Raw genomic sequence first — 58,213 nt, forward strand, 5'->3', positions numbered from 1 at the left:
ATGGAATTGAAATATCTTTTGGCTGTAAAATGTTTGAAACACGTTGTTATTACGTTTAATTTACGAATACGAAATTATTTCTTTTTGTATTTTTCAGGTTTTTTAATGTATGTAGTTTTAAACGTAGTTGTGAAGTGGATCATTTTTGTTAGAGTATATTATTATATTCTTCTTTTTCCCATGTGGTGATATGCAACCTTCCTGCTATATTAAAGATTCCGTTTAAAAAATAAATAATACATTGTGTCAACAAACTCATGTTTAAATTATGTAGTTTTATCGAACAGACATCTTTAATAACTAAAAGTAGAGTTCGTTTTATCACATAAGAAATACACACATAACGCCTATACATCATTATAATAATAAATAATAAATATATACGGGACAAACTACACATATTGAGTAAGCCTCGAAGTAAGTTAGAAACTTGTGTTACGAGATAATAACCCAACGATACTATATTTTATAATAACTACTTATATATATAAAAATGAAAAAAAATCGTTCCTCATTGTACGTAGTCTTTTTTAAAAATTACACAAATGAACTTATCAACTCGCATGCATTCAAATAGCTGATAAAAATAAAAAGTAGTAGACATTACTACTCGAGTCTCGACTTTTAGAGTAGAAGACTTATCAAGCGCTTTGCTTTGTTCATCGTCTAATAGAAGAATACCAAGTTACGGTTCAAAATTGTATTTGTGTACACCCGTCCTCATCAAATCAACTTCGGCTTTCTTTGAGCGTATAAAAAGTTTTATTCAGAATTTTAATTTGATTTGTTTTAATAGAAATCTGAAAAAAAGCAAATGTATTTATCTAATATCGAACCCAGACCAAGAGAAAAGTAAACTTAGCGAGCGCTCAACCAAAAATGTCGACAAATCTTCTGTTTACACCTACCACTTTTCCGTAATAAAGGAAATAACTACCGTAGTTTGAGTGACAAGGTTGTATGGTAATCAAACCGGGCAAAGGCATCGGGCCCGAGTGTATTAGACCCGGGTCATTTGTCTTGTCAACTCGATGACTGATGACGCACTGACGCGGGCAGACGCAATCCCGAAACGTAAACCGGATTTATTTTTCCCGTTCCTCTGTGAACGACTTTGAATTTGGAACGCGTTTGATGTTTTAATTACGTATTATTTTTTTATTAGTCCTTAGTTGAGTTTAATTTTGGAATTCTGTGAATTATGTTGTATTTCACATTTACCTACATATAATATATTGAAAACTTTGGATTAGGTAATTCTAAATTTAAAATTTACTTAATTGAATTTTCTTATATCGCAAAAAATATTGACACATTTATCAACATACATAGTTATTTCGTTTATTTATTCCAATAAAATCTACATTGTTGCGTTACATATCTGAATACAACCTAAATCAACAATAACAAAATATCAAAAGTAGTTTTCTCCCTAATAATGTGAGATTATCCCGTTCCGGATATCCGGTTATTTACCGTCTCCGTACAATGTTTCCGAGACTTCAATAGCGTCTCTCTAGGGGAAGTCACGCTCTTCTACAAAATACAAGTAAATAGAAGTTCAACTTATGGTATTTCATGGATTGTATTTCCTTGTTTGTTACTTTTATATTTCATTTTACACTCTGACTTCTTCGTGATAAATACGTGATTATTATTTTTATGTGAATATGAAGAGACTTATTAATGTGGATTAAGCAGAAAAAGTATGCAGGGATGGTGGCAAGTGGGAAGATGTAGTTCTTTGCATATCTTTCTGGGAGAATAGCGTGATTATATGTATGTATGTTAAAAAAAATATTTTCTCTACTTCAGAATCAATTTTAATACATAATTCTGGTATTATGGTAGGCTGAGAATGCTTTCCATTTGCGACTTTTCTACATACTTCTTTCGTTTCATACGCATTCATACAAATTCATGCAAATTGGTCGGTTAAGGATAGGTACTACTAATTAATGATTAACACCAATGTTTTTTTTTTAATTTCGCATTTCTTCTCATTGTTTTCATATAAAAGTCGTAAACAGAGTAGATTATTGACATAAATTTATCATATTGTGTTAATTTTGCTTTTTATTTATTTTGTAATAAAGGATGGACATACATGTATATGTATATATCTTACGAGTTCTATGTATCACAAAGGAAACTAATTAATAAAGTAAACACAACAATAATAGATAAGTAATTCAGTATTATATTATCATGTACGATTTTTACGGGAATAATAAAGTTCATGTTTGGAATTCAGTTTCTTCTTCTAATTCATAGTAAATATAATTTGAATGGCAGTCAAAGAAGTATATCGGGATCGTGTTAAGTGCCTGCCCCTTTAACGAAGAGAAGTGTTTTTTGTGTGGACGTAATATTTAACCGTATTGATCTAAACAGGAACAAACTCGGGACCTTATGAGTCAAAGACGAGAATTTTACCACTACACCATAGTGTCTCACATTAGTATTCAAAGTGGACCGAGCGCAGTAACATGCAATAACTTGCAGCCGGTACTTTTCTTACCACTTGTCTAGAAACCGCCTGAGTTCTCGTAACACTAATATTTTATTGCGTTATAGCGCTACAAACTAAATATTTGATGTTTCTGCAATATGCTAATGTTTAAAATGCATGTGAAATTTTAAAATACCATGTGATAATTTTAAAAATACATTCATTATTCATACTTGTAAAGAAACATTTGACAGTACGACGACGTTTGACCTATCACATAAAATATTTTTTTTAAACCGACATATTAAATCACGTCTCCTTCTTGGAGATATAGGCGGAGACTACAACTGTCCACTTGTCATGAGTCTTGAACGTGTTTGTCCCAACATCCCATTCCTAACTTCTTCATGCAAGCTCGTCGGTTTCGGGCACTCTTGATCTGACTTTTTGCCAGGACGTCCCCGAATCTTTAAATATAAATGTTTAAGAATTATGGAATAAAATTCGTTTGCATGAAATGCAAATTACCATATTTAAGTAATATTTTTATTACGCTATAATCTAAACCTAATTCAGGGGTCGGAAATTAGTTATCTCATTACCTTGGACAGGGGTCATAATTAGAATTGCGGTTGTTGGTCGTAATTGTGTAAATTTGTCATTTAGTGGCCTTAATTCGTTTTTGAGATTGTAAATATTACATTTTTATGAAAGATTGGGACGTATTCTCGGTTTTAGTTTTACTTTTATAAGAAATTCGGAGAACTTAGCCGATAGGTACTAAAAGACGATATATTTTATAATTAAATGCTTCCCGGAGGGATAGGCAGAAGCTACATCTTTCCACTTTCCAAGATCTCTTAATAAACAAGTCAGTAATCAATAAAAACATTCCAAATCCGAAGACTATAAATTCGACCACTGCATTACGATAATCGTAAATTTAAATACATACCTACGGAAATTAATGGGACGTATTTCAGTAAATTTTTGGAAAATTAAATGGCAACAAAAGTAAACTACATTATGTAAATTATAAGGGTAATGTTCTTCCATAAATCAATGAGTTATGAGTTTAGACACCGTATGTTTTTTATGGCAACATTTTTATGAAAGTATCCATCGACTTACGCGCGGAATTTAAATCAGGAAAGTACCTATTTTATTCTATTATATTAAAAATGTATAGTATTTGTAAGTACTAGTATTATTTACACAAATTTTATGAGTAATTTTTTGTTACATTTCACGTCATACTCTTAAAATGTACTTAATGACAATAATAATTGAGTTAAATTGGCGCGCAGCGGACATTGATATCCTTGCATTTATATAAACATTCGGCAGAATATATATACAGCCAAATTTTTTTACGATGTTTATTTTCTTTCATACTATTTAGTATTTTATGAAAGAAAATCCACATCTTCACGTTCACTAAGTACTGGTAACGATTATATTAAGTATTATTAAAAGTTATATAATTGTAAGAGCGTATAACCTGACTTTGCCACTTCAGAATGGTGGTCAAAGACAGAAGCTTCTTTGTATGAAGGTAACCCACTTTATAACGCCAAGAGGCAGATAAAGAATTTATTTGGTACAATCCCTATATCCCTACGAGATCTTCTGCTTGATTCACATTCATATAACAAAATTATAACGATCTGACATACATTTAATACCGCAATTAGCAGCGAAATCCTAGCTTTTCACTCGAAACATACAATTTAACAGTCACCAAAACATATAAAACAAACGGGCTGTTGTGGATTGTCGTAAAATATGTATTAATGCCTGCTGTACATTTTGTGTTTACACCTACTGTACCTTTTTAACATTGATATATAACTCAATGGATATACTTATTACGAAACGTACATACGTCTATATCCCTTGCGGGGTAGACAAAGCCAACAGTCTTAAGAGGACTGATAAGCCCCGTTCAGCTGTTTAGCTTAATGGTAGAAATGAGATTTAAAAAGTGACAGGTTGGTAACCCATCGCCTAAAATAAGTATCTCATATTTATAAGCCTTAGTCGCCTACAACATCCATGGGAAATGATTGAGTGGTACTTTTTTTCTATCGGTGCCGAGAACCACACGTCTATTGAAACGCTATACGAATACTCTAAAATATTACAAACAACAGTTATGACGTCAAGGTGTGTAATTGAGTGTATAATGCATCCAAGAGAATTTGTAGAAATGTGAATCATTGGAAATATATTTGAGAGTTTCGTTATTAAATGGCAAAAAAAAAACCATTATAATTTTGTTATGAAACTTAAATTAAATTTATACTTTTAAGTTGACTTATCCAATCATTTAGTTCCATGGTTTTACACGAGTTTTATACGTGTGGCGTAAATTACATACGACAGACACGCTTGCCGTGTAATTCATTTCACAGTTCGTTAGCCCTTTTAACCGACATTAAAAAAGGTATAATTGAGTTGATTCTCCTTTTTTGCATGTGACTCAGTGTTCGGTAACGTTTTATGAAGATTTATATTTAATTGTATGTCCTACTTTTTGGTTAACATACATACATACATTAAATCACGCCTCTTTCCCGGAGGGGTAGGAAGAGACTACCTCTTTCCACTTGGCACGATCTCTGCATACTTCCTTCGCGTCATCCACATTCATAACTCTCTTCATGCAAGCTCGGCGGTTTCGGGTACTTTTGACCTGACCCTTTTCCAGGACGTCCTTAATTTGATCAAGATACGTTCGTCTAGGTCTTCCCACTCCGACCTTTCCCTTTTTGGTTAAGATTCTAATATTTTGTTTTTCTATTATTCCGCAACATTGGCAGGTAAACCTAAGCCATATTGGATCAATCATGATTACACATCCAATTTCCCAAATGTGCAGGTTTCCTCACGATGTTTTTCCACAGCGTAAGTCGCGGGCGATAGCTAGTACCGAATATAAAGCAAACTGTCCTAAGTAGATCCAACATTATAACCATAAAACAATCGGAAGAGAACATAACTATAATTGAATTCTTTATTTTTATAGGGAGATATCAACCTGTCACTATATAAATCAGAGTTTTATCATGACTGTAGAATATTTAAAAAAAGATGGTAAAGGATTTTACTAACTACTTATCGTAACAATATAAATTAAGGGAAAGGCTAATAATAAACTTCAGATTTGTCTTTTAGGCGATGGCAAGCAGTCAACTATTTGAATTTTAATTCCACCACTAAATAACACAACTGCAAGTGGGCTTTCCATTATTTCAAGGTTTCTTGGAAAAAACATAGGCAATTCTCATACAATTCGCGATTCTCGCTTCCAAATATAAATTTGCATTTCATTGTCCTCACTTTTCACAAACAAGACGAAGATATGAAATTTTCATCATAGAACTAAAAAACAGACGTGAACATAAAAGAATTATTCATGGACGTTTTATCTGAATCAAAATGTGAATAAGCTTTCAAAATGAGCAGCTTTTAGGAGTTCTACAAAGTAAGCGTATATTTTACTCGACGGGTTTTAATCTAAATATACAAAAACACCAACTGTTTGACATATTACCGCACAAACTAAACTGCTTGATTGAAATTTCGTAGGTTCTGTGGCCACTAAGAGAGGTTTTCCCGAAAAATATGTTAGTGCCAATTTTAAATTTGGATCTTTTCTCCTCCTTGTTGTTTTTTCGGTGTCAAATAAAGTTATTTTATTAATAATTGAAGTTTAAACGGTTTCCACAGCTCAAGCGTCGAAGAATCATTGAAACAAATTTCAGCGTTTTTAACGATAATTTTTATTAATAGTGGACAAATATACATGCCCACAACAAAAATAAAAAACGCAGTCTCGTTCGCAGTAAAGCTCAGGATTACAATGATATACCCCAAATTAATTCAAAATGATAAAATTTTATATACCAAGTACAGGAAACTTTAAAACGTTGAAAAATTCAACGATAGCGTTGTCACAGTTGAAACTTTGTTGCAAATAACACGGCGGCCAGTAAACAACCTGACAAACAAAGTCCGTTCGTGTTTACTATAAAACAGAATGAGAAACAAAAATAGTCTTGCTCGAAGGTACGTCCAAATCAGGTGCTGAAACATGGAATCTTGGGAAATACGCGAAAACGGACCTTAATATGAGAGAAATGCGTTCTATTTTTGTGAATTTAGGCAGGCAATTGCGTGTAAATCTTTCAGGCGTTAGGGTTAGGATCGACTTAGTGCATTGTGTGGGGGTTCTTATTTTATTTCCTTTCGGTGAGCGGTCAGTTCAATGTCTATTGCTACCATAAAATTTGAACGCAAAGAAATGTATTAAAAGTATTTATAATTTATATAAATATATTAATTATAATTGAAAAAATATGAATATCCGTTCATAATTTCACTTGAATAAATACATTAAATTACTACTCTCCCAGAGTTGAAACTATTTTAACGTTAAAATAAATTTATCTTATTGAAATTACGATACTAAGCTAATTATACAGCAAAAAGTGCAAAAAATATAATAATATACGTATTATTGCCATCATAAGTTACCTGAAAATTAAATTTTATGTTAGTATAATAGAATGTAACTAGTGAAAACGAACCACTATGTAAAGGCACGTTTTCTTCGTGACCAAACCGTCGAAGTTAACTGCTGGTTTGTGTAGAAACGGTAGTCCGAAGGCAGTAATATTCTGGTTATCTAATGTATTCAAAGCTTTAGCGACAAAACACATTTCTTTTGTATTTTCAATCGATTTCAATAAATGTGTTAAGGGAAAAATAGGGAAAATAAAGTTAGTGTTCAACTCACGTCTTTCCGTCTATACATGCTACGAGTGCTACGAGGGCTACGCAGTGCTACGACGTCGTAGCGTCTAAAAATAGGTTATCTTACAGTTTTTATTACATCGCTAATTTTGTCTTGTCAAACTTTAAACATAAATCTCAACTATAGCCCTCTAAGCTATACTTCGAAGCTATGCTAAGAAGACGAAAAAGAGTTATTATTAACTAATAACTACACCAGTGTCTTCACTACCTTGAGATTTATCCTATTAATCATAGATCATCCAGATATCTTAACGGCTAATGCACTTGCATCTTATAAGTGCATCAATATGGATGCAATACTGCACTCTGCGGATTATGCCTCAGCAAAGCTAGCCTTAAGATGACCAAGAGTTACGACCACTCCTGACCTCAATGCACTCTATATGGACGATTTATAGAACATTACTTTGCATGACTTTAGATATTTATTGCGGCCATATTTCTATGTATGGTTAGAAGGTAAGTGTTAATATTTTTGTATTGCGACATTGTGGGATTTTGATAAAATGTCTTCGACATTTTAGCTTATTTTCAGAACGCAGGATGTCAGTTTTGCTCTGTATATATGAGTAGATAAAGCTAGTCCGACCCTTTGTAAGGAAGTAAAAAAATTTAATAACTTTTAACGAGTGAAACTTAAACTAGGCTTTTTTACTTTGAGTATTTATCGCCAATTCGTTAAAACAAATATTCGTTTATAAACTAGGACATTACTTACCGTTGGGTGAGACAAAAGACAAATAGCTTATCCAATATTTAATAGAAAATAGACTAAATACTTAGTAACCAATAGATACAAATGCTATAGAACTTGCCAACCGACATCTCCCTTTGAAACTTCGAAAAGGAAAACTAAAACCGACTTCAACTTATTTATAAATAGATCCAAACTTATTGAGGAGAAGGAGTTACCCACTGTACGAGTATAGTCTCATTGACTTACAAAACAAGTGTTGATAGCAAGAATTTAGATTTCATCTCACGTAGTCAGTTTACTTTTTTCTATCTTCTTTGCCAAATTCAATTACGCGGTACAGCGTCTTTGATGAAAATGAAAAGGTAGATACGATAATCGTTAGCCAGTTACTAACTCATATTATACAGTCGTTAGGTAATTAAGATTGTGGTAGTTTTTATTGAGGAAGCAAACGTTTAAATACAAATTCACGTGAATAGTAAAAAGTATTGAATGCTAATTAGTGCTTTACAGTGAGGGAAAACGTCGTAAGGAAATCTGCACATTCAGGCAACTAAATGTATAACAGTGATCGATCTAATACGGGGTAGGTTAACCTGCAATGTTCGTGGAGTTCAGATGGGAGTCGCTTCATGTAATAACCTGACTTACCTTATCTAGGATCCGAGGTCAAAGGTATACCCCGGGCCGGAAACTGATGATACCGGAACCGATTTTGATAAAATACTTATAATTTTCATGAAAAGACAAGCTTTAAAAAGTGTAACTGTCTAAATTAATCAAAAAGTGTATGTTTCAACTTCACTGCAGTATTTAACAAAGGTATATATATAATAATATATAAGTCAGGTACCTTGTTTCGACTGCATTAAATAAATAAAAAACAACCCCACCAGTAACAGGGTGTAATCACATGTATTTTCTATAACGATGTAAAGTTACCGTTAGGATCAATTTACGAAATTACTTTAGTGATTGAAAATCTTCACGGCCCATGTCTACGTAATTCGTGAGGCGTGGCATACCCCAGCATTATAAATTCTCGAATCTAGAAGATTTATGGCCTCCCGTATAAATCCATTTTGTCAAATTTCAGCGGATTCGCATATCAACGCTTTATTTCATTTGCTAGCCAATGGACGTTTATGAGGCATAAACTCTATACAGTATATATCTTGGTCTGGTGATAACAAGGTCGTTTCTTTCAAGCCAATCAGAATGACCCTCCGCGTTTCTGATGTTCTATAAATAATAAAGTGGAGGGAGGGTAAGTCAGTGAAAAATCAGAGGTCTACGTTTGTTGGTCGCGGCTTGAGAAATCCATGTAAGAAGAGCTTTGTCTCGGAAACTTGAGTTACAAATCTTTTACTTCCATTCTAATTTAATGATGTGCACTCTGAACTCGACGTAGTATTATAACGTAATACATTGAGTTCATATCGAGAGATTTTTTTTAAACTTAAGTTTGTGGTTACTTATTATTAGGCTTATAAAATATTGATTTAAACATTAAGCCATGCAGCTAATCGTGGCGGTTTGAGGCGGTTTTTTCGAGGGTTTTGGCTCTACCTATCCTTTCAGGAACAATGACGTGATTTTATTTGGTAGAAACTGTTTCGAAAATATAAAAAGAAACAACATAAGCTCGTTTTACTCTATCCTCAAATAAAAATGAAATAAACCGATTTTTCCCATTTCTGCCATACGTGCTGAACAAAGTAATATTCTTTTCCCTCTTATTATGAATATGGCATAATTTTCCCGCATTTCCACGCGACATCAAAAAGAACTAATAAGAGCGGATGTGTCAGTGCCGTAACAATGGGAAAGGCTCGCATTATTATATAGAAATCTGCAATCTTTGAAAAAGATTTATTGTGTAGGCAATAAAATCTCGATATTTTGACGAAGATTTTAATCTAGTTTAATTACTTTTTAGCTGCATCGTCATCACGCATAAAGTCATCTTTTGGGGTAGACAGAGCCAACAGTCTTAAAAACACGCGTTCAGTTGTATGACTTAATAATGGAATTAAGATTCAAATAAAAATTATTAATTAATCTATGAACCAAATGTGAATGTAATTGAGTGTTCTGAAGATAAAATCTCTTAATACCGAAAATAAGAAATCTATAAATAAATCTGTGTATAGAATGTTTGGAGCTTATATCGTAAAACAAATATAAACTTGAAAACATAACATTTGAAAGTTATTGAATGTATTTTTATTCTAAATATTCACACTTGTTATGTTACCAATACCGTAGAGACGTGAGAGCATTTTATAAGCGGCAAATAGGACAAAGGATAAAGTACTGACAACCAGAGGATGTATATTATTTTTATCCGTAACTTATATGATTATTATTTTTTAGTTTACGAAGTAGACAAAACCAACGGTCTCACAAAGACTGAAAGGCCACGTTTAGCTGTATGGCTTAAAGATGGAATTGAGATTGAAACAGTGACAGCTTGCTAGCCCATCGCCTGAAAGAACAATCCTAAGTTTACTTGCCTGTCCCTTAGTCGCCTTTTACGTTAAACATGGGAGAGATATGGAGTGGTACTATTCTAAAGTGCCGGAAACCGCACGGCAAAATTATTGGGATTTAAACGATGTAAACAAAAGCTAATGTCATCATAATATATGTATGTAGATACTAACACGAAACTGAAATTTTATTGAATTGAAAATCTTCTCTTTTTGATCTTTATCTTTCTACTTAATAATAAAAAAAAGGATAATTCATTCAATTATTTTGTCGTATTTTATAATAGTGCTTCATACATCTTTGGTTCTGCGATTGCGTCAGTCGTAAAAAGCTTCTCTTCTACAAATTGTACTAACTCATGTATCGGGAGTCAATTCTTATACAAAAATTCCCTTTGTAACCGTAAATGTAAAAGCCTATTTCTTAAGAAACATCACTTGTGATCGCTTGGGCGCACTCTAATCATTATTGTTTCTTTTTATGTCCACTCTAGTGTAAAGTTTCAATTCCTTTCTATTTAGTCTAGCTTTTGCTCGGAGTTTCGCTACTCCGGGAATAAGCGAAAATTCATAACAGATGCTGTATTATCTGTAGACTCTTTATGTATAAACATAATCTACATACAAAAATAATTTCTAGAGGGATATTCAAATTCAAAACTTTTATTCATTATTACGGGACATTTCAATATCACTTAATAATTGTCATATCTTTTAGTTTCACAACATTGGTTGACGTCAAATTAATAACTTAAAATTATGTTTAGTGCCGCTTCCAAAGTATCAGTGCTAAATAAGCGGTAACAAACTGCACTGCAGCATTTTGTACAACAACATCAACCTCACAATTATCCAAACTTAGAATAGAAATGTGGACGAGAGAATACATTGTAGTGATAAGTTGATTTATAAAAAAATTAAATAATAAAAAATGACACTTTTTATGGTTAGACAGATACTGGTCATGAACCCTGCAGACTTTTTTTGCTTTATGGATATAACTCTTTTCATCGGTTAAGGGTTTTTAATCTGATTATTTAATCTAATAATAAGTGCCAACCATTTACATAAACTGTTGTTCAGATAATTATAGCATATAACTTGAACAATTGTTTTTCTTTTTAATATTAACACAGAAGAAAACTTCGTAACTTAACTGTAATCTTCTTAATTTGACCTATTTATAATGACCGACCTTATCATTCGCTATCATGTTGACTTAAGCATGCGTACAAAAACGGCCGAGTCATTTAAGCTTCAACACAAACATTACATGATTATATCGTGTTCTTCCTTCCATTAAGACAGACGATGTGAGACTAATATTACATAAAAGTAACACTTATTAAAGTATCAATTGTTTTTATTATTTTTTTATTTTAGACAATGCCGCCCCAAGCCTCTGATTGGACAACTTTGGCTCAAAAAAGAGCGGACGAAAAGAAGACTCATGTAAGCTTTCCGCAGTTGAAGTATCCTTCACTTAGAGATGAATGGATAAGAGATCCAATAAATTGGTTGCAAGGTAAGGCCATGGATGATGGAGCGGAAGGACTGTGGAGGGTGAACGACAAATTATATGATTTAAGTGATTTTGTGAAAAAACATCCAGGCGGCGAAGAATGGCTGGAGCTCACTAAGGCAAGTTTTTTAAATTTTTAGAAATTTGTATAATTATACGTTCTTTTAATATAAAGTTCTGTTTACACAGAGAATTTGAAGCGTATTTTTAATATATCTTAAAATAATGTAATACTCGTATGTGATAATGGAAGATAATGCAAAAAATAAAACAACTAGTCGCAAGCAGGTATTATTTAGCTGTTTTGGTTGGTCGATAAAGTAATTATCATTATTACTTATCTACTACATTTTGAATAAAATAGCTTTGATATTGTAATGTGAATTATTTAAAAAAATTGAAATGACGACTATGCCAAATTGTAACAATTGTAAAAAAAAAAAATATTTGCAAAGAAAACAAATGGCCGTCCTAAGCTCCTCTTCCTTAGTTTAATATCTTTCAAAATTTTCTATTACGTAATGAACACTTTGCCAAAGTAGAATTTCGCATTTCAGGGTACGGATATCACCGAGGCGTTTGAGGCTCATCATATTAATCCTGCAACAGAGAAACTTCTGGACAAATATTATATTCGAGACGCTTCCAGTCCCCGCAACTCTCCTTTCACATTTGAAGAAGATGGTTTTTACAGAACATTGAAAAGAGCGGTATATGAAGACTTAAAGAAAATACCCAAAGATGTTTCCAAAACCTCGAATATGATCACTGATGGCTTATTTCTCTCTCTTTTATGTACTTCTGTATTCGCATGCTGGACTGAAAATTATTATTTAGCAAACATTTGGTACCTACTCGCATCTGTAAGTCTTGCTCTTTTGACTGTGGCTTGTCATAACTACATTCATAGAAAGACAAATTGGAGGATGTATTTGTTTAATATGAGTATGTGGTCTTACAGGTGAGTTCAGTACATTGCTATTCTCAAGAATCAAGATAAAGAAGCTTAGAAAAAAATGAAGATTCAGAACATTATGTACGTAGATTCCGAAAAGGTTTTGCTTATCTTGTGTTAGTACGTATTTTCGTTAATCTTTATTATCTTTGTATTCAAGTCTTGGGTGATTACAATTTTCTCAAAAAAATTGTTTATTATATAGTATTTGGTGCATTAAACAACATAATTAGTAACTATGCTCATTGTTATCACAAATCAAAATTAATTATTTTTTGGACATTTATCCATCAAAGCAGATATTATTCACCCTATAACTGACAATATAGAAATATGTGGAATATTTCACAAATCCCATTTAGTTATAACGTGAACTACAATAGATAATGCAATGACATCTGAGATCTTTGTCCCTGGGTTTATCATTACTGTTTATATGATTTGTGTATTAGCATATCAAGACATATCATTATTTATTTAACAAAAAATAAAAAACTTGTTATTTTGTTTCTTTTAAAGAAGGATCTGATAATTGATGATATTATTAATGGTATGGTGCAATAAATAAGTTTATCTATCTATCTATTAAAAAGATAAGGAGCCACGCAGAGTAAGAGTACTCCAAGTCACGAGTTATTGTTGATAGTATATGTAGTAGGAGATGACTATAGTACGAAAATCTAAAAACAAGAAAAGCCATAACATTAAAAGCCTTTTCGACATTCCGCATTATATTGATAAGGCACATAAAAAATAAGAATTAGGTATCAGGGAAAAAGGTAAGAAAAAATACGTTTTGAAAGAAAAATAAAAATTTGTTATATATCTGTCTGTCATTGCCTTCTTGCTTACCAGAGTAAAGTTCACATGTGAAATATTATTTGCATTAACGTAAGATATCTATTTTCAGAGATTTTCGCGTGTCTCACGTAATATCTCACCATCTTTACACGAACACGCTGATGGATTTGGAGATCAGTTCCTTGGAGCCGTTCCTGTTCTTCAATCCCAGGAAGGATAAACCACTCCACGCGAGATTGGGATTCATTACGGAATTATTTCTGTTCCCGTTTATATTTCTACTCAGCTTTACTAAGAGGTAAATGTTTAACTTGATAATTAATTCAGTATATTTTCTTGAATTAGTGTGTGTTGTATATAAAAAAAAATCGTTATCATTTACCGCTTAGGTAGTAGAAATATTTCCAACTGCAGACCTATAAATACCATATTGCAATAACAAAAGCGTTTTAATTATCATAGGAGTTGGAGAAAAATTTGGGTTTGAGGGAAAGTTTTATGAAGTAATGGAAAATACCTTTATCCAGCAGAGGTACGAAATGGGATTATATCAAAACATATTCATTTTAATTTTAATTTCACAACTTTACTATATAACTCTTTTTTTTTATAAATCTGTAAGAAATACGTGATCACAGATAATAATAATTGAAAGTCACGAAAACGAGTTCTAGATTGGATGCCGTACCCTTGTCTTTCTGTTTCTAGATCACTTAATAAGATTTCATTTTGGTCTTCTAATCTTTCAAGACAACTAAAATAAAATACAGTTCTTCTTGAGCATCCCTTAAGTAAATTAATTCTATTCATCTCAAGACTTTTAAGATAGAAATATATTAACTGCTCATTTACTTACGTATTTCAATCAGTGTAAATTTGGTAACATTTTTTTTTTATCTTTGCTTCCATATTATTTATGAACTGCAATGCTAAGATAGTTCACGAAATGAAGTCTTTATTTTAGTGAGTGTGAAACCTTGGGTAAAAGTCTAGTACCTATACACTTATAAATAAACTCAGATTGAAATCTTTAAATAAGCATAATTTAAAATTGATATTTCATTCATTAAACTAAAAAGCTAAATTTTAAATTTAAGAACTTCAGTCAAAATGTGAAAAATAAAATATTCGCCGTGAGAATAAAAAAATAATAGCCTGTTTCAGTCATGAAACCGTGAAAATCATTCACATTTGTGATATTAGTATGAATTAATGAGTAAAAAACTTCTCATTCAGATTCCTGTCACTATTCCTCCGTCGAGACTTCTTCCGAAGGCACTACCGCTGGCATGACGCCATCGGCCTCCTGCTTCCAGTGTGGATGTGTCTGATCAGCGGGTCTCCGGTACTGCATGTAGTGTACACGTGGCTTTACATTAATTGCACCGGCAGCTTACTGTTCTACCTGATCGGTGTGAACGCGGCCCATCATCATCCTGATGCTATTAAAGATGGTGATCAACCTAAGTTAGTGAAGACATTTTAGTAATATTGTTTCGCCTTTCTAGTCATTTTATCTTTTTATTGATATTTTGGCTTAGAATTTTATCCTTGGGTAGCCGAGGTATGGAAAAGTCAGTTTGGAAGCGACTGTCATCTGACCTACGTTAAACCCGAAGCAGTTTCGATCATAGTTGACAGGTTTCCTCACGATTCGTGAAAATAAAATTAACGGAGTCACTAACGAGTAAAAAGACACTTTGCCTCTGAAATCTTTTCAGTGCCACCTTTTCTTGCATCAAAAATCTAGCTCTCACAATTCTCTTTCCTTATTCAATCCACAAAATTTTTATTGTTTTTTTGGTAGGTACCTACTTATTTGGTTAATTTACAGGTCTGAGACTCCAGACTGGGGTCTTCACCAAGTGGAAGCCCTCCTCGACAGAAAGGATATTAACGGGAATACTTTTGCCGTCATGACATTCTTCGGAGAACACACATTGCACCACATGTTTCCTACGCTCGACCACGGAATACTTAAATACTTAAAACCTATATTTTTAGAACATTGCGAAAAATACCAAGCCAACTATAAGGTGTCCACGCAGTTCCAAATGGTTATAGGACAGATAAGGGAAAATTTGCGAACTGAATTTAAAAGCATCGAAGCCTTATAATTGTATAGTCTACTCATGTTTTAATACCTTCTACTTTTAATAATGCAATCTTTATTTTTCGAATGTAATATTATTTTTGATATTGTTGGGTTTGTATCAGATCTACCTACATTTGTAGCTGGTAATTATTTTATAAAAAATTAAAATAAAAAAAAATATGTATTTTTAATCCAAAGCAATTATTGCATTTGCCGTTTTATAACTCTTTCAATATTAGATATTTCACTTGTATTAGTAATGTCTATATAACAAAGTTCATGGACTAAATTTTAATTGATCTTTGATCTAACTTATTCGAGGCATCACTAAGAAAACACCTACATCAATGTGCAATACGAAAATATTAACACGTTTTAAAAGATTAAATGCAGTCTGTCTAACAACAAACAATATTTAGAGCTGATATACATTAAGGAATTATTTGGATGAAGTCTCAAGGTATACCGCACTTTTTATCGTTTCCAAAACAGGGGGTGCAATAAAACCCGGATGCCTCCTGCTTTTTATTCAGCGTTTGACATGAAAGGAGGTTCCACCACTACATTGTGAGCCAACAATAAAGAACGCCTTTTGTTCGCTACATCAACGCCCAGGCTTCACTTGCACTCTACGCTTTGTTTATTCAAGGAGACTATGATGGAACCTATTTGATTTTTATAATGTATACTGTCCGTTTTAAAATTTTAAAATCATAATTCATCGCGCTGTGCGTTTTTTTGCAGAGTAGGATAGTGACTTAATACGAGTATCATTTAACTTTGGCGATAGTGGCTATTACGAGTACATTCACGAACTTTTATAAAAAAATCTCTTGACTTTTGACCCTTGCCTGACTGTCTTTTCAGTCCCGATACAGGATCCTATCAAGGATATCATCAAAATTCTAATAATAAATGAAATATATATGGATATAACATCTTTATCATACTACATATAGAGCCAATCGTTTTGAAAGTTTAGCAATCAGCGAGAATTGTAGTGATTTTGTCTTTTATTGCATTTAACGACATCGAAAAATAGAGCCCTGATATTTAACTTACCTTATTAGGACGCTGAAGTTATGTAACGCATTTGTTATTGTTATTTCCTTAAAAATATATTTCATGAAGAATTCCACAAGAAAGAGCAGGAGTTAGTGATGATAAATGTTTACAACTTTACATTTTAAGTTTAAAGTGAATAGATACATTCACTTCTGGTAGCTTTTGTTGGGAACATTCAATTTCTTAGTTCCCATTGTGAGAGTATCATCGGCTTTGTGGCGAACCACAGAATAAACGGCTTGAACACTTAACACCGTCTAAGTGAGAATGGAAGCAATGACTGTAAACACAGTTAAGATTTAAATTGTCTGTACACTCTTTCAATTTAAGATTTTAAATGCAAATAATATTTAAAAAAAAGGAAATAAGTCGCTTTGGGGTATACTTGACTTGACCTTACAGTAAGACGTTCCCGAAGTAATCAAGGCACATTCGTATAGGCCTTCCCCTTTCAACGTACCCATTCACCGTAAATTTGCTTGGTCAAGAGGATGAATGAAAGCAGGTTGACTAAAGAAGAAGAGAAAAAGGAATGCCTGATGTTCAATTGAACATCAGGCATTCCTTTTTCTCTTCTTAATCTAAATATAAAAAAAATGAAAGTGAATGACTGACAGTCATATTACCTAACATAAAGCCCGAACCGCTGAGCCTAGGAACCTGAAATTTTGTGTGTAGATACTGCAAATGTTCTAGGGGTGCACTGTGAGAGGATTTCCCGAAATACCTGCGGAAACGGGAATAATGGTGATTTTAACGCGAGCGGAGCCGCAAGCATCCTCTTTACATACAAACGTGTATAGTCACGTCCTTATCTCTTGCGGGGTAGGCAGAGCCAACGGTCTCGAAAAGAGTGATAGATCACGTTCAGCTGTATATTTTCATGATGGAATTGAGATTCTAATAGGGACAGGTTGCTAGCTCATCGCGTACAAGAGGTTATAAGCCTATCCTGAGATAAAGATATGTAGTGGTACTATTCTAAAATGCCGAAAACCACACGGCATCGTCTTGTTTACTATACACATCATGTTTTTCATTCTGAATGTACGTAGGATTACTTACCACAGTAAATAAAATAATTCTAACTTCTTTTTCAATAATCAAACTTGTGGCATATTTAATATCCTGCTACAATATGTTACTGAACAAAATGCTCTATTTCAAAGTAAACTAGAAATCGTATTAACGACGAAATGCAAGTGAACCATGCGATTTCCATTCCCTGATGCTGAACACAAATTAAAAATACTACAAATAGTTAAATACAATTACTTTTTAGAAAAAAAAAAACATATATATTTTATACTCTCTTTTATACTCTCTCGACGGCCTCTGTGGCGCAGCGGTAATACGCTTGTCTGTGACACCGGGGGTCCCGGGTTCGAATCCCGGCCAGGGCAAATTACGTAGGCCGCAACCGGAGGTCTTAAAAAAAATCAAAGTTTAATATAAAACTTTATTAAAATTAAAGAAATTACAAATTATAAACTTAATCTAGGTTCGACCGATGTTAGGAACGAAGTGAAGTATCGGGGGCCCGAAGTCCTGCCGTTTCATCAAGTCACGTATCCAGCCGCGTGCTGCACTGTCAGCGTTTACTTCAGTTGCATGGAATGTTGAATGTCGCAATCCGTGGTGGCGTGATCTAGTCCGTAGTGCCGTGTGCAAAGTTGGTGATGCGTCAGCATATTGCCTTAGGGATGTCTACGTAACACCTCCACCCTTAGAACAGCAACTATTTTAGAATTTTAAGAGAAAATGTTGCTGGTATCTGAGATTTATCTTGAGTTGGTTTGGGATGAATCTCAGCGTATGTGGGTTCTTCATTTTCATCTTTAGAGTTGTTGCTCTTATTTCCAAGACGAGATGTCCTTTTGCTTAATAGGTATCTTCGTATAAGTACTCCGGATATGAATAGGAGCACTATGACTGTGACGCTGTAGAACGGCAATGTGGTATGGTAAATGCTGGCAGATGAATTTTCTTTAAGGGTAATGGGTGTTTGATGTAATACTCTCTCTTGGGCTGCTTGTAGTCCTTGCAGATTTATAGAGTTGAGATGTAACGTGAGTTCATGAGTCTTTGTGAGCTTCTCATGAGTAGATATCTGTATTATCTTCATGGGTTGTCCTTCGACATGATCATTGATGTTAACTATGGCGATATCTCTGGTATGTAGGCGGCAACCACGCGGAATTGTTACTAAATAGCTGCCGTGTAACGTACTGTAATCTTCACGACCGCAGGAAAGTTGAACTTGAGTCGGGCGAGGTAGAGCAAGTGCATAGTGTCTATCATCCAGCTTCTCTATGGCTTCTTTCGCTAGTGAGATGTTAGTTTGTTCGCAAGATTTATCCAAGGTTTGAGTTGAGATAAGCTTGAATACGCAGTCGGGTTCAGTCTTGATTTGATGATTGAATCTTTCTTCGCAGATGTAACGAGTCGATAACTTCGGGCATTCAGCCTCTATGTACACGTAGGAATTACTACTTGTGGCTACTAAAGGGAAAGGGGGGATGATAACTAAATTGTTCTTATTAGGCATGATAGAGAGCTTAAAAATGTCATATATATCTGGGGATACTATAGGCACTTTAAAAACTATTACTATCTGTTCATTACTATAGTAACAGGCTGGTTTTATTATATTGTAATATTCTCTAACTTCTATATCTAAGATTCGGTCGTTACTATATATTAGTCGTAACCTTTTAATCATATTTCCCAATATATCGTAACCTAACATAGAGTGATGCGTACTAGACGCTGTCACAAAAGCAAGCATATTTTCTATCCTAATTAATTCTATAGTTACATCCTCTACATTCTCACTGATAATAGCAAGCAACTGAGAGAATCTAGCTAATCTTAACATGATATCTTCTCTGTAATTTGTAGTCTGTAATAAGAGGTATAATGTTTCATTTACTTTACTCTGGTTTTCAATTATTTGTAAAATAACTTTTTTATGTTGGTCCATCCAGTCCTTATTGAGACTAATATGACTATTTAATTCTGTGGCAATTTTATGCTGATTTTCTTTAAGAACTGTAATAGCTTCATTATATCTCAAAGCGTCAGAATGATCTAAATTACCAGTAATACTCTTTATAACAGAACCCAGTCCGTCTATAAGACCTCGCTTAACGCGATTTGGTTTTAAACTTTCTAACTGGTACATCGCTTTATCTAGTTTTTTATGAAGATATTCAACTTGTAGAGCAAAGAGATAAGTGCTATCATTACCTAACGCGTGTATGGTTTCGTTAAGCTGAGTATAAACTAAGTTAATTTTGTCTTCTATGTCATTAATATCTACGTATTGTAAAAAGGTATGGTAGTGGGTTATGAAGGTAGCACGGCCTAACTTAAATGGTAGTAGTCCAGGTCCATTGTCCATGCTCTCAAGTTTTATCTCTTGAGCTTGAGTCGGATAGGTGCTGAACGTCATCAGTAGTAGAGTCCTGTAACAAGTTAGCGCTCTTAGGGACTCGTTTCAAGCGAGACTTAGCAACAGGTCCGCGTTTTTTAGAGGTGTATATATGTATAGGTAAGTCTGCTAGTACTTTGTCGTGGGTGTAACGTGCGGCTAACTTTTGACGGCTAGCAAATGGGTTTTTTATGAAAACTTGTTGCTCCGGGGCATACTCTACTTCGGGTTCTCGAGTCTTATTCCTATTTTCTATGAGTTTAGATCTTTCAGCAAGAGCAGAGTCATTAATTAATTCATACAATTTTCTTATCTGATCTCTATGGTTCTGAATGTATTGTTGCATTAAGATTGGTGTCAAGTCAACGTCAGTAGGGTCTCTGGGGTCCAAATGTCCTAATATTACGTCATAAGGTCTACACTTAGTGAATGAATGGACTGAACTGTTATAGGCAAGAATCGCGTATGGCATTAGATTAATTATATGTTCATCATGTTTCTGAAGCCGTAGAATGCGGAGATGTTCAAGTAGGGTTAGATGTAAGCGTTCAATATTCCCGTTATCATTAGGCGAATGGGCTAACGTTTTATGATGTACTATTTTATGAAGCTTAACAAACTCAGTGAACATCTGGTTAGTAAATTCTGTGCCTTGATCAGTTACTATGGTGAGAGGAAGGCCATGATGAGTGCAAAATGTTAATAAGGCTTGTATTACACTAATCGCAGTTCCATCTCTTAGTAGGTAGGCCTGTGCGTACTTAGAGAAAACGTCTATAATGGTAAGATATTTCTCAGATTGAGCGGTAAAAAGATCCATATGGACTATTTCAAAAGGTTTAGTGGCAGGTGGTACAATGCAAAACTGAGGTCTGATTGGATTGCGTTCATATTTAGCCTGGCCACAGATAGTACAGTTATTAATGAATTTAGTTATATGATCTCTTAACTTAGGCCAGTAATATTTAGTAGATAAAGATAAGTAACACTCATTTATCCCACGATGGTTCGTTTTACCTTCGTGGTAGTGTTTAATTAGTTCCTGTTGGTGGAGATAGTCCTTAACATTTTCTATTTCTTTTTTGCACAATACTAGATTCATGGAAGAGCTTTTAAACTTATCTTGTAATATGGGCACAATAGCGTACATACCAAGGGGAGGAGTTATTAATAAAGCTGTTTTTACTTTAGGATTTACGTATTCTTTTATTGCATTAACAAGATCTTCTTCTATGTTAGATTCAGAAAGTTGTACGGATGTCCGAGTGTGGGTGTCAAATGGTTTAGTAACAGTCGGTTTCCTTTTAATGTCACCTACGATAGTAAGACAAAGCTGCCTATTGAATTTATTAAGAGGCTCATCTGTAATGGGCACTTCGAGTATAGGATGTTCTTGGCTCGTATGTGCAGTTACGGTAGATGAATTACCTAAAGAAGGAGCCTTTTCAGTGGGGTTACCTACAAGAGAACCTAGCTCTTCGTTATAGATTTCTACACGAGAGAGGGCATCTGCATTGGTGTTATATTTGCCCTTTTTATATATAACCGAATAGTCATATTCGCTGAGCTTGAGGCGCCAACGAGTTAATCTGGAGTTAGGCTCCTTTAAGTTCATAATCCACTGGAGTGGTTTATGATCTGTGTAAATTTTGAACTTGCGCCCAAAAAGATACGGCCTGAAATATTTTGTGGCCCAAACAATTGCCAGGAGTTCTTTTTCAATGGTGCTGTAATTCATCTCACTCTCATTTAGAGTACGAGACGCATAAGATATAGGTTTATCAGAACCTATGGGTCCTTGAGAGAGGACAGCTCCTATAGCTACATTCGAAGCATCCGTAGTTAAAATAAATTCCTTAGTAAAGTCTGGGTATCTAAGTACAGGATCATTTGTCAGTAATGTCTTACATTTTTCAAAGCAGTTAGTATATTCGGAGTCTAGTGTGATTTTACAACCCTTTTTTAAACATTTAGTGAGAGGTTTCGTAATACGTGCGAAGTCGGGAATGAATTTGCGATAATAGCCTAAGAGGCCAAGAAATTGCTTTATCTCCTTCGGTGTCCTGGGTAAGGGGTACTTTTGGATAGCAGCTATTTTATCAGGGTTAGGCTTAATACCTTCACCACTGATTATATGTCCAAGATATGCGGTTTCTAGTTTGAGAAATTCGGACTTATCCATCTGTATCTTAAAATTGGACTCTCGCAGCCTCTGGAAAACTTTCTCTAGATTTGTTACGTGCTCCTGAAGGGAAGTACTAAAGACTACGATATCATCCAAATAAACTAAGCAGATAACGTTCTGAAGGCCGCGGAGGACATTGTCCATTACCCGCTGAAAAGTGGAAGGGGAATTCTTCAGTCCCATGGGCATACGAAGAAATTCAAAGTGTCCGTGTTCGACGTTAAAAGCGGTCTTAGGGATATCTTCTGGATTCATTTCTACCTGGTAAAATCCTGATGCCAAATCCAGAGTAGTGAAATATTGGCATTTCCCAAGCTTATCAAGGACATCTGAAATATTGGGGATAGGGTATTTGTCGTCTATAGTCTTCTCATTCAATTTACGAAAGTCAACCACGAGACGCCATTTCTTTTTACCGGAAGCATCGGCTTTCTTTGGAACTACCCAAATAGGCGAGCTCCATGCTGAGTCTGATGGCCTGATGATGCCTTGCTCCAGCATCTTAGTTATCTGATCACTTACTTCTTGCCGGTGCACAAAAGGGTATCTATAACTTTTGGTGTAAATAGGGATTTCATCTTTGGTTCTAATGGAATGTTTTATTTTATTAGTAAAAGTTAATTTTTCGCCATCGATATAAAAAACGTCAGCATACTGGGCACAAAGAGATAATAAGTTAGCCTTTTCTTCCTCATTAAGATGGTCAGTGCGTAATTTTGACAATACTTCCTGCACTCGCGGGCTAGGCGGGCTTGTGTAAACGCCCTCAACGTTAAATAGAGAGGCTTGCACGGGGTTATCTAACGAAAAGACGATGTCATTATGAGTAGGGTTTTCAACCTCGACTAAACCACGATTATTTTTAACTGTAGTAAGGCATTCGTGGATGATGCAATTACATATAAGTTGCTCCTCTACTATGACGTCACCGTCAGTGGTGTTAAGAGGCATACGAATTAATTTTCTAGTGTTAGCGGGAATTATACCTTCATAAAGATTTACGTTACGGGAATTCAATAGTTTGATGGGGTTGCTAGCATTTTTTGTATGTAATATTTGCTCTTTAAGATCTATTCGAGCCTCCCATTGGGTGAGGGTGTCTAACCCTACTAACCCATCAAAGTGATCATGAAATTTATACACATAAAATTTTATATCTTCAGGGGTTTTCAACTCATTAAAACTAGGTATTAAGATTGAATGTTCGTTTCTTACAGAACCTTGAATATTATGTATCTCAAAAGGTTCATATGTTAATGATACATGGGGGTAGTATTTTTGAATAGCTTCGGGGCTTAAAAGTGATATGTTAGCCCCTGTATCAATTAATAGATTCAAAGGGGGGTTCTCTATGTGAATATAAGGTAGGCATCGTTGTGTTTGAAGGTTAATTTCTATTTTGGCTTTTTTATAATTGCATCCTCCCGAAAATCCTCATGACAGCTTGAGCTAGGGCCTGGCTGAGGCTCCGAAGGCTCTGTCAAAACCGGCAACTCATAAGACGTGTCTGGCTGTGGTTGAGTTTCATAGTAGTTAAAGTAATCGTTGTAAGTCGTATCGTAATCGTAATAATCGGGTGTATAGTAGTCATAGGAGTTATCGTAATAGTCATATGTCTCACAGTCATTTATATTAACGTCGCGTGATTTAAAATAATTTGTAGGGGGTGGATTTCCAAATTTCGTCCAATCATGACCGGTTGGAGGCAAATTTCGCGGGACGAAGTGGCTCACACCACTCATAGGACGTGGGCCCGGGTTACTATTAGGTGCATTTCGCGGGGGTAGCCTAAATGCATTACTCTGTGGGCTATAATTAGGTGGTAGTGCGCGGAACATTTGCTGGGTGCGCGTTGGCATGCGGAAAGGGGGTTGGTTACCCTGGGGGTTAGGCCTAAAATGTGGTTGTACTGGCGGTTGTATATTACGTTGAAAATTATTACTATGTTGACCAAAAGCTGGAAAAGTAAATGGTTTAGGTGTAGAAAAGTTAGGGGTATGTGCAGGTGGCATATTAAAATTATTTTTAGGCATAAATAAGGGTTGAAAACCTTTAGGCAAAGCGTTATTATTACGTTGCTGCAAGTACATCACATTTGTTTCCTCCTGCACATATTCTAACGCTTTCTCAATTGTATCAGGTCGCATACACCTAATGCGGGACCCTAGGGGTTCTCTAAGGCCACGCACAAACGCCTGCATAGTAAGTTTCTTATATAGGGTGCGTTTGGCTTCAATGGTGGTGTATACGGTCTCATGCAATGTCACATAAGTCATTATAATACTAAAAAGCGATTGACACCGTTCATAAAATTCCTGGGGAGTACTTTGCCCTTGAGATTGTAAAGCTAGGTCATTATAGAGGGCTGTTTCATCCCTTTGATCAGAAAAATTATTAATTAACACAGTTCTTATGCCGTTCCAATTATCAGGTATGCCATTTGAGTTGATGGTTCTTGCGGCATTACCTGTCACTTTATTGAGAATACCATTTATTACAGACAAATTATTTAACTCAGACCCTGGCTCAGACCTCACATAGGTTGCAACTAATTGATCACATATACGAATAAATCGTGTTAAAATGTTAGGATTTCCATCAAAATCCGGGACAAGCCGTAAGGCCTTAAATATAATGTCCGGGTTTAATACTTCGCGCTGAGCCTGATAGGCCTGTTGTGCCTGTTGTTCCATATTTAAATTTCTACGATTATCTAACGAGAGCGCCCTGCGAGATTGCCTATTGGGCGGTCCCTGAGAACTAGACCTAGGGTAAAAAATCGTGAATATTACTAGGACTTAGGAAATATAGGAAAGTAGCACAAGATAGATTTCTAGCGTACTTACAATATCATGTCGACTCGTTACGTATCAATGTCTGGATACCTGGTGGTCGCTTCTCCGGCGGCGTAGTCCTCGAAGTTCGTTTCGGAGTTTTCGAAAAAGCTTGAGAGCTCAACCAGCGGCGATTGGGAGCACCGATTTTTGGAGTCAGAAAACCGATCGCGCACTGATTTCGAAAATCCTACCGACTGCGCCAATTACGTAGGCCGCAACCGGAGGTCTTAAAAAAAATCAAAGTTTAATATAAAACTTTATTAAAATTAAAGAAATTACAAATTATAAACTTAATCTAGGTTCGACCGATGTTAGGAACGAAGTGAAGTATCGGGGGCCCGAAGTCCTGCCGTTTCATCAAGTCACGTATCCAGCCGCGTGCTGCACTGTCAGCGTTTACTTCAGTTGCATGGAATGTTGAATGTCGCAATCCGTGGTGGCGTGATCTAGTCCGTAGTGCCGTGTGCAAAGTTGGTGATGCGTCAGCATATTGCCTTAGGGATGTCTACGTAACAGGCATGATGAGAAAAGAACTTTTTCTGATTGGCCTGGGTCCTTGGATGTTTATCTATATAAGTATTTATTATTATTATAAAATTATAAAATAAAATATAGTATCGTTGAGTTAGTATCTCGTAACACAAGTCTCGAACTTACTTCGAGGCTAACTCAATCTGTGTAATTTGTCCCGTATATATTTATTTATTTATTTATACTAATTTGAATGTAAATAAATGTACATACCTTTACAATATGAACAATTCAGAAATCTAATTAAGTATAATTTAAAATATTGTGGTACATATTTAGGATCGCCAACAGCTTTCTGGAAAGGAGCTCGGGGTGCGACTACATTTTAGACAAAGCGATTCTCATGTGATCTCCGCGACCTTTGAAGGGTAACTAGATATGTAACCCATATTTGATGCATATGCAGATACTTACAATCCTTTTTCATTATGAGCTTTTTTAATGAAGCACCTTGACTGTTCAACCATCGATGCTCCATTTAGTTTATTATATCAGCTTTAAGAGGTTGGCAACACCAATCAGCGCCGCGCTACATCAAGTGATGGAACGCAGCCGATTGAAATAGTTGGTTGACAAAATAAGGAGTCGCGACATGAGAGAGCATTGAGTGACCGATTAGGAAGAGGAAAGAGACACTTTGCGCCTAAGCCTAAGATTCGAAAGGCGTATATTACAATAAAGGAAACTTCTACACGATCTTTATTTTACGTTCGGATTTTCGCTCCGTCTGCAATGGAAGATGTTCAGTGTTTAATATTCATATCTAGTACCACGCCAGCGTTGATTCCTTACTCGAGAAATTAGATATTCGTTTCTTCAGCAAGAATATTGGCCTCTGAATACTAAAGTTCGATATTGGAGTGGATTAGCATCGGCCAACCCACCGTTAAACCTGCCAATAATTTTACAATGTTTATTTGTAGGGTCGTAGATAGTGCCGTGTCGTTCCCGGCACCAATACAAAAAAGAATAGGACCACTCCATCTCTTTCCCATGGATGTCGTTAAAGGCGACTAAGGGATAGGCTTATAAACTTGGGATTCTTTTTTAGGCGATGGGCTAGCAACCTGTCACTATTTGAATCTCAATACTATCACTAAGCCAAACAGCTGAGCGTGGCCTATCAGTCTTTTCAAGACTGGTGGCTCTGTCTACCCCGCTAGGGATATAGACGTGATGTATGTATGTATGTATGTTATATGTATGTATGTATTTGTAGGGTCGAAACCTTGCAGCAATAGCTAAAATTGCAAAACGTGATCAATGAGAGATGCAGGTCGGATATAATAAATAGGGCTAGCCAGGCGAGTTTCGTAATAAGCATGAAGGATTGTAGATATTATACTTTTTTGTATAGACTTGAGACAGTAAATAACTAAATAGATAGTGGCTTTTTAGTCAGTCTGTTTAACGTTAAGATTGCTCTAATAATTAACAATAAGACTTATCATGTAAGTATATAGTTGAAAAGAGACGTAAAAACAAACTGCGAGCTGATTCATTGAATACATTTTTTTTATCTCTAATATCTTTTTTATCTTTTTAAATATACATACATATATTCACATCTTTATCCCTTACGGGATAGAAAGAGACATGTTTAGCTGTATAGCTTAATAGTGGAAATAATCAAATTATAATTTAAGATAAATAATTATTCAAATTTCTAACACTTTTCCGCGACATATAAAGGTACCTAATCGCATTTGATAATTTTTTTGTGGTGATAAGCAAATTATAAACAAAATCAAATGCATTTGAAAAAAGTGCATTTGCAATATGTAGTTGAAGAAATGCAATCCACCTAAATATATTCGGATCTCTGCGAATCGGGTTCGTACTCGTAAGTTATTCCACATAATATTTCAAGTAAGCACCTCCTTTCTACAAAGTATTCCAGTTCATCCGAAGATCTGAAGATGGATAAGGCGATCATATTGGCCTCTATAGAAATTGGCCGGACATTCACATTTACTAGTGCATTCAGAATTTTAAAATATTTCCTCTGACATAACAAATTTTAAACAATGAAATTTTTGGTTTTCAAATAGATGTAAAAATACAAATTTTATCTATAAGAATTAATTATGTTAAACTTTAATACTGGGGTTTTACCATTATGTAATATGTGAATGCCAAATATCTTTCAAAAGAAATGAGTTTTCTCGTCTCTCTCTCTCCAAAGTCATGTCTTTATCCCTTGCGGGGTAGACAGAGCTCTCTTCCCTTAGTCGCCTTTTACGACATCTATGTCAAGATGTGGAGTGGTCCTATTCTAAAGTGCCACACGGTATTATCTGCTATAGCGCTATAGTGGTTATTTTTAATTGTTGTAGCTTACAATCAAATTATCTTATAATTTATAACAGACTTAAAAAATGTTCGATGTTGTTTATTCGACCGCCAAATATATGTATAAGTATCAATTTTGATGGTTTTAATTATTCTTAATTCTCACATTCTTTGCGCTAACAACCTGTCACTATTTGGATCACAAATTTAGCATTAAGGCAAAGAGCTAAACGTGACTTATCGGCAAGACAGTTAGCCTTATTTTTCCCGCAAAAAATATGTAGACGTGATTGATTATATGTATGTAATTAATTCTCACATTCATCACATTAAGAAATGACGACAGAAACTTGGATTGGTTCGAATTATAAAGCAATTTAGAAATTTCTCACTTCAAAAATGCTATTTATACAATCAGCCGTTCGAAGACTTTCCCGGCTATAGATTTCACATGCGGATAAAAGTTAGGCTAACCCAATTAAAATCTACTCAATTTATTCCCCGTCATTCTCGGTAAAGGCTTCATTATATTGTTTTCATATACTTAGAGAATTAACACGAGCACGCAAGTAATAATATGAACAAAGTCGTGAGAAGTTTATCCAGATAATTATATTCCGCCGAGACTCTGTCCCAATTTTAGACAATAGGATGTGAGCGAAATTCCCAATTAGATTTGCCAGTTGACTTTGAATGTTTTTGGTTCACATTAGAATAAAATGCGAGCTCATTCTCAAAGAAATGAAGGCTTTTGCGGTTGTTTTAACGTGGAAATAGAATATTTACTAGCGACGCTTCAATCTAGAGTTGGTTGGGTTTTCATTGTGTATTAAATAATGTTATTTTTTTCTTTTTTAATAGCCTTATTTTCAGTAGTATCATACTTTTGGATCATAAGCAAGTATGCTTAGCTTAGCTCTTAAAAAGATCAACTTTTTATTGCATGAAAAGAGTACAACATATACGTATGATGTCGTGGTGGTCTAAAAAATAATAATAAAATTAAAAATGATTGGAACAAAATAGTTTTATTTTACGAATAAAGCTTCAAAGAGATAATAAATGATAGAATTGTAAAAAATGCTATACTGTTACTAAACTATATATTCTAAGTTGCTGAACTATATACAATCTGGCTCAACTTTAGTTTAACCCCTATTAATTCAATAATATTATTGTTTTCCTTGGGGCAAACATGTGTTACACTTGCAAAGTTTCCGATACAAAAGAATCAACACGTGGTATAAGGCAATATTAATTGTACAAGATTGATCATACGATTTATAACTCTCCTTTGTAATTAAGCATACATTTAAGATTTCTATCTTCTATTAAATAATGCTAAGTTTAATATTATAAGATTTTGTTGAGGCCTTAGGCATTCTGATATTAATTTTCATTTCTCCTTATCATTGTAAGATTATACGTAACGAGAGTTTTTTAGTACGCCATGATATAATTTAATCGTTCATTTCACGAGTGAAATGTAACCCGTTACATGGTTTGGTTTCATACAATGTATCCGAATACGTTTGGTTTGGTACGTCTTATAAACTGATAATAGACAAAGCAATATTCATAGGAACCATAAATATGAGCATAATCAATATTGCGTATTAATAGACAGTATCTAGCCTGACAGGTGGAGTCAAAATTCAATTAATCAACTATAAATAAATTTGTCGTGCTCTGTGGAGTAGTAAGGTGGCTTATATTTAAGACAATTCCCCGGGTCTCCGATTCCCGGATTAAATCCCAGTCAGGTTTCCCAGTCAACGTTTTCATCATTTGTTATTAAAAAAAGTATTGTAGCAGTGCGGTTTATTTCACCACTTTTGTATACTTGCGAGTTCAAAGAGGTAGTAGCTTTAAAGGCATTTTAGATGAAAGTTAAGTAGAATTACAACAATTTCAAGATAAACCTCAAAATTACTATTTTCTTCAGATTTCGTCCATAGTATATTTATAATTTATAGTTAAATCATCTACTGTTAAAAAAATTGATACACAACACTGACAACAATCGGAGCAGACGAAAATTGGATACGTTTATAATCAAGCATTGATAGAAATGCCTTTCCTAAGTTTTTCCATCCGTCATTTGGGGTTAGTTATCGCCTCACATCAAAGATACGAGTTTAACGGCAAAAATGACGAGTCACTTTTTATGAATATCATAACAAGAAAACCGAGAAATGGAGTTACCGAGTTCCTAAATTAAAACTTGAGCAATTTAACTTTTTGTGGCTCCTCAATTACTTTTGACTTTAGTTGAGCTAAATCTCTGATAAGTTTACGGAAATTCGTTTAGCCTTCCGTGTTGTGAGCTGTTGTGTTTATTTATTCATTTTTGCGTAATATCCTAAGTTTTTGAACGAAGTCATAAATGCATTATTATATTAAGCCCCTTTTATTTCTATTCAATCGATGTTTTATTGCGGTTTTCTTATATTTTTATATATTTGTAGTATGCAAAACGTTATGTTATTACTTAAAAAAAATATTTCCATTTTAGCTAACTGGTAGCGAAGAAAACATTGAATGTTGCCAACTGTTTCTCCTCCAGCGCAGATTGTAAAAATCAATCAAGGGAAAGGTTTTTATACTAAGGCGAAAGGCATTTAGGCGACGAGCAAGAAATACCACAGCTTCATAACCAAGAGTTGAAAATAGTTTTACTTCTGAAATATTTTTTTAAGTTATGCGTAAGAGTAAAATACACGTTATAAATCTTTGACTCGAGTTTTGTAGTAACTTTAAATTTGCCCTCCATAAGAGAGCGCTGAGGAAAAAAAAAAAGTTTCGCTTTATTGATTGAATTGCGATTTAAAAAATGACACGTTAATAGGCCATCGCCTAAAAAAAAGGAATCCTAAGTTTATTAGTCTGTCCCTTAATTGACTTTTACAAGTACGAGGACAGAAGGAGCTGGCACACAATAAATCTATTTTATTTTAAAAATATTGCAGACGTTTCAAGACTAAATTTAAGTGTCGAGCACCACTGATATCCATTAGTGACGCTATCGACCTAACCTAATATTCAATTGGCTTTCACGCCGGCAGCGTTAACCTTGTTATCATCTTACCAGGGCTCAATATCGAATTGATATTTTCAAGTAAATCGAAAATCGAAAGTGTTTAACAATTTATTTCACAAATGGTAGTTTTTATAATGTATAATAATTCTTTGATTCACAAAGCTTTATAAGAATTCTTTGATATTAATTTATCAGTTAATTGCAGTTTTTACGACCATACTGGTTTGGTAGCGAATCTGCTTTTCTTCCTATTCAGATAAAATAAATTAAATAAATAAATATATAAGGAACATATTACTTAGATTGTGTTAACCTCGAAGTAATTTCATAACTTTTTATTAGTGTTAGCTATTTTAAACGATATCTAAAATACAAACATACATACATATATAAAATCACGCCTCTTTCCTAATAATAATAATCTAAAATATTTACGATAATTAGTATAACTTACAAATAACAAACTTTTACAATCATTTACCAGGGCAGTTTTATCAGCCACTTTTTAATCAATATTTATCTTAACAAAGCAATTACGTTTAAATTATTAATAATTGAACAGTACTTGCACATACTTCAACTGAGAAAACGTGTGTTATTATTTAAAGCAACTATGTAAATAAAACAGAAGAGCTCATTTCACCAAATAAACAACAGAGTCAAAAGGTAAATAGCAATCCGAAATTGATTCGAATTCGCGGTATCGAGCTAACGTTAACATTTTGTTACGCAGCCGCATCCATTTGCTAAAGTCGCCTGGGACATTGTACGGGATGGGTGATTATGTTTCTAGGAGCCGTGAAGCGATTGGTGATTTTGTATATTTTTGGCTTACTCATAATTAAAAAGAATTAAGATCGTAAATTAATGAAAATATACAGTTTTTCTTTTATATATCCCTATATTAATAGAATAAGACGTATTTTTGAGTAATTTTATGTGATAGCGATTAGGTAGGTACTGATTGATATTTTCAAACATTAATCTCAAGTGTCCAAGGCATAGTGATATTATACCTGGTCAGAATAATATAACCTCCCCAAGGGAGGATAGAATAATTATTTTTTTTACCGAAATTGCATTATCTATGTTCATATCTGTACAACATAATGCAAAGAGAAATAAAGCAGTATTAATATACCATTATGGCCTTCATAAAAAAGCAATCGTGTGCGCAATTAACTGCAAAATTATCGCTTACTTTCAGTAATCTCCCGGCGGAACAGGCGTGTGTATTTGGTCGGGTTAGTTTGGTCGATTTGGCCAGTGTTGATTGCACTTTGAAGCATTTGCTAGTGATAATTATGCTTTGGGGATTAGAGCGTGGGAGCAAGGCCAGGCATTAATGATAAGGTTTGTGATCTGTGCACAGAGCTCTTTGAAGACTATTTTGAGCAACGTGTTTCGCCTAGAGTTTGAACAAAGTATCAATTACTTTGTTAAGCTATTTTCTTTTTTATCTATGCCAGTTCCCGGTTGCACCCTCCGCCACTATGCTTTGAAGTTAGTAAATGAAAATCATTACTCTTCCTTTGAAGTTGGGCAAAAAGAGTCTGCGCACTTTTTATACAAGAACCATTATAAAATAATATCATTAAAAACAAATCCATTATGAAATGATACTACACGCTCATTTTAAAAACAGATTACACATTAAAATGAAGAGGTTTGTTAAAAGCACGAGTATAATATAATTACTTTTTAAAAATTTAAACGGCATTTTTTTGAGATAAAAAATGAATACCTCTGATAAAATTTATCCTTCTTTTTCTTCCTTAGGGTGTAAATCCAAGTATTTCCATAAAGGGACTCTCGTTTAACCTCCGCAACCATTGTAGGGGAACCTAACCCATATTGGATAATGGTAAACATTGCACTAGAGAATTATGCCTATTCCCTTAGTTGTGCTGTTGAAATTAATCTTCATATAATCTTGTTTCTGCCGTAGCCGGGCGCCACTAGTAGTAACTTAATCTCGACACGGATACCTCAAGTTGCGGTCGGTAGGTACTAAGTTAACTGAAATTTACTATACGTGCTAGAACCAGACGATAGGTTTGCCTTGCAGCAAATTCATATAATAATAACAAAACTTTATTTCTGTACCATTAAGTTTAAATCATATTTGTGACGGGGATCTCCTTTTAAGTAAATAATTACCTGTGTAAGAAGATATAGATGTAAGAATTTATGATTTTATGTTTTGTGTAACAATTTAAATATTTTTTAGTTAGTGAAGGCTTTTCTTTTACATTCGCGCTTTAGAAGCGGTAATAAACCTACCTTTTTTATATTTTCAATATCATTTTATCGTGAAAATGTAAGACACAATATTGACTAAAGACATAAATACATACATATGGTCACGTCTATATCCCTTCCGGGGTAGACAGAGCCAACAGCCTTGAAAAGACTGAATGGCCACATTCAGCTATTTGGCTTAATGATAAAATTGAGATTCAAATAGTGACAGGTTGCTAGCCCATCGCCTAAAAAAGTATCCCAAGGTTGTAAGCCTATCCCTTAGTCGCCTTTGGCGACATCCATGGGAAAGAGATGGAGTGGTCCTATTCTTTTTTGTATTGGTGCCGGGAACCACACGACAATAATATTGACTAAAGAACCCAAAACAATATTAATATCCTAAAACGGTCGCGGCGTGATATCAAGACACGACGTTGCATAATGAACTTGAATTTTAATTCCCAGCAATCTAAGTTAAAAATGTCGTCGGTTAGTAAATAAATTCCCCGGAATCACATTTAGTTGGCTCCACTGCCACGAGCCATTTGCCCCGGAACCGTGCTCATTTTACGCAAGTTGGCCATAATTATAATTAACATTGAGAAATCGCCGCTTCTGAATTGAAACAGGGAATTTCAAACGTGGAATTGTTATATTTGCTAGATTATTAAGCGTTCTTAATTAAGAAAAAAATACTCAATTGTTTTCATTTTTTTGACAATTTATATACACAAGAATCATCATTCCGATGGCGTTAGTCCTGGTTGTGTCATTGCTCTCTCTGTTTAAGTAAATCAGGTTTTATACAGTAAAGTCAACGATCAGCAATCAAACCTAAATGAGAAAGGATTTATATATAGCCGCTATGGATTCAAACCTTTTTGCACGGAATCTCCACTAACGACTTTATTAAAATGAACTATACTTATAACAAAATACTTCTTATGTACTATTACGCTACACTAGCGAGTCGCCCCGGCTTCGCACGGGTAAAATTTATGGTACATTTTCCTTAAATTTTAGAATGTTACGGGTTGAAAAGGTTAATTTTTGAAATCATTGAATATTCGATGTTAGAACGCGGGTTTTTAACTAACTATATGCTTACCAAATTTCATTCGAATCGGTCCAACAAATTAGCTGTGAAAGCGGAACAGACAGACAGACAGATTTTCGCATTTATAAATTAAGGATTTGAAAGAAAAAGTAAGTAAATGTTGCGGTAACCTCATATATCAAGAGAGGATACGAAAACTAGTAGTGTCGTCTCCACATGGAAGTAGATTTGGAGCCTCGAAAGTCGAATGTAATCGGATTACGGTGCGGCCTTCACAAGCGTAGACGGCAGGTTCAACTTGTTTCAGTGTTATTATGTACACGCCCTTTGTTTGGTTTGAAAGCTACAGTGTAGGAAACCTTACGTTTTTCTCTATTGTGTGCTGATACTAGAAAGGAGTTTATAATCTATATATAATGTCACTGAATGTTTTGTCATAAATCAATCCTTGAATAAAAAGATGTACACTGCACTACCTTAATGACAGGGTTTTATAATAGTAATGATAATATTGACAATTAATTTATTATTTCTTAAATTTATATATATATTTCCTTTTCTTTATTGACGGTTGCTATAGTTCATGTATGCATGTCATAATATAATATTGCATGTATTAATAAATAATTTTTATGCCGTATGGCCAAACATGTTCAGTCACAACAATATGCTTCTCCATCTGCAATATATGTATGTACCTATTTATATGTATGTAATGTAACATGTTTTACAAATAAATAATCTTGACTACATGTTTATAATATTGATTAATAGTGAAGAAGTTAATACTACTAACAAAACTTCATTCTCTATTGTAGTACTTCATGGGTACCTACTCTTTGATTCGTGCAATTTATAAGATTATCGAATGCTCTCGTTGTAAAATTATATCTAGGTAGTCGTATTTATGCTTTTGATTCCACTAAAAGTAAGTAAATGCGTTATTGATCACTAAAGGAGTACATAACAAATATAAAACAGTTGTACAGTACAAAGGCAGCTTATCCACTAAACTTAAGATTACCATTTTTTACCTCTACAAAAGCCATTGCCTTGGCTTATATATTATCTCGCTTCTAGTTATATTTTTTCATGACTTTATTGGCGCACGAAATATTTTATACCTTTCCGCAAGAGACACTGTTTGCATTGGTCATATCTCTGGAAGTATGCAGGGATCGTGGCAAGCGGAGAGATGTTGTAGTCACTGCATACCCCTCCGGAAAAGAGGCGTTGTGTGTATATTTAATACAAAAATTATACATAAATACATAATTATAATCCCGTCCATATCCCTTGCGGGGTAGACAGAGACAACAGTCTTAAAAAGACTGATAGGCCACGTTAAGCTGTTTGGCTTAATGATAGAATTGAGATTCAAATAGCGACAGGTTGCTAGTCTGTCGCCTAAAATAAGTATCACAAGTTTATAAGATATCCCTTAGTCGCCTTTGGAAAATAATCCATGGGAAAGAGATGGAGTGGTCCTTTTCTTTCTTTTAAGAAGTACAAGTACATGTACAATGCCACTCGCATTGTACTGTACAAGCAATATAAAAGAAGTGATATCAGTTATCCCTCTCTTTACATTATTTTTTATTCAAATGGAGGCTGGCATACTGTTCTACGCTGGAACTGCAATAAATGTTTTCGGAGCGGAATTGATTATGGCGGCCGCCCAGCAGCCGGCGGATTGCCTCGCAGATTTAGCGCTAACTGTGCTTTTTCAACGCGAAAACGCGGGCTAATCTTTTAGAAACATGCAAAATAGGTACAAACGTAAAATAGAAAGAGTGAACATATTTTTATTTCATCTTCTTGGCGCATTCCCTTCATTTAGATATGACGACTATAAAACAGGGCGTGGGTAACATTGTACGTTGGGAAAGTTGTAATTGAAATGCCAAGACCTTGGACTTTCTCATACACATCAAAAGTAGGGTTAGATACCTTGAATTTATTATTAATTCATTTACTTTAACTTTTTGCCCGTAAAATGTCTAACAGTTGGACTTAATGACACATGGCATTCTCTGCCAGTCGAATCTTTGGACTAAACTGAAATGGATGTACGAGTGGTGCGTATCTATAAAAGAAATAATAATTTAAAACTAAATAAATTTATATATTTATTTCTTAGGTATATATGTGAAGGTTTATGATTTTCAACATATAATATATATTTAGTAGATAGGTATATTATCATACTTAAGTTATGTTGACATAACTATGTATATGTGTTTGATGTTAATCATTAACATAGATATAATAAGTAAGTACATATCACAAATTATGCAGGGATCATAGGTAAGTACCCTATATGGGCAAACAACCTATATATAACAACCTATGTGGGTGAAAGATTTAGACATGCAACGAACTTGAGAAGTGGACAAAAGTAGTCTCTGTTTTCTCATCTCTCATCTGACCACGGAGATACTGCCGATTTTACTTGTAGCTATAACTCTAGATGAACGTGCTTATTCCCTAAGTCTCATCTAAAAACTTCCACGAAAAAGTAACGGAGTAACCCTCTCAATAGTATGGAACCACATATATACATACAATCACGTCTATATCCCTTGTGGGGTAGACAGAGCCAACAGTATTAAAATGACTGATAGGCCACGTTCAGCTCTTTGGCTTATATATAGTGACAGGTCGCCTAAAAGAAATATCTCAAGTTTATAAGCCTATACCGTAGTCGCCTTTTATGAGATGGAGTGAGTGGATGAGTGACCTATTCTGTTTACAATTGGTGCCGGGAACCACACGGCTAAAATTTGATAACTAGGGATTGGCACTTACTTCAAATGAAAGCAATCTCCAAACTGGGCGGCGAAACTGTTTACCTCTGGAATTATGAGACTGAAAAACTTGGCTGAAAAGGAGAATTTGCAAATCCCGCGTTTTAAATTACGAGTGTAATCTCTTAATTAATCCGAATTCCGGATCAAGCACCAGTTTGTTGTTTTAGGAGAAACATCCGTTTGATTAGGCCTTTTGAAAAATTTAAGTGACTAATGAATAAAATATACAATAAGTTTATAATTAAAGGAACAATGACATTAACACATAATCATTAACACGTTTCTTTGCCTTCATAGTAGAATGTTTGCATGCCAAATTTCCAAATCAAGTGTTCAAAGTTGTATAAATTCCTGACAAGAATTAAACAAGCGCAAATGTTAAATACCAACATTTTCTCAAAACTCCCCATTATTCCGATTTAAGGAATAAAATATACAAGGTCAAACGTCAAAAAAATTGATATTTTAGCAATTTTATTCAAAATGATAAGATGTCCTGGAAAATTATTCTACCTAAGACTTTTACCTAATGTATCTGAGTTTAACAGAATACAATAAGTTGTGAGCTTCATCATCACCACCATCTATAAACTATACAAGGCCAGAAAATACATACATCGTCAATAGAAATATTAAAACAAAACAGTCCATACAATATATGGGGTATGCTCGTTACGTGCACATCAACGTCAAAGTTCTTCAACTTCTGTTATTTCCGAATTACAACCAACTCGAACAATTGAGCCTAAAGTTAGTTAACAGTTGTTCAGACAGGTTTCCTTAATCAGCAAAATATAACAAGAATTGTGTTGAGTCCTTCACGAGTATAAATATATCATTCACTTATTTACATACCCTGTATGGTTTCATTAAGGTTATCCTTCCAAAAAGAGTGAGTGTTTACTTAAACAAAAGTAACAATTTAGATGTTAAAGATAATTCAAACATTTATTTCATGATAAAATTATTGCAAATATTTATTTCGATTCACTACGATATTTTATCCTCATGAACCGAATTATATTATACTAGTTTTTGCGTGGAGCTCCGCTCCCGTGGGAAATTCCAGAATAAAAAGGAGCTTGCCCCTTCAATCCAGGTCCTGACCTTCAGGTGGCATGTTGGCAGCATGCAGGACGCAAGACGAATTCCGCAAGACGTGACCGTAGCAGTGTAGGCAGCCTTCCCCTACCTCACATTTTTCATGCATTCTCGACGGTTGCGAGTACTCCTTAAGAGTCCATCCATCTCAACGTGATTCAATAAATGATCAAACGAATTGTATTGTAAGAATCTATTACTGTATGTGCACGTATGCCAAAATAGATTAATACGTCTCTAGAATACTCTCAAAGTAATCCGTACATTTTCTTTGGAAATCTCATATTTAGTAATTAATTAATTTCGTTAAGGGACAAAGCCAACGTACGTGTTCAATTAAAGATACTTTTGCGTGACGGAAGCATCTGGGATTTCATTAATTAATCGAGACCATAAATAATATCGTAAGATATACTCTACATATATCTATTCCTTGTTGGACATAAATCCTGGCTTTAAGTCCCGATTGCATCCTCATTACTCTGGAGAGGAGGCCGGGTTATGCCTTAGACCGTGGACACTGAATTGGGTGAGTCAGGTTTTTACACGAAGCGACTCCTATGTGACCTCTGCAACCTTTGTAGGTAAACACATCCAGTTTCTTGAATGTGCAGGTTTCCTTACGATATTTTCCCTCACCTACACCACCACAACATAACCTTATAAAATAGTCATTGGTACATGGTCGAGGTGGGATGCGAACCTGTGCCTTTCTTCGCATCACGCATGTTAAGCACCTTACCGATTCCATCCCCCTTTTTTTTCTGTCTGTATGTATTCACTAATCTCGGTTAGTTGTAAACGGATGTTGTTTCTGTTTGAAATGTTGGAAAGAGGGTTTCTTAAATAAATGCTACCCATGCGAAACCGGGACGGATCGTTGGTAAATAAAAAAATGGGTAACACTGCAAATTTACCTACTCTAATTTATAAATTATTACTCAGAACTGCAACCAAATTATAATTAAAAAAATTATACTCCAGGCCAAAAGATGTTTATCTGGTAAATGGGGGGTACCTCAATAACTCACGCTTATGTAAGGATGAATAGCCAATTTGTGGAGAACGAATTGCTTCGATGTGCTGATAACTTCAGACTGTACTGAAGCATAAAACAGTGATAGTGTATAAATAAACACACAAATCACGTTTGTGACCTTGGTCAGTCACCTTAAGGTACACATAGACATAGCCAAAAGCTACAAAGCATATAGGCCACGTTAATTTATGAAATTTCACGAGAACAAAACAGTTTCATTCTTTTCTTGGAAGGGGAAAAAAAAGACAAAAGATAAACAATTAGCCATGGACTGAACAGTCATTGCAAAAATCCAAAAAATAGTAACAAGTGTACGCGCAAAATAACACAGATTTAGCTATCCTTTAAGTAAGTTTAAGACTTGTGTTAAGGGATACTTACTCAAATAATTTTATGTATACTCAAATAGATAAATGTCCAAGAACCAGACCAATCAGAAAAAGTTAATTTTTCATACAACCTTGGTCAAGTTTTCAACTTAGAACCTAAAAATAAATATAAATATATACGGGACAAATTACACAGATTGGGTTAGCCCTGAAGTAAGTTCAAGACTTGTGTTACGAGATACTAACTCAACGATACTATATTTTATAATAAACACTTATATAGATTAATATCCAAGACCCAGGCCAATCAGAAAAAGTTCTTTTCTCATCATACCCTGGCCGGGATTCGAATCCGGGACCTCCGGTGTCACAGACGCTGCGCCACAGTGGTCGTCAACAGCCTTCAGTGTCACAACTACACCTTTTTTGAATAATTCTAGCAGATACTGTAGTTGTCATATGCAATAAAGGGTATTTATTCATTCTTTCACCGTCTCAGCCACATTGGAGTAGCTTAACTTTTGTACTTCTGGCTGTTTTACACTAAAAATGAGGGGAGAGTATTCCAGGACACGAATATATGGGATAATAAAAATAATATACTCCACTATAATTTTTCCGTTGATTGTCGGAATATCATGATTAATACGATCCTCATTTTATTATAGGTTTTGTGCGCATTATTCCATCCATCCATCCTTCTTTGAGGGTTCATAAACCAATTTTATTTCTAACGACAGAAGCGACGAGAAAAATACCGAGGTTTATGCATAATGAATTTTTAATTTTCGTCAAAATGTACTAAGCGTTGTATTCCAAGAATAATTATATAATAATTTATTTGAATTTATAATAACTTATTTAAATCCCGCTAGTTATAATTCATTGTTTTTAAACATTAAACATTTTAAATAATAATTTAAAAATGTTTATTAATATTATAACGTAGGTGCCTGGGTGACCAAGCAGTGCTCGGTGGACATCATAAAAAGTGTAAAAACAAAAAATGTGTTATGCGTTGCTGGGTATCGAACCTGGGTACTTCGACGCGAAAATCGATCGCTCTATCTGCTAGCTCCAGCGACGCCTAATAATCGTATACCTATTCCAACGGTAATATGATATGATATAGATTTACGAGTGTAGAGCCATGATCAAAATCTATAAGTACAAAATAAAGTAAAATGATCAATGAACATTTATCTAATCCCTTGTTTTCAAGCGCGACCTAAACAATTCCGCACACGCAATTATTAACCCCAGGCCCTGTTTCGGACAATAGCCGGTCGACATACATACTAGATCGTATCTAAAAACAAATGGTTTGGTAATTTGTGAGTATCGACGTGTTTTAAATTAAGGTCGAACCTTTGGGTGTTGGGTGTGAAAGAGAATGATGCTGATATAAAGCTATTGTTATCGTGTGGTTCCCGGCACTTATAAAAAAAGAATAGAAATACTCCATCTCGTTCCCATGAATGTCGTAAAAGGCGACTAAGGGATATGCTTATAAACTTGAGATATTTCTTTTAGGCGACAGGCTAGCAACCTGTCACTATTTGCATCTCAATTCTATCATTAAGCTAAACAGCTAAACGTGACCTATCAATCTTTTTAAGATTGTTGGCTCTGTCTACCCCGCGAGGGATATCCCGCTTGACGCATAATACAAGGGATTGTATTGAGCGTCAAGCTTGACTGAGGCTATGTACAGTGTCTATAACACAAAGCACTGCTAAGGGTGGCTATTCAGTTTTCATAGATTCTTGGATCTGTCTTCCCCGTAAAGGACAAAGACGTGAATAAATGTTTGTATGCATCCTTAAGTTATCTTACCCCAATCATGACTTTTTACCCAAGACTAGGGGTGAAGATAAAAATTCACAATACAATAAGCCGTTTGAACTAAAAAAAAAAAATAATAATAATAAGCAAATTTTATTATAAATTGTACTGAGTATGTAGCTGAATAATTTATTTTGCAAAACACAGGCAATCAGAACCCTTTTTAGGTAAAACACAAATTAAAATGTATTCAGTCTCATGTAGGTACCTATACTCGTAAAATAAAAATTCGGTTGTCACAAAACTTTTCTGTTGGGAAAATTTCTTCCTGGGCTAATAAATATAGGTGAAAGGTTATGTCAACGACATTCTATGATAATGTTATCGCACAATACGAATATAAAAGATAACATATGTTTACAACAATTGTATATGTTTTCTGTTTCATAACATTAATCTTATTATATAACTGGATAACCAAACTAAAAATTATAATCTTAGCGTAGATTAGCATAGGACTTCAAAGTTTTAGAATGTAGGGTTCTGGATGACTTTTTCCTGGGAAAATGCCTTTTTCTTGGGAAGAGGAAGGGGGGCCTTTTTAGGGATCTCTACTTAAGTAAACCCAAATCGGTCAAGCAGTTTTAAAGTTTATTTATTTATCACAAACATATATATACCGCCACCTTCCGGATAAGGGACGTGATTTTATCTATTAATTTATGTGAAAACCCAACAAATGTTAAAAAAAAAATTGTGCTACGTTTATTGAACAAATGGTCAATTACAAATAGTCACTAATACAATAAAAAAGAAATATTAATCTCTAAACATTCAACAATAACTAGATATTTATAAAGAATTATATACTCACTAACCTTAACTAACGTAAACAAAATAAAAATGGTAATAATAATAAAATTCGGTAGGCAAAGTCAAAGATTTAAACTAGTAAATAAGAATCATGACAACATTATCTTTATGTTTGATATGAAAACAAAAATAAAATAGCATTGACAATAATACAAAATATATTATCACCACCAACGTGAGTAGTACAGACGTCAACTTGCAATCTTTGGATAAAGTTTGAGTTGGCTAATAGAGTTTGAATCGTGCAGTCAACTTGCTAACAAATTTAATTTAATTGAACGCAGAACTTTTGAATATTGTACCGAAAATGGCACCAAAAGGTGCAGAATATTTAGAAATAGCTCATCAACGAGCTGTAGAAAAGAAGACACATGTGAGTTTTCCTCAATTGAAATACCCATCACTAAGGGATGAAGGTTTAAAGGATCCTGTGCAATGGTTAACTGGAAAAGCCATGGATGATGGTGCCGAAGGTCTTTGGCGTGTTCATGATGGCATCTATGATCTAAATGAGTTTATGCATAAACATCCTGGCGGTGAAGAATGGTTGGATTTGACTAAGGTATATATTATTTACACCTAATACTTTATGTTTAAAAATTCAAATATTCAATATGTTAATTTAGTTATTTTTGTGTATTGCATTTAAAGCACAGATACATGATTAAAAAATTAAGATTAAATCACTTATTGTAATCAGCAACATGCTTTGTCAAAATATCTACACAAGTTAATTGGCGACATGTTTTGTCAAAATCTTCTTTGACTAAGAACGTTATTATAGGTTTTTTCTTTTTTAGGGCACAGATATTACAGAGGCTTATGAAAGTCATCATTTATCGCCATCAGTGGACAAAATATTACAGAAGTTTTACGTAAGACCAGCAAAAACCCCAAGAAATTCTCCATTCACTTTCAAAGAAGATGGCTTTTATCGAAGTCTGAAAAGATCTGTAGTAGAAGAACTGAAAAGCGTTCCTAAAAGTGCTGGATCGAATACAGAAAAAATCATAGATGGATTGTTTATAACATTCTTAGTATCATCAGCAATAACAGCTTGGGCTGAAAACTATTGGGTAGTGATGGTTTCATATTTGATTGCATCTTTATCTATGGCTTGGGTAATGGTAGCAGCCCACAACTTTATTCATAGAAAAACCAATTGGCGTATGTATTTATTCAATATAGGACTATGGTCTTACAGGTAACACTTGAATTTTATTTTATTACTCATGTATTATCATTAATAACGATCATTCTCAAATTTTATGGAGGCTATTTAAGATAATTACTAATAACTAGTTCATCCAAACTCCCATACCAGTCTTTATTACTATAGCAGTCGGCGTAAAAATGGTCAAGTCTTTTCACAGAATGTAAAATATCGCTTATATGCCCGCTTTAGTGAGCCCCAAGCTTTGAAGTAAGCAACAGAAAATGCGATCGGACGAACGCGCTGGAATATAAAAATAGGCCCCCTATTTCTGTGGCATCTAATAATACTCCCCTTACTATTCAGTTTTTCTTTAAGTATACGGATCATTGTATTATTCAAATAACATATTTGTTTTGTTTTATTGAAATGTATCTTGTTTCAGAGATTTTCGAATATCACATGCATTATCTCATCATCTGTATCCCAATACGCTAATGGATTTGGAGATAAGCGGATTTGAACCCATAGTCTTTTGGCTCCCTCGACGAGATACACCAGTTTACGGACACTTCGCTATTGTATTCGAAGTGATTTTGTTTCCTTTCGGATGTATACTAAACTTCTTGAAAAAGTATGGTTTCTTTACATTACGCTTTACATAACAGGGATTATCTCAATTTTGTATTTTTATTTTTCTAATTAAACATTTTATTTTATTTTTCATAACTATAAGTTATGACTTATGCTCATATATACGGTAAAATTTTGCATTCTGTGTAACTTATTATGAATAATTAGAAAAAATCTGCAACATAGAGATAGAAACCTATTTCTAGAAGTAATAATTACTAGAGAATAAAAGTTAGAAGACTTAAATACTAAGAGAGAGAGAGATAACCTGGGTCAGTAAAACCTTTCATAGAGTTCAGTGGAAAATATTAGATAGGCATATAGCAGTGGGCGAATACTCGTATATGCTGAAGAAGAAGAACAACACGAGAAAGTGATAGGTTGCCTTGCATAAACGTACCCTTTCCTTGACTGACCTTTCAAACTGCTTTGGTTATATTATCCCCTGTATAATTGGTACTCGTACTAAATTGGAATTTTAATTGACCTCTGGAAGAGAACAGTTTGTTTTTTTTTTTTGTAACTAGATCAGAAAGGAAAAACTTCGTAACATGTCTCTTTTCAAATTAAAATGAATTGTTTCAGGTTATTTCTAAATTTTACACGCAAAGACTTCTTTACTCGTCATTACCGTTGGCACGACGCCCTCGGCTTATTGCCAATCTTCTGGATGTATATCTTCAGTAGCCATTCCTTCATTAACACATTTATCTTATGGCTTTGGATCAACTGCACTGGGAGCTTCATATTCTTCACCATTGGATCCAACGCTGCGCATCACCACCCTGACTTGTTCCATGATGGAGATGAATTAAGGTAATTTATGAATAAAATTTGAAAATACATTTTGTTTTAACTTTGGTCCAATATCGGTTAGGTTCTCCAGCAAAGATCACTAAGTCAGATTAGAGTAACTATATATATTTAACCTGATTTGCGAAATCAAGTCAAAGGCGCAGCCCGGGCCCCTCTAGAATGGTGAAGATACGAGTATAACCGGTACTGCCGACAGAAGATGGTAAATGTTATTATACTTATAGTTATAGAATATCCTGTAAATTTTGCCTTCGTGATTTGTGACTAACAGCTCTGTCTACCCCGTAAAGGACAAAGTGTTATATTATATGTATGCATGCTATAAACATGGAATTCGTTTCCAAATTTTAATTGGACCGCCTGTTAGGTTTAATATAAGGTTGATTCTGCCCTAAAAATGTTATTTCATCCAAGTATCTTCATTATAAAGATTAAAAGAAAAATATACTACGTGAAATGGCAAAAACCTTTGCCTTCGCAGTATTTCAATAGGCAATTTGTATTCCACTGAAGATTTTTGTTGCAGGGAACAAACCCGGGATTGGGGTATTCACGAAGTCGACGCGGTCATTGACCGCACAGACATCAATGGAAACCTTTTTAAAGTGATGACCTTTTTTGGAGACCACACTCTTCATCATTTATTCCCCACATTAGACCACGAAAAACTACCTTACTTATACCCTACATTCCTAGCCCATGTTGCTAAATACAAGGCAAAGTTTAGGCTAACCAAACAGTTGAATCTGTTTATCCAACAGATTAAAGTTACTATGAAGAGAGAGCCTAACACTTTGTCAGAGGACGATTAATTAACTACTTGTTCATTATAAGTTAAATAAGGAAGTCTAACTCTCGATCTAAACTAATTTATAGTCAAAACTTAAACTGTTGCTATCATGTAATTGAGCCAAATTTTGCACTATTATTGCATAAAAAAGAACTTTACGATATCCTTACTTCTTTTTATTTTAAAATCGTGAATTGTATAAATACCATACTACTCGTAATGAAAATCGTGACAAAGTTAAATAAATCATTGATATTAAATTGGGTTTTTATTAATATAGGTGACTACCATTTTAAAATAAAATAACTAAAATGAAACTATTTAACTATTTAAATACTAAGGTCTAGTCTTTCTTCTACTTATTCTTAAATTTAAGAGCTAATTCTTGTTGGTGTAATTAAGTGGAACTTGGTCCATTTATTTCATCCATTAAAGTGATTATGGAGAAAGGTCTAATATGTTTTGCAAATATCCACAGAAACATTTCTGTACTTTTATTATAAGGTAGTCTCAACAAATAAATAGTAACATTTATGAAACCATAGCCCACAATGCATTAACGAGCAAAATTGCCCCTATTATGAAAACAGTAACAAGATAACGTTTATTTACATAATGTGAGTAGCCAATTTCGCAGTGTAAACAATATGATATCAAAAGCTATGGAAAATTAAACAGCCGATTGGATGGAATCTTTTTATCTCGCATTGTCATCCCACAACAACTTAATCAGTAAAAATAAATCTTTGTTATTTTTTATTGATTCCGTATTGTCATATATCTATACTAATATTATAAAGCTGAAGAGTTTGTTTGTTTGAAGGCGCTAATATCAGCAACTACTGGTTCGAATTGAAAAATTATTTTTGAGTTGAATAGACCATTTATCGAGGAAGGCTTTAGGCTATATAACATCACGCTGCAACTATAAGAAGCGAAGGAATAATGGAAAATGTGAAAAAAACGGGGAAAATTATTCATTCTTGAGGGCTTTAATGATGCCCAAAATAACAATTCCATGCGGACGAAGTCGCGGGCACAGCTAGTGTATGTATAAAAATGTCGCGTTACTATTTTAATAATAAGTTAATAAATCATTTTTTACATTAGAGCGGCCTACAACTACTTTCGCTTACTCTCCGAACAGTTAATTAAGTATAGCGTGATTTCAAAAGTACAACTACACTAACAACTTGGCGAAAGAGAAGATGTAAAAATAGCAAAAAATTTGGTTAACTTTTAACCAGTTTTGGCTTTGCTCGCCATATCTTACGGGACAGATAGTCACAAAGCTCGAAGGCCAAGTTAAGGTATATTTTATTATCATAACGTTTATTAAAAACTAGCTGTGCCTGCGACTTCGTCCGCGTGGAATAGTCATTTTAGGCATCATTAAAACCCTCAAGGATGAATAATTTTCCCCGTATTTTTCACATTATTTCTTCGCGGTTTCAAGTTGCCGCGTGATGGTATATACCCTTAATAAGCCTTACTCGAGAAATGGTGTATTCAACACAAAAATATTTTTTCAATTAGAACTAGTGGTTCCTGGGATTTGCATCTTCAAACAAACAAACAAACTCTTCAGCTTTATAATATTAGTATAGATCATGTTTATTATCATGTATTACGAACAAATTTAATTATACAATACATACAATACTGATAAATAATTTATTTGAGGACCCAATCGACCCAAAGTGAGTTGGTTTAAGATAAGAGAATTCCCCGCAGGTCTTTCTGAATATATACTTATTATTGCTTCCAACTTAATGTTAGTTTCTGCGGATGTTTTTCTAATAAGCTGTGCGCAATGCCAATCGTGAAAAAATAAACATTCCGCTTTTTTTTAATGCTCACCGAATACACATCTATTTATCGTGTCAAAAGTTTTATTTTTCTAGTAATTATAAATCGGGACTAGTTGTCATCAGAGATATATTTAATTTTAGCAAAATCGGTATACTTGCATTTATCTTGTGCTTGTTCCATATCGCATCCTCAAATTAACATTTGATACCTATATTATTTTTGCCATTTTGTTTTATTTTTGACTTGTAGCGAATGCTAATGAAGTTATATAAATGAAAATAATAATTAAAAAATACTAAGAACAAAACAATTTTCTCATTCATAAGTGTACATGGATTTATCTCCCTTTCAAAACGTGCATTTAAGTGCAACTCTTTAACTATTTACGATTCCGGAGCAATATCTAAAGTGCAAATATCAGAGTAAGCGTTTTAAGCCCACTTATTTCATTTGTAGGAAGCGATTTCTGCTTTAATTTATAGATGTTCTGGAATTAATGGCCTGGAGTTTTTCAAACCGGACTGAGTATCTCGATGAATTTGCATGGTTAACTATTGAAACCCTAGTCGGTTCTAGATGGGATACTAGATTTACTGGTAAAAAAAGGTATCGTATGATTACCGGCAGAGAATGCAACTAATTTTATTACAGTTAAGTAGCTGACTTCTCAAATCTGTAAAATCTAATACATACATACATACATACATACATATGATCACGTCTATATCCCTTGCGGGGTAGACAGAGCCAACAGTCTTGAAAAGACTGAATGGCCACGTTCAGCTATTTGGCTTAATGATAGAACCGAGATTCAAATAGTGACAGGTTGCTAGCCCATCGCCTAAAAGAGGAATCCTAAGTTTATAAGCCTATCCCTTAGTCGCCTTTTACGACATCCATGGGAAAGAGATGGAGTGGTCCTATTCTTTTTTGTAATAGTGCCGGGAACCACACGGCACGGTAAAATCTAATAAATGAAACAATAATTATTATCTTTGACCTTATTAGAATCGACCTTATTCTGATCCTCATTTCGGTATCTATAATGAGTCCAAGGCTTAAACTGCTAAAAAATAAACTGAGAGCATCCTCTCCAAGGTCAAACTATACTTTTATTCAAAACCCCCTACTCTCCTCCAGTATACAGCTCATATCTCTCTTCTATTTGGAGTACTATTCGAATCAATTGTGAGTTGACTCTGCCCGCTGTCAGTTTGAAGTTTCAGAAGCTATTCAAAGACATTTCATAAAAAAAATTCTTCCTAAATTTAAGAGCTAACTCTTGCGGTGTAGTTAAATATAATATATTTTGATAAAATAAAGCAAAAAGATAACATTACAACATTGTAGCAAGTAAAAAAAAAAAACACGGAGATATTAGATGAATGGAGAAAGATTCATACGATTTATTCATGATTATTTATATAGGACCTATTATAAAGCTGAACAACAGCAACATCGCCGGCTGGTAGCGAGTCTTTATCAGTTTTATTAGGATCGCTTAAATTATTGCCTCATGTGCTACGAGCATTCCTTAATCGAACAAGTATCGGCGCGGGTAGTGAGGCACCCATCACACCTCTCGAATTTTCCGATAGGTACTTAGGGTTAAATAATTAAAATACTGAGGTCTGGACAGACAAAGGAATATGAGTACACAAAGGAGATTTTACCACCAGAGCTTACACTACCAAACAGATATTTAAAAAGATATGAAGTATAGGTATTATTTACAAACCAACATCAGATATTGTAATGAGCTTTGTATGCGGGAAAGAGTGTAAAACTTCATAAATCGAAAATGGATGTTCAATAAAATATTTCCCTGGCGGTATTTTGAAATTTGATTATCATACTAATGATTTGAATGATAACTAAAAATAACCAATTCATTTTGAGAGTGTTAAAATATTAACTCGTCATTATTTTTCTGTTGTTGTTGTTCAAGCTACATTTTTAATGGGATTTTGAGGTTTGTTATTGTGAAATATTTGACTGAAACTTATTAATAACCTACTTTTCTTGGTAATTCGTTTTTTTAAAGGCTGGGATTATTGTATTAGAATTGCACTAGTTGCAACCTGATGAACTATAATCATATCTGATATGCTACCGGATCCAAAGCACGCAAAACCAATCATTATTAAGATAGACAATAATACATAGTTTTATTAAATAAATTAATCAATGTCGGCATTAGCACCATTTTTCCATATTCTTAAGCAAAGAGGAATATCTTCTTTATATGGTTGTCTTTCCTCTGGGAAAGGATAGTTTTGATGATTCTGCCAAAATACAGGCACAACCGTGCGGTACTCGACGTCAAATTTTGCAATCGTTTGTACATCATTTTCGTCCAGGTTGAAGTCGAATATAGATGCGTTTTCCAACAACCGAGATTTTGTGACAGTCTTTGGGATGCTCACTATGTTTCTTTGATACTGAAAAATAATAAAATACAAATATAACTACATAAAAATTAAGTTATTATTTGGTTACTCAGAAGAGTCAAAAAGAAATTAAAATAAATCACCAATATGATTATTACTTCATCGATAATTCCCGCTAGGTTCACCCCTTTTCTTATTGCTTATCATCAAAATTGTATCATGTGTAATTGCTTTATAATTTTTATAGGTACGAAGTTAGAATACTGAATAACTTACCAAATATCTCAACGTGATCTGTGTAACAGTTTTCCCGTGTTTATTAGCTATTGCCAGCATCAAGGGGTTATTCAGCTTTGGTTCTGGACTGTCAGGGGGTTGTCTGGATGGCATCATTGTTCCAAATGGGGAATACGCCACGACCACTATTTTTTGCGATTGGCAGTAATCAACCAGTTCTTTCTGCCCCAGGTTTAAGTTAATCTGTAAAGTATACAATAAGTTGATATATAAGTTTATTATATTAAGCATAAGATCCTTATCTCTCTCACTCATAGGATCCTTACCAATCAGGATAAGAGCCCGGGTTGATTCTTTGACCACGATCTTAGTTGGTTAAGTCTGATTTTTTCAACGCAACTTCTGACCTCCGCAACTAACTAACAACAACTAAACAACTAACACTAAATTTTATGTATATTAATAATCGCAACCAAGTTAGGAGTCTTTTTCGATTCCGGCTATCACTTCTGATTTGTAATAATTTCATTAATTCCTGACAAACAATTTGCATTCCATACCTATTTAACTTAAAACCACTAGTTTCGACATTTTTGTGTGATCAGAAAGATTTGAAAATATCTAGGTAATACTTTTCTCGTTACTTTTCGCAAGGTTAATCTTAAAAACAAAACAAACTTACTTCAACTTGGTTGACTACCGGCGGCACTTTGCAGTTAGCAAGCAATCTCTTCAGCTGTTCGACATTAAAATTCGATACGCCTATAGACTTTGCCAAGCCCATGTCCAAAACTTTTTCGAGGCCTTTCCAAGTTTCCAAGTAGTCGATTTTTTCGTCGATCCCGTCCGGCTGTTGCGAAATTATTTTTTAACTACCTAATTATCTCAGGTTTTCTTACGCTAAGATACAAGATACATTATTTATTAGCCATTTAACTGTTTTTATTTCAAAAAAGTAAGTAAAGCCAATAGTATGAATGGAAACGAGAATATAATATGACAGTTTGCTAGAAATAGTTTATAAGGCATTCCCTATGATAGACTTTACATATATTTTCAATCAATCACTAGACTTTTTCTTGATAAGAGATTAATTTGGACTAACAAAGTCGCCTGTTTTATAATAGATAACCAAGGTACGTTACTAAAATCTTGGCTAACTCACCGAAATAGACATTGGCCAGTGCATGAGGACTTGGTCTACGTAGTCCAAATTAAGGCGACGAAGGCTGTCTTTCACTGATTGGATCGCATCAGCCTCTCTGTGATTATGTTGCCAGACCTGAAATTAAAAAATATAGTATCCATGATATCCTATAGAATGTGCATTTAAAAAAGATTTTTGATTAATTGATTTCCTTGTTGACGATATAATTTCTGTCTTTTAACGTTTCCTACGTTATCGTGGGTGGCTACCATGAGGTTTGGTCCTTATTTTTTACCTTCGTAGTGATAAATACATCTTCCCTCTTGATCACACCTTCCTTTATCTTTTTATTCACCACCTCTCCTATTTCAGGCTCGACGCGGTACAAATGAGCCGTATCTAGATATTTGTATCCAATGTCTATGGCATAGGATAATGCCTCGATAAGCTTCGGTACATCAGAACTAAGAAATTGTAACTGAAATGTGAAAGAAATTTGTTAAATGTTATTGTATGTGTAACCGTTTCTTTCATGAAACAAATATCCTGAGTTAAGTGTCCGACTATTGGAGTCATAAAGTTTTTTTGGTTAAATATTTAAGAACGTTATTAATAATGACACACTCAGAACTTAAGACAAAGCCATGGAGACCAGAAGGCAGAGACGCTATGTTGAAATGGTGTAACCTGACTTTCCAACTGGTCATTAAGCGGTTCTCTCCAGATAGAATGTAGCCGCATAAAAAACACTGGGACGACTCAAAACCAGCAGGTTCCAAATTAATGAATTCTACAATTGTCGTTATAATCAATACTCATAATCATGCATTTAGGTTTAATACATACATACATATGGTCACGTCTATATCCCTTGCGGGGTAGACAGAGCCAACAGTCTTGAAAAGACTGAATGGCCACGTTCAGCTATTTGGCTTTATGATAGAATTGAGATTCAAATAGTGACAGGTTGCTAGCCCATCGCCTAAAAGAGGAATCCCAAGTTTATAAGCCTATCCCTTAGTCGCCTTTTACGACATCCACGGGAAAGAGATGGAGTGGTCCTATTCTTTTTTGTAATGGTGCCGGCAACCACACGGCACCATTAAAAAAAAGGTTAGTTAGGTTTAGTCAATGAGTAAAATTTTGATGTAATATAGCCGTGATCTAAAATTACTGTAGTTAGTAACTAATTAATTAATTACCTTTTCGTCAATTCCCAACCAAGTGCCCAAGCCCAGAACAGGCATTTCTATACCATTGTTTAGCTTTGTTGTTGGTATATTAACCTGAAAATGATGGTATATATAATTAAAAAAGCGTTAAGCAAAGGTCAAACAAGTAAGAAAATTCTTTCATAAAATCACCAGAAACTTCCACACGAATTTACAGACCAACTACTATTCTATTTAAAGATTTATAAATTGCTTCTTTTTGTTTTAAAAATGCTCTGAATCGTACTCACTTTAACCATTTTTCACACGTTTAGTAGATCTTCACTAACATACGACTGACCGTGAACGCAGAACGTCGGAATAACAAACTCGTTTTGAGGATTCATTGACTTCAATTGCCTTTTGTACTAGACTTATTATCAAATGATGACAATTTTTGCGGTCGGCGTAGCGAAGACTGAGTTTTATAACTATCATAACTAAGCGTCAAATGGTAAAAAAGTATTAGCTAAGTTGATTTGTATGCATTATTTAGATATTCGTTTTGCCTACCTACCCACAAACTGTTTGTATTTTTTGCAAGATAGCTCACATAAAACTAAAAAGTAAGATGAAATCTATTTATAATTCTGAATGTATACCTAACGGTATTTTATATATTTACATTTCTTTTAAAAATATTTTTAAAAAGAGAAAATCTTTTCTAGAATTTAAACATTAATTGATGTCATTGGCCAGCTATAATTATGCTGCTGTTACATCATTGATACTCGTACTGTGTAGAAATACTTTATCAGTTTAAACAAAATTTAATGTTTGCTTTCGTTGTATATTCCGATTTTTTTATTTAGCATCTTTTTTGTATAAATGGAGATGAAGCCCGATTTATTTATAAATAAGTGATGTCGTGGTGATTTTTTTGTATTTTATATAAACTTTAATATTATTTAAATAACAATTAGTCCATTATTTTGATCACTATTCAGTTTACTGGTGAAATTTATAATTCAGTTCAATCAAATGTCTACGAAAATTTAATGTCAATGGACATTATCAATAGGTGCTCTAGCAGCCGCAGTTTGTTGTATGTATTGATTAAACAATGTTCGTTCGCAATGTCAACTACATATAGTATACATAATGATTGATGTCATTACAAATGGTATTGATAATAATTGAAATATTATTTGAAGCCATAGAGAGCATCGGTGGTTAATGGATTAAATGGTACCGGATTAAGGTAATTAGCGTCATACATATTTTTATTTAATGTCTGAAAAACAATACCACCACTTTATACAAACCAAAGTTAAAGGAATGTCAGATTTTCCTGCCGTTGACTGTAGGTACATATAATTTGTAAATGCTCTTAGTAAGGAAAAACTTCACAAGGAAAGCTGCACTTTCAGACATCTGGATATAATATGATTGCGTTATGTTACCCTGCGAAGTTTGCAGAGGTCAGGTTGGGAAAAGAGTCAGGTATTCAATCGTGTATTGATCATGGTCAAAAATCCTAAACCCTGAGCTCCTCTCCACGGAGGTGAGAATATAAGTAAGAAAACGCTAGAATGCTAATAACGATTCTTTGAAAGCAACGTTACTTAAGAGAGAGTGAAATGTTTTTATATTTTTTAATTCAAACTTTCATTAATTTTCAAATAACAGTCTAAATTTGCTGTTTCAACTGGGCCATGTAAACGAAACATCTATTTTACTAATTCAAACCCGTACTTACGTAAGCACGGACAGTTTCAAAGGAAATTCCGTGAATCCACCAAAAGCTTGGACACCGGTCGTGCTTCAACGTCCGAAAGGCTAATCCACTTAGGCTGCGTCCAGCAGTTTGCCCAATAGGAGCTAAAATTTGGCCACCCATAAATTTAGCACCGCCGATTCTGGTGAGAATTTGAAAACAGAAAAAAGACATGTATTTTTCGGTGAACTTTATAAGGTGTCGAGGAAATATTTTCACTTGCTTGGTTAAATGTGTCGTTGTGCAGATTATCACGTGATTGCATTGTTATGATAATGGATATCACTTCAAATAGAGTATGTGAATTTCAATATATATCGTACTAATATTATAAATGCGAAAGTTTGTATGTCAGGATGTCAGTATGGATGTTTGTCACTCTTTGACACAAAAACTACTAAACCGATTACGATGAAATTTGGTATGCAGGAAGCTGAAGACCCAGAATAACATATAGGCTACTTTTTATCCTGGAGTCCCCGTGTGAATGAATCCACGCGGACGAAGTCGCGAGCAGCCTCTAGTCTTCACATAATTATGTAATTTCTTGTATAATTGAATTGTGTTATTCTTAAATAACTAAATTCATTAAGCTTCAAATCTTTATTTCATGTATTCTGAATCACTTCACCATAATTATTTTTATATATAATACAAATGAATATTTTACATTTTTTTTATTTTTTAATAATTTACAATTCATATGTTTCTCATCTGAAAGTCGCAAACTTTGCAACAACCATTATATTCGACGCACGACACGAGTTAAAGTACTCTAGTTACGGAAGCCGCCGTTTATGTTTATTATGAAAGTTAGGATATCGGTTTTCTAAATGCTTATTGTTCCATGTAATTTATACATGCCATTAAAACATCCTGTAAAAAAACCCAAGTCCCGCAGCTCAGTCTTTCTACCGTAAAAAGTTGTGAGATCCATGCAATACCAAGTCGGTTAATCTATTTAGTCTATACTTAAAGGGCCTTCTGCCTTAAGTTATTACATAAGTTATTATCACGCCAATATTAAAAATATTTTACATTTTAAACAAATAGATCGACTTGAATATACCTACATAATGCTAATCCCACCGCAATCACACCAATGGCCCTTTCTTTGTTTGATTACTTATCGATATCCTTGAATGATGAAACAAAATGTCGTGAGGAAAGATACATTTCCAGGCAACTTCAGAAAGTAAAGCTGCAAATGGAACCCACGGTAGGAGGATGGTAATGCATTGTAGTTTTTAATGAGACTCCAGACAAAATTGTTTTTTTTATATGGGACATAAGGTAGCAGGATGAGAATGCAAATCAAATAATCGCAAATAAAACCGTCATATCAATTTTATTAAATTATTTAATTACAAAACGCAGTAAACTGTAGTTTTACATATCTTAACTTATATTTAAGACATTTAATGTAAAAAACTTTAATTGAACAAAATTAAAAATAATTAATAGTCTTTGTAGTTATTGGAAAAGGCTCATTTGAATATAAATTGCAATACGTTGGATTGAAACCGCAGAGGAAACCAATTGCCATTTTAGCGGTTATATGGTTCCAGTGCCAGTTTTAATCTGACTCCACGAGTTCAGTACCTTTTTCTGTCTGTTTGTAAATTAATTTTAAAATCAACGAACTTCATAAAAATATTCCATTCAATAAGGAAGAACAGTGATAATAAAACAAATGTGGTTTTTTTTTATGGGAGCAGCAATGTGGGGAAGGAAAAATATACTGATTCAATTTTCGTATTCTGTAGTCTCATCAGGACAGATTTTAAAATTCTAATAGATATCTTTTGTCCATATCTTTCCCATGGATGTCTTTAAAGTGCGACTAACCTGTCACTATTTGATTCTTAAGTGTAAGTAAGTAAGTATTTTAGTCTTTTCTCGACTGTTGGCTATGCCTACCTCTCAAGGGTTATAAATGTAATTAGTGTATGTATTTTCGGCCAGGAAAGCTTATCTTAGCGGAATTATCTAAAACCCGTCTTTCCTGAGGGGATAGGCGGAGACTACATCTTCATCTTCGCACTACATACATTTAGTATACATATACATATATTAGTTCTTATTATATAGCAATATACTATTATATTATAAACGTGTATTAGTTAGATATTATGATAAGTTTACTGTAGCATGACGTCATTTCGCCGACAGTCTGACAGATTCTGTCCGACCAATGTTGTCAGGTGCCGAATGAATTTACCCACATCATTAGTTCTTCCTGCGCAAGAAACTTCCGTTCCTAACAGAATTGATTTAATGTTGTTTTGTTCTGTATTATCGAAGTTCCCAAATTTATGGGACAACTTGTATCATTGTGCGTAATATATTTACAAAATCTTACCCAGCATAAATGGTAATTAAATAAATGGTTATTTATTAGAAACATTCATTTCTTTGTCAACGGACACCATATAAGTCTGTTAGTATATCTGTCATACGAACGGCAACTCCAATGAAATCGATTTACCCCTAAGACAGATTATAAAATAATAAGTTAAAAAATATAGGTCTACTCCTGATGCTATCTAAAACAATAGGACACTCTTTTTCTTTTCTAAAGTAAGGGAAAACGAAGGAAAAAACTTTATGATTAATTTTGCAGTAATTAATTTCAGTAATTACGGTGCAGCAATGACTCAATAGCGTCTAGTAGATAAACCAAGGGAAAATTCTTGCTACATAACGGATAGATCAAATTTAGGCTGCTAACAACGTTCTTTACTCATTAGTGTATCCAAAAGACTGCAATTTGACAAGAATGAGGCCGTATTACTGGAGTTGTCACTCAATCTACACCTGATTTACGACCACGACACGATAATGAGAATTATTCACGGATTAATTTTATGTTATACGTTCATCACTGTTATCGATAGTAAACATTTTCATACACCTGTCCATCATAACCGATCGGATAGAACATTCACATACTAAACATGCGTCTGGTGGCATCGACTGGCTTTTCATTTCCGTGCGCCCGGCGCCTGGAAATTGAGAGCCATCCTGCGTGCGGCCATTGCTTTTTGTTTATTCGTTTCAAACGCCGATGTACGTTGATTGATATTCTGTAACCTGTGTCAATTTTTGCGAAACAATTTTGTTTTGAATACTGGATAGAATCTGTTTGTTTTACCATCTAACAATATAACTGTTTTTAATTATATGATAAAACTGATGTTGTGTATGATTTCATATAGACCGAATTACGACATCTTTAATACATAGTTGTCATAAATCACCCCTTTTCGAAGGTAAGCAAGTAATCTTTCTAATCACCGCGTTTATAACATGCTTCTTTTGCTTAAATCACATTCATCAATCTTTTCATGCAATCTATTCAAACAAATATTTTCTTGAAAAAAAAAATATCATCTTATCTCCAAACTAATACATATCCTATACCCATACGCAATTTTCATAGACAGTACGTAAATAAATTAATGCCTAATTCACAAACAGATGATGTAAATATCCAAAAAAAAGGTCCTCAGTGAAAGAAAATTACGTGTCAATATTCATTCCCACATACAAACACTCATGGATAATGCGTTTAGTCACATTGTAGAGAACACGCGTTTCGCCACAAATTTTCCGCATAATGACAGAGGTTTTTACTCGCGAACTCAGACTTGACTATTATATTAAAAAAGTTCACATCCACTGAGAATTTCATTACAAAATAAGGAGAAAGCAGAAGGAAACCGAATGATGACTACATGTATTAGAAGAGTTATCTTTCAATTAAAAGTAATTACATACAATGAACTGAAATTAGAACCTGATCAAATGGAAGGAAGTAAGCAGGAAGAAGAACCACATGGAATTTTTCA

The 58,213-nt window shown here is 34.1% G+C and overlaps 3 protein-coding genes across 4 annotated transcripts; 2 read left to right on the forward strand and 1 right to left on the reverse strand.

The window, feature by feature from the left end:
- The first annotated feature begins 11,716 nt into the window (after nucleotides 1–11,716).
- On the forward strand, nucleotides 11,717–15,940 carry LOC106134752 (cytochrome b5-related protein). The gene is made up of 6 exons (XM_060945874.1): nucleotides 11,717–11,775; nucleotides 11,846–12,103; nucleotides 12,542–12,945; nucleotides 13,850–14,038; nucleotides 14,977–15,207; nucleotides 15,575–15,940. The coding sequence occupies exons 2-6, from the start codon at nucleotides 11,849–11,851 to the stop codon at nucleotides 15,855–15,857; spliced, it is 1,362 nt and encodes a 453-aa protein (XP_060801857.1). The 5' UTR covers nucleotides 11,717–11,775; nucleotides 11,846–11,848; the 3' UTR covers nucleotides 15,858–15,940.
- A 26,687-nt stretch (nucleotides 15,941–42,627) lies between these two features.
- Nucleotides 42,628–46,108, forward strand: LOC106134664 (cytochrome b5-related protein-like). Its single transcript, XM_013334763.2, has 5 exons — nucleotides 42,628–43,018; nucleotides 43,257–43,660; nucleotides 44,055–44,243; nucleotides 44,828–45,058; nucleotides 45,585–46,108. The coding sequence occupies exons 1-5, from the start codon at nucleotides 42,764–42,766 to the stop codon at nucleotides 45,868–45,870; spliced, it is 1,365 nt and encodes a 454-aa protein (XP_013190217.2). The 5' UTR covers nucleotides 42,628–42,763; the 3' UTR covers nucleotides 45,871–46,108.
- Nucleotides 46,109–49,402: 3,294 nt separating this feature from the next.
- Nucleotides 49,403–52,990, reverse strand: LOC106134663 (aldo-keto reductase AKR2E4). 2 transcript variants are annotated; one of them, XM_013334762.2, is made up of 7 exons: nucleotides 52,897–52,990; nucleotides 52,637–52,720; nucleotides 51,730–51,912; nucleotides 51,453–51,569; nucleotides 50,970–51,137; nucleotides 50,327–50,530; nucleotides 49,425–50,101 (listed from the first exon to the last, which is right to left on the reverse strand). In XM_013334762.2, the coding sequence occupies exons 1-7, from the start codon at nucleotides 52,903–52,905 to the stop codon at nucleotides 49,841–49,843; spliced, it is 1,026 nt and encodes a 341-aa protein (XP_013190216.2). In that variant the 5' UTR covers nucleotides 52,906–52,990; the 3' UTR covers nucleotides 49,425–49,840. The 2 variants fall into 2 exon arrangements, with proteins under 2 accessions (XP_060801785.1, XP_013190216.2); XM_060945802.1 differs by lacking the exon at nucleotides 51,730–51,912 and having other exon boundaries at nucleotides 49,403–50,101.
- Nucleotides 52,991–58,213: the final 5,223 nt, after the last annotated feature.

This window comes from Amyelois transitella, chromosome 9, assembly GCF_032362555.1.
Source record: "Amyelois transitella isolate CPQ chromosome 9, ilAmyTran1.1, whole genome shotgun sequence".
NCBI lineage: Eukaryota > Metazoa > Arthropoda > Insecta > Lepidoptera > Pyralidae > Amyelois > Amyelois transitella.

Excerpts from the sequence above, each read along its gene's own strand:
- LOC106134663 (XM_013334762.2), bottom strand. Across the intron at positions 50,531-50,969 it reads CGGTAGTCAACCAAGTTGAA|ATTAACTTAAACCTGGGGCA; the intron begins GTAAGTTTGTTT and ends TATACTTTACAG. Across the intron at positions 50,102-50,326 it reads AGATCACGTTGAGATATTTG|TATCAAAGAAACATAGTGAG; the intron begins GTAAGTTATTCA and ends ATTATTTTTCAG.
- LOC106134752 (XM_060945874.1), top strand. The coding sequence starts at position 11,849 with ATGCCGCCCCAAGCCTCTGATTGGACAACTTTGGCTCAAAAAAGAGCG. Across the intron at positions 12,946-13,849 it reads ATGAGTATGTGGTCTTACAG|AGATTTTCGCGTGTCTCACG; the intron begins GTGAGTTCAGTA and ends ATCTATTTTCAG. Across the intron at positions 15,208-15,574 it reads AAAGATGGTGATCAACCTAA|GTCTGAGACTCCAGACTGGG; the intron begins GTTAGTGAAGAC and ends GTTAATTTACAG.
- LOC106134664 (XM_013334763.2), top strand. The coding sequence starts at position 42,764 with ATGGCACCAAAAGGTGCAGAATATTTAGAAATAGCTCATCAACGAGCT. Across the intron at positions 43,019-43,256 it reads AATGGTTGGATTTGACTAAG|GGCACAGATATTACAGAGGC; the intron begins GTATATATTATT and ends TTTCTTTTTTAG. Across the intron at positions 45,059-45,584 it reads CATGATGGAGATGAATTAAG|GGAACAAACCCGGGATTGGG; the intron begins GTAATTTATGAA and ends TTTTTGTTGCAG.